General features: G+C 45.2%; 1 protein-coding gene across 1 annotated transcript; it reads left to right on the forward strand.

The window, feature by feature from the left end:
• Positions 1–18292: 18292 nt before the first annotated feature.
• LOC150014513 (antizyme inhibitor 2-like) lies at positions 18293–28280 on the forward strand. Its single transcript, XM_090271525.1, has 10 exons — positions 18293–18439; positions 19652–19835; positions 20325–20498; positions 20978–21150; positions 21741–21875; positions 22803–22968; positions 23504–23651; positions 26592–26692; positions 27576–27793; positions 28233–28280. The coding sequence occupies exons 2-10, from the start codon at positions 19698–19700 to the stop codon at positions 28255–28257; spliced, it is 1278 nt and encodes a 425-aa protein (XP_090127651.1). The 5' UTR covers positions 18293–18439; positions 19652–19697; the 3' UTR covers positions 28258–28280.
• Positions 28281–52141: the final 23861 nt, after the last annotated feature.

Here is a 52141-nt window from a genome sequence, read left to right on the forward strand (position 1 = left end):
GTGACACTACGCAGACCAACCCAGAGGTTTCAGGTTGAGGAGCAGGTGGTGACAGGGCTTGGAGTGACAAGTGAAAGAGCCTGGGCCTTCACTGTTGATATTTTGGGCTGAGGAATTCTTGGTTGTGGGGACTGAACTGTACATTTTAAGATGTTTAGCAGCATCTATGGCCACCATCCACAAGACGCTGGTAGCACCCTCCAGTTGTGATAACCCAGAACATTTCCAGACATTGCCAACTGTCCCCTGGGAGTGAAATCGCTCTCAGGTGAGAAACACTCGCTAATGTGAGTCACGGGGAGCCACGGGATGTCCTAGAGTAGAAGGCATGAGAAGAGAGGAGAAGCCTGGAAGCTGTACACCTGGCTCAGGCAGTCATCTCTGGGTTGGGGTCCTTAATTGATTCCAGTGGGGGTTCATCCTCCTGTCCCCTCTATGACAGGCTTCTGCTCCTTCCCAGAAAGGGGTGGGGCTGGGGGCTTTCCTGTGGCCCAGAAGTCGGGTGGCAGGTGTGCTGTCAGGGCCTCAAACATCTGGATGGAAAAAGGGAAGCCACCCTCCAGATGTGCTGATCATCGGGTTGGTCTTCATCTGCAGCCAGTCTAGGATGATGACCCTGCACATTGAGAGCTATTTGTGGACTTGGCCCCACTGGGGAGGGTTAACTAGGGCCCTTGGTGGCTTGGGGCCTGAAAGATGAGAAGCCATCAGTGGGAACCACTGGAGAAAGCACTCAAGACAGAGGGGAGAGCCACTGCACAGGCCCTAAGGTGTGGAGAGGTTTCGAATATTCTAGAACATGACAGAAGCCTGTGAGGCTGGAGATGACCTAGACCAGGGCTGTCTGGTGTCTGCTCCCCCTCTTCAGGAATGGCCTCTCCCCCGGTGACTCCGACTTCTCTCTCGAGCTCTGGTCACACAATCGGTGTCAATCTCCACTCAAGCCTTTCTGCAGCGACTGTCTCACATTCCCCTAGTCTCCCTCAGACCTCAGCTGGGGGTTCTCACCCCTGAGGCTGAGGATCCCGCCCTAAACCACAGGTGGCCTCGGTGGTGGTGGAGGGGCGGTGAGGGGGCAGCGGTGCCCAGAGAACACCAGGGCCTTCTTCAAGAGCTCTGCTTCTTGCTGCTCATGGACCAGAGGCAGTCAGTTCATGAAGTGAATGAAACCTAAACTTCCAGGCCTGTCACTCTTTTAAGACCCTGTTGAGGCCTGGGGATGGCCCTCACGGCAATTTTGTACTTCCCTCCTTAAATCTTTTCTTTTTTTTAAAGATCTTATTTATTTATTTCTAGACAGAGGGGAAGGGAGGGAGAAGGAGAGAAACATCAAAGTGTGGTTGCCTCTCACCACCCCCCACCCCCCAATTGGGGACCTGGCCCACAACCCAGGCATGTGCCCTGACTGGGAATCAAATCGGTGATCCTTTGGTTCACAGCCCGGCACTCAGTCCACTGAGCCACACCAGCCAAGGCAATTTGGAGAAATTTTCCTGCTGTATTGTGAGAATAGCATGACAGAGAGAAATGTTTATTTTAACTATGATCCTTTTTTTATTAAACAAAGGGCAAAAAATACATACATATATAATTATAATACAGAGTGCATACAGTTCTAGGGATGAAATATTAAGTATCTGGGTTTGTTAGATTCATAAATACATACGTGTAAGGCTGATCCCAAAACATGAAGGGTTTTCATTGGGGAAGGGCTTTCGGGTGTTTTTTACTTGCTTTCTTTTAATTCTCTGTACTGTCTAAATTGACCACAATGAGCATGTACTATTTGCATGAGCCTAAATAATGGAGAGCTATTTTATTGTGGAAGAAAAAGAGATGCTATAGTTTTGAATTCAAAGGCTATGTTCCAGGTTGTTACTTTTCTCTCCTTTCTGGAGATGAGCGAGCGGGAGCATGGAGGGGCCAAGATCACACAGCTGAAGGGGTGGAGGGACTCAAGCCCAGGGCCCCACACTGAAGTACAGGCCGTACCTGCTCTCTGCCTCCCAACAGGGTAAGTTCTGCTGTCAAACTGGGTTCAGTGCTGGCTTTGCCATTCATAGGTGTGTCATTTGGTTGTCACCATGGGCGGGCCATAGTTGTCTCAGGATGAGAATGACTGTAACTTTTCATCGTCTTGACCCACAGCTAGGTCATAAAAGCATTGCCAGCAGCCAAACTTCCTCCATCCTGGCCTCCTTTCGTGACATGAGCCCTGTCTGGCCAAGTAGCCCGTATCTGGAGGCTGCCCTGTTTGGACTTTGCACCAGAGGAGTCTCGGAAAAACTGTTTCAGCCCCTTCCAGTCCACACTGTTTCAGAAGCGTGATCTGGGATTTATTTTCTGTCTTTTCTGTGAGTCGCATAGCAGATTTTATCTTGCTGTGTACAGACAGATCATGTGGGAGGCAGGCATCTTCTCTGTTCTTTCTAGATTGTAAATGGGGTTGCTTCTGCTACCCGATGTTAGCTCATGCTGTCTCTGAATTCCCATTTCAGAGGCATCCCTTGACCTTCCTGAACTGGGAGGGAGGCAGCAAAGCCAGGCCTGTCCTTAGTTCTTTATGTGTATTGGCTCATTCAGTCCTCACAACAACCTTAAGAAGTAACATCTGTTAGTATCCGCATTTGGCAGAGGCACAGAAAGATCAAGTACTTGCTCAGATTGGCAATCTGGCTGCAGAATCCATGAACTTCACCACCACGCTCCACAGCAGCTGTGGAACCATGAGCGAGTCATCTAAAGTTTTGAACTTCAGTATCCTCATCCATAAAATAGAGACAAGAATCCCCTGCCCAATGAGTGTGGATATCTTTTTATTATTATTATTATTTAAAAAATTGATTTGAGAGAGGGAGAGAGAGAAACATCAATTTGTAGTTCCACTTATTTATGCACTCATTGGTTGATTCTTATATGTGCCCTCACTGGGGATCAAACCCACAACCCTGGTGTATTATGATAACGCCTGAACCAGTGAAACCACCTGGCCAGGGCAAACGTGTACATCTTTGATTTGGGTCTGCTCTAGCCAATTCCATTCATTTCTCTCCACCTGACCCTGCACCCCAGGCGCTTGCACAAATTTGTAATATCTCATGTTTGCTGACGTTGAAGTCAGCAGGAACAGGCCCCCAAAAAGCCAGAAAACAAGGCCTGCTTGGGGTGGGCTTGGGTGAGCAGACTCTGTTTCAATGGTATGTTCTAGGCAGGAGTGAGTGTGGGATGTCCCCTTTGGGATGACTTTGTCTCCAGCCTCCTTGAAAGGTCATTGCAGGTAACAGAGTCACTGTGTTTACTACAGGGAACTTAAAGGCCTCACGCAGAGGGCGTCCCTGTTCTGCTGTCTGTCAAAGGAGTGTGACTCTAGACTGCTACACCTACTTTCTTTATGACCTTGGACATGTTTCATATCCTCCCAGGTGAGAAGGAGGAGGCCGCAGTGGGAGCTGGTGGTGTTTGATGTGGGGGAGGGCTGGCTTGGGTGATGTGAGCCCTGTATGCAGATTTCTGAAGGGCTGCCGTGGGGAAGGGGAATGTTTCTCTTTGCAGTGCATTCATTTTTACCTTTAGTTTACTTTGTTCTTGCCTTTTCCAAAATGTAAATGAAAATAATACAGATACACAACTAAAAAGAAATTGGACTGAAGTACACAGTGAAATCAGCTGATAACTGCTCCACACTCCTCAGTCTTCAGTTTGTCTGCACACTTTGGGAGATTTTAAAAAAAAATACCACCCGCATAGGTGCTGATATAATTGGGCTGGAGAGGGGCCTGGGCGTTAGGATGTTTAATAGCGCCTCGGGTGATTCTAAAACGCAGTCAAGGTTGAGAGCCATCACCCACTCTCTCTACTCAGAGGCAAGCTGCTGCTTTAGTTTCCTCTGTATTTATGAAGTATACCTTTGTACTGTTCTGTCTTGATTACTCACCTTACATATTATTATTAGATGACTTCTTGCTATGTTAGTTGAGTATATTAGTTAAGAAGATTTCAGCTGCAGGTAACATAACCCCCACCAATAGTGACGTGAACAATAAAGGCATTTAATGATTGTACAGCCGGCCAGGATTGGTTTGAGAATGTCATTGAAGATTCAGGGTCTTTCCATCCTGCCGATGCCCTTCCTCAGCATGTGGCCGCGGCCTCTCCATGTTTGTCATCTCACGGTTACAATGAGTCATGACTGCTCACTTCTGAAGAACGATGCTGACCTGTCCCTCAAGGTCTGGCTTCCAAGCCCTCTCCTTTCCAAGACTTTTCTCACTGTCCCCGCAGTCTACCCCTCTCTTCTCAGCACTGTGTTGAAAGGATAAGTGTTTCACTTATCACTTTGTATTCTAAGTCTTTTTGGCTCTTCAGCCAGCTGTTCTAGAGGCCACCGGCTCTGGGAATACTGGGGAGGAACTGCCAACTGTCCCAAGTCCTATACATGGAAGGTGGTGGGTGCCTCCCTGATGTCTGATGAGCAGATGAACCAAGTGGCACTTCTTCCCTGTGCTCTTTTGTCTACGTCTCACTCAAGTTTCATTGATAAATTGGAGGACCTAGACTCAGTGAGTGGTTTTTAACCTTGAACTATCATTTATATATGTGTTCTTCTGGAGTAAGGAGTCACACATTTTGTTGGATTGTCAAAGCTCTCACCTCAAACAGTTTTAAGGACCCCCTGTTTTTCATTATCTTTAAGATCTTCCTAACTCTGATATTATCAGCAGCAGCAACAGCTATACTTTACTGAAATTTACTATATCTTCTTGTGAAAGAGGTGTGTTTAAAAATCTCCCACTAAAATTGTGGATTTGTCTGCTTCTCATAATTCTGTCAATGTTTGCTTTCTGGGTTTTGAATCTACATTTTAGATGCATACAGATTTAGAACTGATATAGGTTCCTGACAAATTGAAATGTCTCTCTTTATCTCTAGTAACATGTATTGCTTTAAAGTCTACTTTGATAGTCATGTCGGTTTCCTTCTGGTAAGCGTTTCCTTGGTATGCATATTCTAATATTTTTATTTTCAACTTTTCTGAAACCATATTTTAGTTATAACATATAGTTAAGTTTGTTTTTATTTTTAATCCAAGCTGGCAATATTTGTCTTTTAATTGGAGCTTTAGTCCATTTACATTTATTATAATGCCTGATACAATTTGGTTTAAACCTACCATCTTACATAGTGTTTAATATATGTCTTGCCTGCTCTATATTCCTTTCTCACTCCTTTTTCCTTCTTCTTTTGGATTGATTACCTTTTATTATTCCAATCATCCTCCCCCTCCATTACTCTGGAAGTTTTACAGTCTTTTATTATTTTGTTGTGGGAGTTACTCTGGAGATTGTATTATATCCTTGGTGCATCAAATTCTAATAGTGGATGGTTATTTTACCCTCTTTCTTCCAAGATTTTAAAATACTTTAAACTGCTTAAACTACCCTCTCTCCCAAATTACATGTTATTGTTGTTATGAATTTAAAAATATATATATATCTCAAATTCCATTAGATAATATTTTTTTAAGTCAATGTTCATTTAGATTTACCCACACATTTACCACTTTTATTGCTCTTCATTGTTTTTTGCATCTTGAATTTCATCTGGGATCATTTTCTTTTTCTGCCTGAAAAACATCCTCATTTTCTGCTTTATTGTGGGATCTGCTGGTGATGAAAATGTCTTTTTAACTGTTATCTTAGCTATTGACTTAAAACTCCTTATTATGAAATTTCTGAACATCAGCAAAAGTAGATCACTTTAAACTCTGTCAGGGTCTTTTTGTTATTCACCTTACTATTTCCAGAAAGCAAGTTTGTGATGCTATTTCATGATTTATTGGTTTAAACATTATATATCAACTGACATAGGAACTTTAGTTCTTATATATCTATTTCTCCTCTTTTCTCCCAATATATTTTATCACAATTTTGGTTAAATCAAAATCGGTCCTTACTTTGTTATGACTATGTAAAATATTGTTCTTGTCTTTTGTTTATTACTTTAAAAGTCATTGAGTATACCTGGAGTTTTCTGTTGTGTTAAACAGATCAGCTAGGATCTCCAGAGACTGAACACCTGTTTTCGCCCTAGAGGGCCCATGGTCCATAGACCACACTATTGATCCCTGAAGATCTGACCATTCTGATTGCACTAGGGCTCTGCTGTCCATTACGGTAACTGTATCACCTCTGGGTCAAGTTCTATTACTTGGCGTCTCTGATGCTCCAGGACCTTATCTCATCTTTCCCATTGAAACCAGAGAGTCCATTTCAATGTCAAATTTTCCCGTTTTTATCTCTGGCTAACAGAGGACTTTTAAAGATGCTGGTGGTCCCTTTCCTCAGGTGATTCTCAATGCATTTCTCGGTCTTTGGAGGAGCTGTGTTCTTCTGAATCTCACAGATAGCTGTTTGAATATATCCGAAACCTCTGGATTCCTTCCTCTGTATGAAACCAGGGAATTTATGGCATGCTACCTCATTCACCCCCCTCTGCCACTGAGTTCAGGTTCAGCTAATCAACAGAACAGACATTTAGAACTACTCCCAGATGTTTGAGCTAGCACCTAGATGGCAAAATATGGGTAAGAATATGGATAAATTGGTCTAATTCTAAACAACCTTCCTCCTTTCCAAGCCTAACATCCTCAGAGTTCATTCCCATGCAGATTCTACAGGTTTTGTTAATGTGAATTAGTTAAAACCTTTAGATTATGTTGCCCTATCAGTTTCCTTCTCTACAGCTTGACTTCATAATTGGGGTGCCCTGGGAGATTCTGTTAAAGAACTTGAGGCAATGGGAGATGGTGAGTTGATTTTTGAAGAGAGTGGCTACAGCTTACACCCCTGGACAACTTTATAACAGAGATCTTTAGGCAGTTAGAAATAACCTCATTAATCTAGGAATAAAGGGCTAGTTATGCTGACAAAGATTCTGAGGGTTTTAGATACTTTGAGACTTCTAAAACTTCCCATATACTCTTTACTACAATTTTTTTTTTAAGAGAGTGAAGTTTTTATTCACTCTCCAAGAAAGGAGAGGGGCATGGTGTGGAGAGATACACCAGCATTGAGGGCTGGGGGCTTTGATCTTTTATTGGATTATATTTGGATTTAAAAGGTGGGAGTTGATATTGTGCAGCCCCTGGGTTTTGGGGGGCGATGAAACACAAAGCTGCAGTTCGTTCCAATGTTATCTTCTGCCTGTGGCTATAGGGCGTGGTTAGTCACATTCTATTCTTGCTTTCCAGTAACTTCTAGTCCTGGAAAGACTACCGTGGACCACATGACCCAGCAAGGTTCCAAGCCATTTCTTCAAGGGGCTCTTATTGGCTTTGAAAGTCAATCTTAATTCCTTAAGGCTCTCTGGTGACAATCCAGAGTCCAGGCATGACTCTTTCGGTTATGGTAGTTCAGACAAAGACTTGATTAATAAAACCACATTTGGAAACTGGTGAAATTGTTCTAGGGAAAAAGCAAGTTTTCTTTTACCCATTGCTGGTCATGAAGGTGGGAGAGGAGGAGGCTGTCCGCAGAGTCCAGAGAGATGGAGAGGGATTAGAATCCTCTCCGAACCTCACAGAGACAAGGTTGGGGGGTTAGCTCAGGTCAAGCTTCCGCTGCCCACTGCTCCCCTAGTTGCAAGTCTCAGGAGGCCAGAGGAGAGGGAGAAATAGAGAATGTCCCTATATGGGCCACCAAAATGTTGGGGTAGTCAGTGAGGCAGGCTGTGAAAGAATTCACATGTATGTATATGTAAAAAGATTAAGATATATATATATATATTTTAATATTACTACCACTCAGAACAAGATATAAGGTATAAGATATAAAACATTTCCAGCACCCAGAAGGCTTCCTCATACCCCATCTCAGTCAATAACCTCTTTTCAGAGGTCTTGACTCAGAATTCTAACTACTATCAGCCTAGATCACTTTGTTTTTTGAATTTCATATAAGTGAAGTCTTAACATATGTACATAACATTATTTTGGGTCTGGCTTTTTTAAATATTAGGTATTTGAGATTCACTCATGTTTTTATATTTAGCCTTAGTTTGTTCTTTTTCATTGCTGTTCTTTTTCATTACTGTATAGTCTTTCATGAAATAGACATGAATTTATTTTAATTTTTAAAAATAATTTTATTTATTTTCAGAGAGAGGGGAAGGGAGAGAGAGAAACATCAGTGGATGACAGATACATGGATTGGTTGCTTTTTGAACACCCCTAATTGGGGACCTGGCCTACAACCCAGGCATGTGTCCTGACTAGGAATCAAACTGGTGACCTTTTGGTTCACGGACCAGCGCTCAATCCACTGAGCCGCACCAGCCAGGGCTGGATTTATTTATTAATTTCATGGTTGATGGACTTTTGGGTTGTGTTCACTTTGGGGATATTGTAAATAAACTTGCTGTGAACATTTGCACATGTCTTTGGTGGACATATTTATGTTGAGTATTTCTTACTTCTCTTGTGTATACAACCAGAATGTATCCAGCCACGTGATATGAAAAATAGAGACATTTATTGAAGCAGATACAAGATACAAGAAACATTTGTACATAGGACAATGACGCCTCAGTTCCCTTCAAAGTAGGCACCTTGGGACCTCACACAGTTCTCCCAACTGCAGCAGGATGCTCCTCTTGCTCTGGTAGCAGAAGCCGCAGAATGAATTTTGCCACGACATGTTTCATGCCAAGATTCTGCTTCAAAATCTCAGGCACACTAATTTTTGGAATCCCCAGATCAGCTCCTAGTTCTCGCACTGTCAGTCGCAGATCTGTGCTGACTGCAGCCTGTACACATTTGACATTCTCAGGTGTTCTTGTTGCTGGCCTTCCAGAATGTGGGTCACTTTCAACAGATTCTCGACCATCTTTGAAGCGTTTGTGCCACACTTGTATTTGCGCTGCACTCATTGCATCATCCCCGAAAGCCTCCTGAATCATCCGAATGGTTTCCGCTGAGGAATGTTCAAGCTTAACGCAAAACTGATGCAGATTCGTTGCTCTACTCGCTCAGTCATTTTGAATGCGGTGGCCACACAGCACACTTGCTCGCTCAACGGCACCTACCGCCCCCACTGACTGATACAGTGAAGTCAATTCCAGTCCACTCTTCTGGCTGCAAGGTTACATCGATGTCTTACAAACTGTTATTATATGAACAATGGCTGCACTTTTTCTGGACAGACCTCATAGTGGAATTTCTGAGTCATATGTCAAGTGTATGTTCAGCTTTAGTAAATACTACCAAAGAGGTTCTCCAAGTGGCCTCACCAACTACACCCCCAGGAGAAGGAATGGGAGCCCAGCTGCTCTGCACCTGCCAAAGCACCAGGCGCCGCCAGCCTCTTTTTGTGTTTGTGTGTGTGTGTGCAAAGTAAGGTGTGGTAACGTGTATGTTTAAAGTTTGATTTTAGTTTTAGTTATTCGCTCCTTTCTCTCTTCAGCTGCAAGAGATGATGGATTCTTCATAGTTCAGTCATAGGAAGTTCCTGATTCTCTGGCCATGTATTGTACCAATAAAATATGACTCTGAGCTTACCCTTTTATGTCTCTAAATTCTTCACTATAGTTAGAAGTCACTCCTCACCCCCCTCAGTCCGTGCCTTTCACCCCATTCTATGGCAGCAAACATTCGGTCCCAAAAGCCTTACTTCTGATGAGAAGATTGTTCGAGATGCGAACACGTAAGGATTTTATTAACTGCTACTTCATCACTTTCCGCCTGCCTGCTGCAGTCACTTTTACAGTACCAGCTGGTGCTCATGCCTTCAAAAGACCCTGATAGAGCCCAGGTCACGCTCTCACAGGTGCTGGCTACAGAGCAGTCTGGGAAGGTCGGTTTGTTGCTTCCATGTGGCGGTGGGGGAGGGACTTAGAGGAGGGTGTTCAACAAGATACGACAGATATTCACTATAGAGTCTATATTTTAGTTTTTAAGACAAAAAGTTTTAAAATCCCTGATTTAAGACAAGTTAAAAAATCTGAGTTCTTTATAATGCCAACATCATTGTTATCATGAACTAGCTTAATGAGTGACATGAAGGTGTTAGGTACAGGCTTTACATGCATTATCTCACTCACTCTCTGTGATCCTATTAAGTAGATTCTATTATTATCCTGCCTCTCTGTGCCTTGGTTTCATTACCTGTTAACCCATAGGTTTTGTGAGTGTTTTGATACCTGGCACAGTACTTGGTAGTGAGTAAGCACTCAATAATGACGTTCTATTCACCACCACCCTAACTGATATCCCTCCTAAGCTAACTGGTACCCCCAAAAGCCTTATTGAATTCAAGGGATACAGAGCCTTCCTCCTCAAGCTGTCCCGGGGGTAGAAGGGCTGAGGACCTGGGTTCTGTCCCTGGGATTTTTAGGACCTCCCCACCCTGACTTGGGCTGGGCAGGCGCAGAGACTCAGCCTGCAGTTAGTTTCCTGATATCCCCTCCCCAGGAAATGTCAGGAGACCCAAAGGCCCACAGGAAGAGGGGCCAAAATGAAGGGGGAGGGGCTTCCCAGTTTGGTGAAGGCAGTTAGCAGGGATCAGCAGGTAACAGAGTGAGTCCTCGCAGCCTGCATGGAAAGGGAGTGACAATGAGAGGAGGGCACAAGGGGAGGGGAGAGGGGTGTAGGAAGAGGGAAAGATGCAGCCCAGCCCAATGGACTAATGGGGCACAGGTAACTTTCCCATTTGGAGAGGCTTTCAATGAAATATTTAAGCCCATAGAAATATTTAAACCTCGGTATGGGGAAAGGCCAATCCCTGCTCCAGGACGGCAGAACAATAGCCGACTCAGGGTCTGCCATGTGCAGAGGTGGGCGAAGACCAGGCCCACCGCCAACTTGCGGCAGGACCTGCAGCCCTGTTCTCCTCTCCGAACCTGTTGGCTTCCCCTCTACAGGGTGGGAGGGGGGATGAGAAGGAGTATGGGTCCCTTCTGGTTCAGACAAGGCTCTGGTGGTCACACTTCAGCAGGAGTCCAAGCTTCCCCTGTGTGCCTGTCATTGTGGGCAGACCTGGGGTAGGTGACTTACCCTGGCTTGAGGGCCTGAGGGTAAGGAGTCCAGGTTGGGCCTCTGCTTTGTGCAGATCTGGGCTGGGTCAGCTTTAGTTACACGGATTGCCTGGAGTCAAGAAGTTGGGGGCAGAGCCCTGGATGCTGTGGCTCAGTGGATTGAGCACCAGCTGGTGAGCCAAGTGTCGCTGGTTCGATTCCCACTCAGGGCACATGACTAGGTTGCATATCAGGTCCCCAGTTAAGGGCATGAGTGAGAGGCAACCACACAGTAAAAAAAAAAAGAAGTTGGGGTCAGGGCAGGACGCGTTGGCAGCTGTTCCTACCCTGGGCCAGCAGCACCACAGCACGTTGGGCAGGTGACTCAGGAGGAGTGTCTTGTCTACCCTTAACCTAGACATTGAGCTCATCCTGGTGCTAAGGTTGCAATTCCTTGAAGGTTGCCTGTCTAACGAAGATTCATTTTGTCTTGAGTCTCACAGATTGTGTACCTGCCTGATTATTGCTGTGAAGACAATTACCCACGTAAAGTACTTAGGATAGTGCCTGCCACTTATTTAAGGCTTGGTAATGTTGGCCATTGTTGTTATCTTTAGTATAATTGCTAGCACATGCTGGCCATGCTAAGTTCTTCACAGGTGAAATCATGTTTCCTCTTATTTTGTCCTCACAGCCACCTGTGAGATATTATGGACACTATCCCCATCGGGCTGATGATGAAATGGAGGCTCTAGGACATGAGGCCATCTACCCAAAATCTTACACCTATGAGAAAAAGCTAGAGAAGTCAGTCCGACGTGAAGCAGTGTGGGGCAGGTGTTGGTGTGGGCCTCTATAACAGTCATGCGCTTGACCATCTTGTTTGGGACCATAGACCAGAAGGCCTGGCCTTGCTCATCCTTCCCCCTCCCATCATTCTACAGATGGAATTTATGAAGCCCCTTGCTGCGACCCATGCAGCTCGATGTTGAAACCTAAGGTACCGGAGAGGGAGGCGACCTGGAGATTAAAAGAAAAACACAGACATGAGACACAAGACACAAGATTAATGCAAAGCGGGGGTCAGTTGGCCCATTGCCCTCAGATGGAGAGACAATGACACCGGCCTGAGTCCACCAAGTTTATTTATAATGGTTTATTACATCAGCTACTGACATCAGCAGCCAGGAGGTAAAACTAACAGGTGAAACCTCTAAGAAATGAAACAGATGAGAAACTCCTGAGAAAGCTGTGGGCGGATTGTTCTCTGATATCTTGCAAGTAGCTCCTGCTCTAATCTAATAGGACGTTCCCTGCTCCTGCTTTGTTTCCAGCCCCCACAGCTCCAGCTTTAATTATTAAAAGGCTACATGTTGCAGACATATTCAGTCAGGCAAGACCTTGTAAGTACCTGACCCATCAGCAAATGCAGACAATCAGGCAAGACCTTGCAAACACCTGATCCCTGCCAAGCAAGTTGGCCTTCCTTTGGTAACTTCAGCTTTCACCGTCCCCTACAGCCCCTGAAGGTTAAGGGGTTTGCACCAGATTTTACGAGTTCCTCCCTCCAATCCAAGCCCTTCCTGTTGCCACTTCCTAGACTTTTATGACCCAGAGCCTGAGGATGGTGTTAGGTGGGGCGTTGGCCCCTGCTGGGAGGGAAAAGGGTTGGAGGCCTCAAGTAGGAAGAAGACAAACGACAAACTGCTGGCTGAGAAGAAGAGGCAGGGCAGCAGCAGCTGCCTGTTGCTCCTCCTTCCAGAAACAGGAAGATGAGGCTCTGGGTCATGTCACAGAGGTGGGGTGTAAGCCTCCAAGAGGTAACAGTGACATCCCAGAGGCGAAGTTGCCCCAAGGAGGTGGCCTGGGTGGGCCGGCAGGTCACAGAGTAAGACCTCAGCAGTGTAGTTTTAATTGTGATCCCGGACACGCAGATAATTCCAGCAAGCAGAATGATAAAAACAATTGGGGGGCTGCAGCACTCTCTGGCAGTCAGTGGAGGGCATGAGACCCCACCGTCCTTTTATTAGGATTTCAAAAGTTACAAAAAATAGAATGGGGGGGGTGGCTCCACAGCCAATAGTGAAAGAATTTTTACAATGTATCATTAACGTGTAAAATACAGCTAGGGTAACTTATGACTTAGCACCTATCAAGGATACAAAGCAGACCCACTAATCCTCAAGACCAGCTCCAATTAAGACTTTATTTACAAGGAGGCAGATGGAGTACTTAACAGATTTTTTGTTCTCAGGATTCCATGACTCAGTGGCCTGTACAGCCTAAAGCCGCAGGCAGAGACAAGGCCAGCTTATCTCCTGAGCCACGGGACACCTGGACGGAGGAACATGTAAACATGCCCCTACCCAGAGATCTGAGTTGCAACATCTCCCCCTTTTTGTTTTACAGACGTCTTATGGAGCATGACCGAGAAGATAGCAGATTTAACTTTTTGTTTTTTCTTATAGCGCAGAAACATGATAACAAACCTACCCAGAGATCTGAGTTGCAACATCTCCCCCTTTTTGTTTTACAGACGTCTTATGGAGCATGACCGAGAAGATAGCAGATTTAACTTTTTGTTTTTTCTTATAGCGCAGAAACATGATAACAAACACTAAAATGAGAATAAGGAATAAAGAGATTGTTCTAACATGAGTTACAATAAACCTATTAATATATGGGACAGAATTCATTTTCTTAATTCCATTTATAACATCCTCAAAGATATTCTGACCAGATAATTGTTCTAAATGTTTCTCAAAAGTAGTATGAATTTTAGTTTGTAAGGTAATAATATGTTGGGTTAGATTTTCATGATTTAGTAAATGTTTACAAACCTTTTCCCAAGGAAATTCAGTTTCATTATAAGGAACAGGTGTAATACAATAGAAAGATTGGTTCCAATTACATTTTAACAATAACTGCCTTTTAACACTTTGTAACTGATCACCTACTAAAACAACTGCTTGATTCAAATTAACTAACTCAGACTACATTTCAGCATTAATTTGGCGTTGAGCAGTCCATAATTGTTTAGAATTGTGATGCCAAGTCCGTTCAAAGTCCGCAGTCTGCACAGACTGATGAAGAACAACACCAGCAGTTGCAGCGGTAGCTGTGACAGCAATTAGTTCCATGATGACTGCAATAAGGAGACCGATGAAACGCTTGCCTCGACGAAGCAGTCGTTCAGTCACCTTATGAAAGAGTCCAGAGGCAGGGCTGTGCTGGGAGGTCTTCTTCTCAGTTTTAGAGTCATTTTCTGCATTTGGTCCGGCAGGTTCCTTCAGTCCTCCTTGCCACTGTCCTCTTGTCCCCTCTTCTGGGCGGACATGACGCAGCTTAAGGCGTTTGTCAGGAATCCAGATATTCTAAGTGTCTGTGGAAATATAAGCATAGCCTCGGCCCCATAACAGTTGCTGGTAGCCAATTGGAGGTTAAAACATCGTAATAAACAGGTTGATTTATTGATGAAACCATTTTCATTGCCCAATGCCTTTGAGCTGGAACAAGAGAATCATTACCCAATTTGCAAAAAATTTAGAGCAAATACTGCATTCATTAACCTTTTCTTCGGGGAGTCCATACCATATCCCCCTTTTTGTTTTTCAAGAAGCTTTTTAAATGTTTGATTATGACGCTTAATGAGAGCTTGTTTAGTGCTGTTATATGGAATGCCAGTCGTCGTCGTCGGCAGCCGTCCATCTCGAGAGACGATGGTGTAGCTTCTTAAGAGTCTATCTGCACTGCCGAGAATGGTTGTGCAGTCCGACTCGGAAGTGACACGGTATCTGTCTCCTCCCGTGTTGAATCGACATCTTGCGATGACGCTGGAGTGTCCTCTCCAGTGAAGCTGAAGCTACAGAGCCTGGGCAGGGTGATATGGAGGGTCTGCTGTTGCCCATGCAGCAGACTCCCCCTCTCTTTGCAGCTGAAGGGTCCAAGGGAAAGACGGAGTCAATACAGCTTGGCTTCAGGTGCGCCGCAGGAGTTGCCGGTGTTGACTACAACGTCAAACCGCCTTAGGGACTCCGGCTCCGGATTTTCTGTCGGGGTTTACTCCCTTAGCCTTTCCCCTGAAGAGGTATGCCGCAAGGCAGCGGAGGTTTTTTGGAGTCAGAGTTTTCCTTCTCTGATGGAATGCCAGTAACATGTTTAATATTATGCTGAGAAAATTATGACATTTCTAAGAGAGATAATCTGGAGCATTATTTGTTTTAATAGTTTCTGGCTTTCTAAGAACAGCAAAAGCTTCTAAGATCTGTGTAATAACACATTCTGTGCGTTCAGAGGACATTGCAGCAGCCTATGAAAATTTAGAGTAAGTATTAATAGAATGATGAACAAATTTAAGCTTTTCAAAACTAGGTACAATAGTAACATTCACTTGTCAGATTTGATAGGTAGCAAACCTTTAGGATTAACACCTGTTGGTAAGGAAGGTTGATTAATAATTTGACGTGCTTGATGCCAGGTAATATTACGCCTGTGTCTAAGTGACCAAGCATTGTCATGATGAAGCTGATGTTCAGCTTGAGCTTTGATAACAGAACCAACTAGAGTGTCTATATAATTGTTGCCTTCAGTTAAGGGTCCTGGTAAACCTGTATGGGATCGAATATGAGTTATGTAAATTAAATGATGGCGAGTTCGAAGGAGGAACTGCAACTGTAAGAAAAGAGTATTAAGTTCAGAACCATTGTGAGGTATGGTTACAGTTTCTAGGGCTTGAACTGTATGAGCAGCATACTGTGAATCTGTAATGATGTTTAAAGGAACTGAAAGTACATCAGTTAGAAGCATAACAATAGCGAATAACTCAGCCTTTTGTACAGAAGTATAAGGGCTTTGAATAGTCTTACTGTTTTTCAAGTTACTATAACCAGCAACACCAAATTTATTAGCATTAGTAAAGTATATTTCTGCCTTAGATAAAGATTGTGAGACAACACATTTAGGAAGTATTCACTGAGTCCGCTTTAAAAACTGAAACCTTTTGGAGGAAGGATATAAATTATGAATTTTACCTAGGAAGTCAGAGAAAGCATTTTGCCATTCTTCACATAACATTTAATGATTAGCAATTTCCTTGTTGGTAAAAAGAACAATGATTTCATCAGGATCTTGACTACAAAGTTGTTTAAAACGTAATCTGCCATGAATTATAATTTGGATAATTTTACTGAGATAAGTTTCTAACCTTTTGGTTGATTTGTGAGGTAAGAATAGCCGTTCAATTATATTTTCCTCTTGACATAACACCCTATTGCTGTAAAAAGTTTTTTCCTATAAGGTGACAGATATTGGGGTCATATAAGGCTGTAAAACTGCCATTTGACCCTCAGGCCAATGCAAGAATAAGGCTTAGTGCTTTGATGTATCTTGTTAAGGGTGCCCAAGCCTACAAAGGTAGCCTTAATAATATTAGTGTCCCAATGCTTAGGCTAATGTTCTAAAGATATGATGGACACATCAGCTTCAGTATTTAATAGTCCTTGAAATGTTTTATTTTTAATTTTTACTTCTAAAAGAGGTTTTTGTAATTTAATAGAGGTAGCCCAAAAAACAGATTGATTATTAGTGCTGCCAAAGCCTTTGTTTCCTTTTTTAACATTGTAAGTTGCAGGCACAGTATAAGGAAGAAGTATAAGCTGTGCTGTGCGAGTGTTAGTAGGTATGATATGATAGTCCGTGACTTGTATTATAACTTTGATTTTTTTATTAAAATTAGATTTAATAACTTCTGATTGAGTAATAATACTCTTAACAATAAGGCTAGATCGGCCAATTATTAAACCTACATATCCTTTAGGTAAAGGTCTTTATACTCCAGTAGGAGCAACATAAATGCGATTTTGTTCTTTAAGAGTTAATTGCTGGGTGGTGACCAAGTCCAGCCCTGCGCTCCCGCTTGTGGCTGCGCAAAGACTTGTGACTCGGCACTGCCCTGACGCCAAAGCATTTGATTGCTGGGGCCTTGGGGTCTCCTGTTTTGGTTCGGGGCACCGGAGCTCACGCCCCGCTGCCAGTTTCCCTGATTATTAGAGGGTGCTATACATTTACCATTCTTATTTAATTTAGATTTACAGTCCTTGGCCCAATGTTTCCCCTTGCCGCATAGTCCCCTTTTCCTCCCTCTTTCCTACTCTTATCATGACTGTGGCACTTTTTAATATTGAGTTATTTTTCTTAATTTCCCTTTGTTTTTCTGAGACCGCAGTGCTTTGAGCCACAGCAGTATGCAGTAAATTAATTAGATGCCTTTCCTTAATCTGGCATCCAGTTTCTTTTATTAGTTGCTGTAACAACCTAAAGTAAAGCTCTTGTTCCTTAGATAACCCTGACCCCATTCTTTCATGGGAAGTGGGTCCTTTTTTGTTGGTTTTGGTTTTTCCCTTTTCTGGAGTAAACCAATAACAATGTTTCTTAACTTGTACAAGCAAATTTACAAGAACACTTTCTTTTATCTTAATTTGAGACCCTTTAAGTAATGAATGTATGAGGATCGCATATTCTTCTTCTAAAGACTGCGAATTCCCCATATGACCCCGAGTCATATTCACGAGGGGTTTGCAGACACCGCGCAACCCAACACTTCCTCGGTTCTGCCTGTTCCAGGTTCTTACCTTTAGGTCCCTGGATCGGGACGCCAGATGTAGTTTTAATTGTGATCCCAGACACGCAGATAATTCCAGCAAGCAGAATGATAAAAACGATTGTGGGGCTGCAGCACTCTCTGGCAGTCAGCAGAGGGCATGAGACCCCACCGTCCTTTTATTAGGATTTCAAAAGTTACAAAAAATAGAACGGGGTGGGGGTGGGGTGGCTCTACAGCCAATAGTGAAAGAATTTTTACAATGTATCATTAACGTGTAAAATACAGCTAGGGTAACTTATGACTTAGCACCTATCAAGGATACAAAGCAGACCCACTAATCCTCAAGACCAGCTCCAATTAAGACTTTATTTACAAGGAGGCAGATGGAGTACTTAACAGACTCTTTGTTCTCAGGATTCCATGACTCAGTGGCCTGTACAGCCTAAAGCCACAGGCAGAGACAAGGCCAGCTTATCTCCTGAGCCACGGGACACTTGGACGGAGGAACATGTAAACATGCCCCTACCCAGAGATCTGAGTTCCTGCAACACAGCAGCCCTTATGGGGAGGGAAGGTGGGGAGAGGGTGGGGGATGTTACTGAACACCAGATGATGACACAGAAGTCTCATTTTTCCAATCACAGAAACTCCCAGCGAGATATTTAAATGTGCAGTGGAGGCAGACAGGGCACTGGGAGAGACCAGCTCGTGCTCTGGGCAGTGGGGCTGGCCCGTGACTGGAGTCTGAGGTCAAGTTCCACTCCCAGCTCCACTCCTGCTTTGCTGAAACATCAGAAGATCTCTGAGCCCCACAGTTTTTACATCCTTGAGGTGAGATGGGTGGGTCAAAGGGTTTCCAGGGTCCCTCTACTCTGACTGTGGCTGATGCTCACTTATAACAGGAGTCTGACTTCACCCTTGGGCCTGTTGTGTGGGCCACCAAGGACCTGGGAGGTTTGGGCTGAGCGGGCAGGGTTGGCCAAGGTTTGGAGGAACATCCTTCAGTGGTACTTCCTCTGGCCCTGAGATCTGGCCTGAGTTACGTTCTAACACAGGGATTTACCGGAAACCCAGGACTCCATGGGTCCCGGCCCCCGGGGCTGTGCCTATGGAAGCGGGTCATGACCGGCACTGGGTTAGTCTGCGTGTGGAGTGGAGGCCAACCCAACTGCTGAACCAGAAGGACTCTGGCTGCAAGCTGCCCTCACTTCTGTCTCAGGGGTGGGTGGCCAGCCTTAGGTCCAGTGGCTGCTCTTCGGAGCCCAGGCACCAGTTCTAGCTCTGCCACTGACCACTTGGTGACCTTGGGCAAGTCCTTTCTTCTCTCTGGGTCATTTGTGACAGCCTTGGTTCCCACGCCATCCTCCCTCCCCCTGCCCGCCTGTAGCTGTCTGGGAGTTTCCCATGATAGTGGGGTACATCAACCCAAACTCCGTTTGGCCTTAATGAGCCCTAGACTCACAGCTGCGAGATAACGACTGAATTCAATAGTTTCTTTCTCTTCCCCTATAAAACAGCCCCTCCTTCCCTAGGACCCCGGAGTCGGGCCATTCGCGGCACGGCTTCCTCCCCGCTTGCTAATTGCTTCAAAAAAACTTCTTTTCTTCTGCTCGCTACCTCCTCATGGTTCTCTGAGCGACATCGTTCTTACAATTTGTCCATGTGTGTAAAGTGGGATGTTGGCCTAGATTATCCCCTAGGTCCTGGCTGGCCCTTGAATCTGAAGATTTTGTACTCTGCCCTTATCTTTCCTGAGGGTCACTTTTCTCATCTGTGAATGGGAACATGTGTGTGAAGCAGCCAGGAAAAGGATGTGAACCATCTATTATTTGTGCACATTTTGAGCATCTTACTTGGTTCTGCATAAGGTCACTGATGCTGGCTGGCCCAGGTGGCCCATCCTACAGATGGGAAAGTTTACAAAGTCTCTGTGGATCTCTATGTGACTGAATGTACTTACTGGCCTGGGAACACTGGCTCTAGGGGACAGCGGGGAAATGGGAGGAGGGGGTATGCTAAGTCTGCAATGCAACTCCTTTCCAGAAAGCTGGTACTGTGCCTGGCAGAGGGCTCTGGTGGAGTGTCAGAAATGAGCACCCTACCTGTGGACCTGAAGGAGAGTTCAGGACCTGCTGGAAGCACCTGGCCTAAAGAAATCATCCCCCTTGGGCCTGGGGGATCTGCCAGGGAGATGGTCTTGAAGAGGATCCAGGAGCTCTCTGATTCAGTATGGAGGGAGTGGGAGAGGGAGGGGAGGGGAGGGCAGAGGAGGGAAGGAATGGAGTAGGGAGTGGAGAGGGTGAGTTTCAGTCGCCACTTAGGTGAACACAGAATAAGACCTTCCGTTTGTGGTTTTATAAGTCAGTTTACTAGGTCTTACTCCAAGTTTCCATTCTCTGGGAATCATGGAATAGTTCTTATGTCCCTGTCTAGTTCCCCATCACCACTTAGGATTTTACCCTTTGCCAAGCTATCTGCCCTGATCCTCATTTTTGTCTCCAAAGATTGTTGCCCTCTTGCCTTCCTGTTATTAGAAGATTGGGGCTCAAATCCTATCTTCTCCATGTACTTGAAGGAATGAATCATGTTTTAGAGCCTTAGTTTCCTTTTCCCCACACTGGCAATAATAGTAGTACTTACTACATGGAGACTTTGTGAGGATCCAATGAAATGATACTATACCCAGCCTTCCCTCCCTCTCTCCCTGCCTTGGCAGGACCACAGAGACCCCTTCATGGTGGCCGACCTGGGTGTGTTGGCCAGTCGTCATCAGGCCTTCTGCCAGGCCCTGCCAAGGGTCTCGCCCTTCTATGCGGTGAAGTGTAACAGCAGCCACTGGGTGCTGCGTATCCTGGCCGCCCTGGGTACCGGCTTCGACTGTGCCAGCCAGGTGAGCCTGGGCCCGCTGCCAGTTGCCTCATTCATAGGCCTGACACTTCTTGGGAAAAAAGTCCAGTTGCCAGGGGTCCTGGAGTGGGGACCGCAGGTCCTAAGCAGTGGCGGATGTGCGTGACACTCAGTTGTTTGTGAAAGAATAAATGAATGAACTAATTGTGGCCACCCTTCCACTGGTCTAGGTGACATGGGCAGTCAGTCTGAGCTAGTGAGTGGAGGGAACACATGTTTTAAGCCACAGGCCCCATTGGCCCAGCCATTTCACCTGGGTCTCAGTTTCTTCGTCTTTAAAATGGGGTCAATTATACGTTCCTTAGCGTAGTCTAGTAGCTTCAATAACACAATATGTGCCCAGCGCTGTGCCAGGTGCACAGCAGGGGTTCAGTCAAGGACAGCCCCCCATGCCATGGTTCCTGTACGCAAAGAGCAGGGGGCAGGAAGGCAGCTCCTTACTGTGGCCGTCACCTGTGCCAGGTGGAGTTGAAGCAGGTGCTAGGCCTGGGCGTGGCCCCCTCACGCATCATCTACGCCAACCCCTGCAAGCCCGTCTCCCACCTCCAGTACGCTGCCCAGCACGGGGTGCAGCTCCTGACCTTCGACAGTGAGGAGGAGCTGACCAAGGTGGCCCAGCACCACCCGGGAGCCAGGTGAGACCAGCAGGATTGCAGGCAGGAGGGGGATGGGCGGATAAAGCCTGGGGCTCTGGCAAACTGACTTGGCCTCACAAACCAGGTGAAGTCTGTTACACATGGTGACTAGGAGAGGCCCAAGCAGCAAAGTACTAGAATTTGGGTTAGGTGGCCCGGTGCCTTTGTGGTGCTCATTGGTGTCAAATGAACATGGCCTATGCTGTACAGACACTGGACAGAGCCTGGCATTCGGAAGTCTGGAGTCAGGCAACCTCATGGATAAAGCACTCACATTGGAGACAGGGAGACCAGGGCTTGCATTTCTGACTTGTTTGTCACATCGGTGTGTTCTTGGGAAAGTTATTTAACATCTCTGATCCTGTCACAGGAGGTATGCCAAAGGGATATTTATAATTATATGACTTACCTGCTTTTTCTTGCCTGGGCGGAAGTCCCTAAGTAGTGGTGTGTTTCCTCCTTGGGATCCATGGCTGGAGAGTCCAGAGGACCTAGACAGGGGTGGGTGGGAAGACAGAGGGAGTTTGGGTAGGGGGAGTTCGGGGATCACATGTCTAAGAATGCCTATCACCCTCACGCCCCTCTCACAGGCTGGTCCTCCGGCTCTGGACCGAGGACAGCAAGAGCATCTTCCCTCTGAGCGCCAAGTTTGGGGCCAGCCTGGAGGTGTGTGAACGTTTGCTCAAGTCTGCCCGAGACCTGGGGTTGGCTGTGGTTGGAGCCAGGTAAGAGCACTGACTTTCTTTGCCCACGAGGCAGGGATTCTGGTCTCCACAGCTTGTCCACAGCCTTTGACCTCCTCTGTGCCTTACCTTCCAGCCAGGCCTCTCTGGGCCTCTTGCTGCTTCATGTGTCCTCAGCAAAAGAAGTGGATGTCATCTGACACTAGGGCATTGGCCTTGGGTGCGAAATTTAACAGGATGCAAAAAACCTTCAAACTCTAGATAAATAACATTTTAATACAGTATTTTAAAAGAAATTAATGCAGAAAAAAATCCATGATGAGAGAATATCATAATTTTTAATCAAGGCAGGATTGGCATTTCTGATTTTCCCTCTAGCTTCAGGGTCTAATTACTCTTACCAATCTTGTCTTTACTTAAAGTTTTTGTATTTCATTCATCATGGATATTTTTGCATCAATTTTCCTTGTTAAAAATATTACATAAATGTTACTTATCTGGACTCCTTAGTGTTTTGGTGGCCCCTAAGTTTTGTATCCGAGGAGAGTGCCTCACTCACCTCACACTACCTGCCCCTGGTTGGGTCCTCATCCCACCCTCACCCCCACTGGCTGGCTCTGAGATTCAGGGTTCAGATCACGTGCCTTCCAAGGAGAGGAAGAAGGGGAGCCCCTGCCATAAGGCTTTGGGAGGGGGCAGCTAAGAGATGTGACTGCCACACAATCACAAGAGCCTCAACTCAAGAACTGTCATGTGGGATGTGTGTCTCTGGGATCCCCATGTGGAAAGCCAAGACTTTGTGGGTTTCTGGGGGTGCTCACAAGCTCCAGGGCAGTCATTTGTGTCACAGTGTTTGTATCCACGCTGGTTCCACATTGTACCTGTGTTGGTGCTTCCGAATGTGTATCTCTTCCTTCTGACCTTGTGTTTCTTTGTGTGTTCTCCACCTGTCACTCAACATGTGCTCAGCTTCCACGTGGGCTCAAGCTGCTGGAACCCCCACAATTTCACACAGGCCATCGCCAACTGCCGGCGTGTGTTCGAGATGGGCCACAGGATCGGGCATGAAATGAACCTCCTGGATATTGGAGGGGGTTTTCCGGGAGCAGAGGGCTCTGAGCCTGAGTTTCAGCAGGTAAGAGGGCAGGAGGAGAGGGAGTCTGGGTGTCCCAGCCTGTGTTTAGTGGACCGAGTGTGTATCCGCAGGGAGCTTTTGTAACTGAGTCAGGCGCCTGCATGTAGCTGGGGTTTGTCTTTGCTGAGCGGTCTCTGACTCTACATACACAGCCTGTGCACATATACAAGCATGGGTGTGTGTGTATGTGCTTCTGTGTCTTTCTTTAGACATGTTAGTTACTATCTCTGTTTAAGCTACAGTCAGATAGACATTTACTTACTGTATACCCCACACCCAGGGCACAGTCCCTCTTTGCTTATCATGTATTGATTTCAATGCTTCCAAATCCAGACTCTCAGGCACTACAGCCTATACACTTGCTGTGTGCCCTTGGACAAATTCTCTCCGGGCCACCATGTCTACCTGTTTTCTCTCCAATAAAATGGGGATGATGACACCTTCCCACAGAGCTATCACGGGAACGAAGAAAGATGATGCAGGTAAAGACCCTGCACAGGCACTGTCCTCACACAGCTTGGGTTTGTCCCCGCAGATGGCGAAGGTGATCATGGCTGCCCTGGCCCAGGACTTCCCAGAGGGGACCGGCGTTGACATCATCTCGGAGCCTGGCCGCTTCTACGCAGAATCTATCTGCACAGCTGCTGTTAATATCATTGCAAAGAAGGCTGTGCTGGAGGCTGGTGGGTGGGCCAGGACGGGGCAGGGCGGGCACTGTCCAGGTGTTCCCAGGCCTTGTGATGGAGGGTGGGCCCAGGGTCTGGGTTCTACCCCTGGGTTTCTCATTAGCGGGGAAACCAGCTTCAAATTAGCTACAGAAAAGAAACTATTAGTATCATTATTTTGTTGTTCTCAAATAGGTTGGAAAGGGGACATTAAGGGACAATGAATTTACGATCTTTGTATGGAGGGGAAGTCACAGGGTATAACTCAGAAAGGCACAAGTAGGCACCTAAATTTTTTCACGCAAGCATTTCTTAACAGGAACAAATTTTTATAACCAAAAATATAATGAGTAAATACTAATTGTACAACAAATATATGAAGGCACTATTGTCTGTACCATGGCCAAGAGGTTAAGGGTGATATTTGTAGGGTAATAGTAAACATTTTGACCAAGGTCAATAATCACAGAGAGTTTTTGATTGTTATTTGGGGGCAGGAGTGGAGTGAGGTTGCTGTTCTCACAAAGGGAGCCAACCAGAAACTCAAGTTCATGATGAGATAGGAAACATGAATAGATTCACCCTCTGGGTTAGTGTTTCTTTACTCTTTGGAGCTTTATGATAACTGACATGTAAATCATTTTTAAAAGATTTTATTTATTTATTTTTAGAGAGAAGGGAAAGGAGGGAGGAAGGGAGAGAAACATCAATGAGTGGTTGCCTCTTGCTCACCCCCAACTGGGGACCTGGCCTGCAACCCAGGCATGTGCCCTGACTGGGAATCAAACTGGTGACCCTTTGGTTTGGAGGCCGGTGCTCAATTAGCTGAGCCACACTAGGCAGGGCAGATTTCTAAATCATTTTAATCTGCTTCCTTATCCTTTTGACAAATGCCTGTCCCACACCTTTGTAATCCTACAGGCACATGGGTCCACTAATTTCATTCCCTCACAAAGTATCTCATTAGAGAATATTGTGATACAGGGCATATGACTTCAGTCATTGTTTAACAAAAGACTAAGTTATAAGTATTTGGGCCTCATTATTTTTATTTTCATAATAGCAAGAGCTACCAATGATTAAGAATCTATTATGTGACAAGTGACTATTTTACCACATTTCTGCTTAGCAGTCCTGTGAGGTAGTTTGGGTCATTCCCATTTTACAGGAGGAGATCCTGAGGCTCAGAGAGAGGAAGGAACTTGGCCAAGGCAGCAAAGCCAATTCGTGGCACAGCTGAGTGCAGGTCTGCCTGACTGAAAGTCTGGAGCCCTTGTATTTGCAGACATGCCAAGTGGAGCTGAGCTCTCAGCCTCAGCACTGTCATGACTAACTCCCATGACCAGCTGGGACCAGTGATGGCACCTGAGAGAGAGCAGAGGACAGGAGCTGACAGACACCAGGGAGAAGATGGTGCGGGGAAGACCCAGGGAGAGAAAATGAATATTCAGAAATATCTGGGCATCTGAATGCCCAAATGTTATAAAAGGCCCCCAATGGTCAAAGAAACCAGTTTAAAAGATTAAAGGAATCAATGTTCTTTATTTTATTTTATTTTTAATAGTTTTTTCCCCATTACCATTTATGCCCCCTGTACCCTCACCTACCTCTACCCAAGGAATCAATGATCTGAGGACAGACTATGAGTGGTTGTTTAGCAGTTGGCTTGGTGGTAGTTCCTGTCCGAAGAACCTGGGGTCCTAGGTGAGCATCAGCTCAGTATGCCTCAGGGGCGTGTTGGAGCTCGGGAGAAGCCGCCGCACACTTACTGCGGCAACATCAGCACAGGCGGGGTATTTAGAAGGAAGGAGGTGACAAGCATGCTCTACTCTGGTTGTTAGAGTTGGGCACTGTTTTCAGTGCAACTGGGTTTGTTTAATCAGGTAACACAGACATAACTGCTTTCAAAGAAGAAGACTGTACTCTTAGTTCCCTAGAAACAGGAGTCAGGGCATGCCATGCGGGCCTCATGGGGAAGCACCAGGTGGGTCAGGCCGCAGGAGGAGGGGCTGGCCCAGGCGAGAGGCTTCACTGTGGTTTTCGAGGGAAGGAATGAGTGAGGCAGGGAAGACCAAGTAGGCAGGTTTGGGATCGGCCGATTTGAACAATTGCCATGGATTCTGGGCTATAAGGACCGCTCCTAGTTGCCTGGTCCCTGGTCCTGGGATAATCAGGGGAGGGTGGTAGTGGTTCACCCTATGAGAGCGAAATAAAGGAGGTGGTTGCAGGTACGGACTCTAGATTGGCTGGTTTGCATATGAAGGTCACTTGCAGGTGTGTCTTTTACTGGGAGGGGCAGTATGTCCAGGGTCAGCAAGGCCCCGGATGCCAGGGCATCAGGATGAAGGAAACAAACAACGTGGTTAACCCAGGCAGCACTTTGAGGGGAAAAAAGATAAATTAGCACATCTCTAAGGAGCACCCATAATGGAATAATGTCATAAAAAGGCATTTTGCTCCTGGTTTTGCCTCCCACAGAAGGTGCTCAGGAAACCTCATCAAAGGTGAGGACAGAGGACCTGGGACTTGACCAGGGACAAATTCCTGCCCTGTCACATTCTCCTGTGTGACTTCTGCCAAGACCCAGTTTGCCCAGCTAGGCAGTAGTGTTCATTGTCCCTACTCAGAGTGTGATTAGGAAGATTAAATAATTTGATGCATGTAGCCGGGCTGGAACAATGCCCGGGCCATACTCATGGTTTGTTAGCTGTATTATTATTAGTAGCAGCAGCAGCAGCTGCACTCTGATGGGTGGGGTAGGAGGCAGAGAGGCCTTGGGAGCACAGAGACCAGGCCCCAGCCTTTCATGGGATCAGAAAAGGCTCCCGGAACAGGGCACAAAGGTTATCTAGTGCTGGGCAGGATGTCTGCTGCTCCCAACGGTGCTGGGCTCAGTGTTGACGGTCAGTGTGGAGACCTCACTGAGCACACCTCAGTCCTGCCCTCTCCCCTTCCCAGGAGGCCACCGGAAACTGTTGTACTATCTCAACGAGGGCCACTACGGCATCTTCCGAGCCTGCCTCAGGGAGCTTGCCCCCAGGATGCCCATTGTGGTGAAGGTAAGGGGGCCCTTGTGTGGCTCTGGCACCTCTCAGAGCCTGAGGGCACTGGGTTCAGCCCCCTTCCCTGTGAGACAGCCATCTTCCTCTGAGGTGCAGAGGCACAGTGTCTTAGATGACAGATGGCTTTGCAGATTGTCACACCACATGCTCGTACAAGGATGTGCACAGGCATGCCTGTTTGTACTTGCATGTGCACTTCTTTTGTGCATGTTACTTTATGTGTGAGCGTGCTGACTTACACCTGTGCAGGTCAGTGTGTGGACAGGCACGTGGCTCTGTGTGGGTGTGCGTGCCATCTGGTTGACGCTGGGCTTCCATGTGATCTCTCTCTACGTACTCTGTGTGTGTGTGTGTGTGACCAGAATCCTTGAATGTTGGAGATGCAGAAACTTGGAAATAGAGATTTTCCAACATGGCTTCACAATAGATTCATCTGGGAAGTTTTCAAAGACCCTGATGCCCAGGCCAAGTCCTAGACCATTGAAATCAGAACTTCTTGTGGGTTGGGACATGACATCAGTCCTTTGTTAAAGCTCCTCAATGTGATTCTAATGTGCAGTATTTTGAGTGATTATTGACTAAAATCTTTCAGTTTTATCAATGGGAAGCTGAGGCCGCACCTGTGTCTGCCCATGTACATTGGCAAAGCTAGAATATGTCATTTGAATGAATGACATGAATAAGCTCCGTGAGGGCAGGGTCACAAATAGTGCCCGGCACATAGGGGCTGCTCAATAATTGGTTGGTATGGCGGCCAGACAGCGTCTGTGCTGGTGCCTTATGCCTCGGGTGCTCTGCTGGCCTAGGGCGTGAGCTTGGAGGTGGAGTTGGGGGTGGGGAGCTCTCCCTCCTCTGATTCCCGATCCCTGTATCCCTGCAGGAGCTCGGTTCGAAGCCACCTCTCTTCCCCTGCATCCTCTATGGCCCTACATGCGATGCTGCAGACAAGCTCTTTGAGCAGGAGGTTCAGTTGCCGGAGCTGGACGTGGGTGACTGGCTCGTCTTTCCCTCCATGGGCGCCTATACTTGGGTCATGAGCTCCACCTTCAACGGCTTCCCGCCCACCTCCATCTGCTACACCATGGGACCCGAGTTCAGGTGTCTGGGAAGAGTGGGAGAGATGCTCTCACCAGGATCTGAGCTGGGCTCCCAGGTCCAGGAAAAACCGTACTCCCCCCACAGGCCCCAGTAAAGGTCTGACTGACATTGACACTGCTTATGGGGTTGACCCTATTACCCCCACTACCCAGATAAATCCCAGGCAGCCCACCTGGCGGCTCCGACAGCTCTGAAGCTTAGGCACCTCTGTGCCCACAAGCAGGCAGAGCTGTGGCCCCAGCTCTCGGCCAACCCCCGACGCTCCTCTGACCATTTGTGGCTGTTCCCCAGTTCCCTCATCAGATGTCCCTTCCCTACCTGCCTCAGACTCCCGCACAGCCTCTGCCCAAGCATCCCCTGTTGGCCCAACGTAGGGTTCACGCCCTGGGTTGTGGAGAGGGCTCTAGAACAACTCTTTACTGGTATAATCTTTCCACAGGAGCCTGCTGGAGATAGCGCCGTAAGCTGGGACACCGTGGAACGGGGCTGCTCCAGACACTTCGGTGCGCCCATGTGGGAGAGCGCGGGGGTGGGGGGTGGGAAGAGTAACATGTGGAGAGCAGAAGTTCAAGTGCTTCTGAAATAATGAGACAACTTTTCAGGTTCCAAATGGCTTTTTCTCCCAAAGTCACTCTGAAGCACAGGCTAGCTCTTCAGGGCTGTTGACCCTCCCCTCCCCGCTCCTAGCCCCTCAGGCCCTGGGGTGGGGTAGAGCTGAGGAACTAGTGTCATTACAATGCAGTGCCCTGTGAAGACCATATCCTGGAGTGTCAAGCAACCTGTGTTGGCCAGTCCCTTGAGATTCTTTCATCCTTCTTTTTATCCTGTTAATGACCCCTGCATTGTTCCAGAAAGGTTTACATGAACGATAGGCCCCCATGCTAGTGGTAAGAACACTGGCTTTGGAGTCAGGCCTGGAGTCAGGCTCCACCACAAACTGACAGTGTGAGGAGAGCCTCCGTTTCTCCATCAATGGCATGAGAATGATATTAAACCGTCCCCCTCCCTGCAGGGTTGTTGAGGGGATTAAGTCAGATAATGCAAATGTACCTGTCTAGAACCCCGCCTCAAGCTGGGCCTGACCCTGGGCCCTCCTTGCTCAGAGGCCACCCCTGGCCTGGGCAGCCTCAGGGAGCATGCATTGCAACTGACCACGCAGCTAACGGGCCAGGTACGTGGGTGCCTGACCTGGCCTTGGCCTTAAGAAACCTCCAGTTTGGGAGGTGGGAGTACAAGGAGTAGAAACACCCGACTCCAAAATAAGACAGATCCTACTGTGTGTCACCCCAAGACACTAAAACTTCATAAACAGTATTTGGGAAATCCTGAACTGCAGAAAGAGAGAATGTGTTCTACAGGCAAGGACATTGGCAGAGGCGGAGGTAGAGACACTTTAGGACAACCAGTCATGTTTCTGCAGCAAGCGAAGGTGGAGTGGGCCCCAGAGGCCAAAGCCACTCACCTCCTGTGTCCTGTGTCCTTTCTAAGCTTCACCTGATAGGACTTTCCTGATCCTCACCTTCTGCAAATGGTCCTCGTCATCCACCCAAGTCAGCCCCACCTATCTTAACGCTGCCTCCACAACTCAGCCATGATCAGAGGAGTTTTCCAGCATCTTGTGCCAAAGAGGTTTCTCCCTGTGGACACCTGAGGAGAAGGGATGAGCTGCAGATGCTGCCTAAGGAAGCCAGGGGCTCAGACAGCCTTCAGACTGTGTGCTGCTCATTCATCTACTCCCAGGTCCAGAAAATTTGGGGTAGAAACAACCATGCTTGCCCCCCTCAGTGTTGTCTGGCAGTACAAATATGAGTGGGCTTTCAGTAAACATAAAGTTATACTCATATGCAAGAGCTGTTGGAGTATTTTGTGTTTTGCTGTCTGGGTGCTGTCCTATAGAATTTTGGATATCAACCCATCCATCCATCCATCCATTCATTCATTCGTCTGTTCATTCACCAGTTCATCAGCTGATCCATTCATCCATTCATCCAACAGTCCATCCATTCATAAAATAAAATGTGAGGGCCTAGTCTGTGACTTGCATTATTCTAGACAAGGCGACACATGATGAATAAGATGTGCAGACCCCACACTCATGGAGCTTAACTTCCAGTTGTGAAAATCAGAGCAGGAGTAAACACACCGATGATAAAAGAGAGTGGAAACAACAAGTGTTGCGAAGACAAATGAAAACAAGGCAAGGGGATCGGAAAGGATAAAGGAGGGTACTATTTTATGTAGAGGGGCAGGGAGGCCCCTCTAAGAACTTGGGGTGTGAACAGAGACTGGAAGGGAGCTGTGTGGTTAGCTGGGTCAGAGTTCCAGCATCGGAAACAGCGGGTCCAAAGGTCAGGGATGGAGAATGTTTCAAAAAAGGCAAGGGCACCCTTGTGGGTGAGCAGTGAGAGGAGGTACCGGGAGGTGAGGAAGGAGGAGGGTCCAGGGGCTGATGTTCTTAAGCCTCCTGGTGAGTCAGGGCTTTGACTGTTCTAAGGGCAAGGGAAGGCCCTGGAGAGTTTGATCAGGTGAGTGCAGTGAGGGGGTGCACAGAGAACTTGAGGGGCCCCTGCCAACCCCCGCAAATGCTGGGTGGTCACAGTGCAGGTGGTAAGAAGGTTCAGGCTCAGGACAGGCTGTAAAGATTGAGTCAAGAGAATTTGCTGAGGGGTTAGATGTGGGGTATGGGCAGACAGGAGTCAGGAACAACACCAGGGCTTTTGGTCAGAGCAGCCCACCATGGGGACGCTGTGGGAGGAGCAGGTTGGGGGGTTCAAATTGAGAGCTCAGTTTAGACAAGGCAGATTTGAAAAGCCTATTTGATTTCCAAATGGAGTCAGATGTGAGCCGCTGGTTTCTGGGAAGAAGTCCAGTGTGAACATGGGAGAGAGATATGATCATGGGAGAGAGGCATGATCATGGGAGAGAGGTATGATCATGGGCATCATACCAACCGGATGGACCTTACATTTCTGGGACTGCCCAGCCCAACCAGGAAGTGCACGTCCACAGAGAAGTCACAGGTCACGGAAACTAAGAGAAGAAATGTTTCAGGAAGAAGAGAAGCTTCAGCTGTGTGTGGGTGAGGTGAAGGCTGAGAACAGACTTGGGAAAATGGAGGCCACTGGTAATATTCACCATGGTATTTCAGTGCCAAGGAAGGTTGGTGGGGAGGCACAGGGAGTGTGGCATGTGGGCTCCTCCTCCAGGGAGCTGTGCTGTAGAAGGAGCAGGAAGCAGGAGGGCGGCTGGAAGATGTTCTTGTAGGGTCACCAGGGTTTATTTTAAGAGAAGTATTAGGTCTGGTTTGTAGATCCTGGGACTGATTAATAGAGGGGATAATTGTGATGCAGAGGAGAGAGGAGTGAGTCCCAAGAGAAAAATTCCTGGGTGGATAGGAGGGGTAGTGTCCGGTGTGTGAGGGAAGGACGTGCCCGAGATGGGAGCTGGGAGTGCCTCCAGGTACAGGAGGAAGGCAGGGCACACTGGGGGTGCAGGCTAGTGGGAGAATGTGGGGTTCTCTTCCAATTGTTTCTCTTCTCCGTGAAAGAAGAAACAAGGCCCAGCGGGAGGAGGCAGGAAGGATACCTGGTGTTTTGAGGAAAGGCTTGTTTCCCAGAGATGGGAAAATCACAAGGGTGGGAGACCGGAGGGACCAGTGAAACGGGGTCCCACTGCCCACCCAGGTGCCCACCTGAGGTTTGCGGGTATCAATTTAGAATGAGGCTGCTCATGTGGTGTTTTCCCTTCAGCTGGGCACAGCTGCTGCGTGCAGGTGCAGAATGGGTGGGTGTGGGGTGGGGGGGTGAGGAGAGTCAGCGGAGGAGGAGACTGCTTCCAGTGCGAGGGGCTCCTGGGGGTCTCTGTGTGTGCAGGCTCCATCTCTGGTGGCTACCCCAAGGCTGAGCCCCCTGCAGTCCTCAGAGCCTTTTCTCGACCCCACAAACTGTCCTTCCACATTCTTTGTCTGCTGGATTCTTATAACGACCCTATGAGTTCATCATGACCTCCACTCATAGGTGTGAATTAACCCAGGGTCACACAGCCAGTCAGTGGCCGAGCCGACATTTGAATTCAAGTGTCAGTTCATTGTTCTCCTTTCTCGGCAGCAGGGCCATGGGCACTGTGTTTAAGAAAGTCTTGCATTTCAGACGCGGAAAATAACCATGCGGGGCTGTTGGGAGGTTAAACTTAAGGTGTGTTGTGCTTAGGGTGGCCCAGGCTTTGTTATGATTCAACCATAGTATCCTGCTGCCACCCACTGGTCACTGTTAGTATTGCACCCAAAAGAACCTGGATTTGCCTAGGTAAGAATCCTCCTGTCTGGGGCCAGCAACGCATGGTTGAAAAGGGCTAGAGAGTTCTTGCCCCCTTTGAGGAATGCGGAGAGGGGATGCTAGAGAGATGACTTCAGAACTCTACCTGCACTTGATTACTCTATGCATTCAGTCGTCCACTCATTCAATAAATATTCATTGAAAACTACCCTTTGTTGACACTTGGTGTAGGTACTGGGATTTAGCAGGAAATAAGACAGAGGAGACCATTGCTTTTCTAGAGCTGCCATTCCTCATGAGACAGGAGGTGGGGATAGATACTAAACAAGTAAATAAACCAGATAATGGTAAATCTGATAGATGCTATAAAGAAATTAATAGAGAGAGTGGAGGTGACATTTGAGTTGAGACCTAACGGCTGGAGGCTTAGGGAGTGACACTCTGGGACTGTACAGCAAAGGCCCTTAGGCCCTGAAAAGCCTGAGCAGGGTCCAGAACAGCTGGAGCCCACTGAGGCCCCAACCCACGGCTGTCCATGTAGAACACGTAGAGGGGTACAGAGTAGAATGTTCTCCTAGGAGGGTCATGCCATTGACCTTCTCGCAATTAGTGCATAGTACCTCTCAGCCTACACCTCACTCACACAGCCGACCGCTTCATCTTTGGAGCTCTCTCCTCTCTTGGCCTGTGTGACCCCAACCTCTGGAGGTAGGAAAAACTGATTATTCTCCTGTGAAAATTAAAGCTTCACAATCAACATAGATATGTCCCTGGTCTGAAGGAACCCACTGACATATAGAGCAGGAAATACTGGCACTCAGAGTCCAAGGTCAAGGTTGACATTTCCAGGACCTGGACAGGAGCATGTAGGAGAGAATTGTTTGTAGCTGTTGCCATATTTTTTAAAAAACATTTTATATATTTACTTTTAGAGAGAGGGGAAGGGAGGGAGAAAGGGAGGGAGAGAAACATCACTGTGTGAGATACACTGTTGGGTTGCCTCTTGCTTGCCCCCCAACTGGGGGCCAGCCTGCAACCCAGGCATGTGCCCTGACTGGGAATTGAACTGGTGACCTTTCACTTTCAACCAACTGAGCCATGCTGGTCAGGGCTGTTGCCACATTTTAAGTGTGTCTGTGGGCTTGTCTGCTGCTAATGGTGAGCCATTCTTGCAAATAAAATGACTATTTCTAAGTTTGCAAACACAATATGAGTATGCTTACTTCAAGTCCTATGAGTGGTGTTTCAAGTAATAATATGCTTTGGGAGTAAAATAAGTCCCTAAATTGGCAATTTTGACATGTTATTTTAATGCTACCCAATTATGCTAGCTGGTGAGGAATGAGTGAACAAAACAAGGTGAATTCATTATAGCTAAGCTGACTGAAAATGGAGTCCATATAGTGAAGCCAACAGAACTGGTTCAGATCAAAGGGACAGAAGCATGAGGAATAGATTTTATTTTACCTTAACTAGCCTGAGGACTTAAACTGTTGGATTTCTCAGTTGTGCGTCAGTGCCTAGAGATACATACATTTCTGCAGAAGTTCTTAGGAAAGAATGCCTGCATGTCCAGATTGCAGGACATTCATTATCCAGACTACAGGTCATCTGGAAGGTTATCTTCACAAACTAACACAGAGGTGAAGAATGCAAGACTGATTCTTCTCAAGAATGTTCTGTTTGCTTATGAGAACTCTCAGCTTTTCTCTTTTCTTTGGAACATTCTGGGTGTTACCTGGTAGTGTTTCTGATTTACAAATCCTAAGACCCTTAAATAAAAGTTTGCCATTTTTAATTTTAGCAAAGCCTCCTGATTCATTTATGTGAAGTTGACACTGGTATTTTCCAGTGTTTGAATATTTACTCTAGGCTACAGTTCTCTGTAAAGCAAAATATTTCATCATGAAAAAAAGAAAACTTATAGAACACTATATGCGCCCTAATACCCAACTTGAAGATGTGTTTGGACACACTCTTAATTCAACCAGCATCAGTGCAAAATGAAATAAGTTTTTCTAAGTTTGAAATGTTTATCCTAAAAACAAAGACCAAGAGCAATTAATCCTTTCTGTGTTTTAAATGTTCATTTTTAGAATAACTTATTTATTTATTTATTTGTTCATTCATTTATTTATTTTTAGAGAGAGGGGAAAGGAGAAAGAGAGGGAGAGAAACATCACTGTGTGTGGTTGCCTCTCACTCGAGCCCCCAACTGGGGATCTGACATGCAACCTAGTCATGTGCCCTGACTAGGAATCAAACCAGCGACACTTGGCTCACAGGCCGATGCTCAATCCACTGAGCCACAGCAACCAGGTATTAAGTAGAATAACTTTTAAGTAATAAACATTTATGATATTATCAATCCATTTTTAAAGTAATTTTCACTTGGCCTTTACTTTGAGTTAATGTCTCTCCATTCTAATGATTTTTATTATCAAATGTCTTTATAAAATAGAGGTGATTTATACATGTCATTGTAAGATATCATCTTGTCCTATTAAATTGGCTTGTAATGATAACAAACCATGCATTTGTTATTATTATTATGGTTTGTTTGTTTTTAAACAGAAAACTTCTAAAATGTTTAGTAGAACCCTCTTACAGAAAGATGTTCACTCTTTATAATCATGGTCAATCATTATTTTTTCAAAACACATCAAAGTGTTAGGAAAAAATATAGAGTAATTTCTGCTTTCAGGAATTCCTGAGAATGTTCTTGGAATTCTAATATCTCATACTCAGATGTCAAAGATTAATATCAGGAATGCAGAAATGCTTTCCGAAGTTTTAACACCTCTAGACCCTGCATCTCTTGAGTCAGCCTCCAAGCTCCCCTAGCTCATCCTCCACACGTCAGAGAGATCTTTCTAAAGTGAAAACTCGGTGAAATCCTTCCCTGGCTCCCTGGTACCTTCACCAGTGTTTTTCACAATGCATCTTCAGACAACCGCGTGCAAGCATCTGGGACCTTCTTAAACGTGGTGGTTTGGGAGCCTCATCCAGGTACAGGGAATCAGACTCTCGGAATTGAAGCCTAGGAATATGCATATTTAACACATCTTCTGAATGAATTTTTAAAAACATTTTTATGGTTAATAAATACCACAAATACAGAAAGCCACATAAAACAAATGTACAGATTATGGAATCGTAATAAGGCCAACACCCATATCCGAAGGCAAAAACTTGCCACCCACCCCAGAAACTCTCCTTGTGCCGCCTCCCAAACATAACCCTTTCTCATCCTCCGCCACCAAGAGCAATCATCATCCTGAATCTCATTTTGCCTGTTTTCTTGTTTATTTTGATGTGTCATTAAATTTTGTTTAATCTTTGCCCTTCTTTCCAAATTTTTTCTCCTTGTAATTCACTTGTTAATGAAGCCAGATCCTTTGTCTTACCAAGTTTCCCGTGGTCATTGCTAATTGTGTCCCCAGGTAGCTTGCTTCCTTCTCCTGATTTTCCTGTTAATTAGCAGTTGAATCTAGAGGCTTAATCCAATTCATATTTCACTCCATTTTTTTTCTTTTTTCTTTTCAGAAGCCTACTTTTATACATGATGTGAGTGTGTCAAGGGTCTTATATTTTTGTGTTTTTTCTCTCTGATCTTGTACATTTCCTACCCCAGATCTGAAATCAGCTCATGTTATCTTGGGTAAATACCAAGGAATAGAATTGCTAGTCATAAGGTAAACAAGTATTTAACTTTCTAATAGTGTCTTAAACAGTTTTCTGAAGTGGTGTACTTATTTACACTCTCACCAGCAATGAAAGATCCAGTGGCTGTAAATCTTCATCAATATTTAAAATTATTAATTTAATTTTAGCTGTTCTGGTGATATGAAATGCTATTTCATTGTGGTTTTAATTTGATGTTTCCTAATGATGTTAAACACCTGTTCATGTGCTTATTGGCCATTTATATCTCCTTTTGTGAAATGTCTCTCTAAGTCTTTTTTCTTTTTTTTCCCCAAGTCTTATTTCAAATATCTTTTCCATTGTAACAAACCACCACAAAGATTTATTTGCGCACTATTCTGAACTCTGAACTGGGCTTATCTGGGCAGGTCTTTTGTTCCATGTGATGATGGCTGCAGGCACCTGGAGGCTGAAAATCAAAGACAGCTTAACACACATGTCTGGTGCCTCATCTGGGAGGGCTGGAACAGCAGGAGGCTGGCCAGGTGTCTCTCTTCACAGGTTCCTTGTTGAGGTAGCCAGATCGCTTTCCAAGGTGACTTACAGTTCCAAGATGGAGCATTCAAAGACAAAACCCAATGTGCAGGAGCTTGTCTTCTTGAATCATATAAGCTAGTGCACCACAGGCCAAGATAAGTCACGTGTCCAAGTCCAGAGTCAATAAGAGAGGGACTATATAAGGGCGTAAATACAGGGAGGCAGGTCATTGAGGGCTACCACAAATCTTTTGCCCATTTCTAATTGGAAGGTTTGTCTTTTTCATAGTGCATTACTTCTTTATATTCCCCGAATGAAAGTCCTTTGTTAGATATAACTAAGTACTGTGAATATTTCTAAGTCTGTGGCTTACCGGTTGGTATTCTTAAAGCTGTCTCTTGAGAGCACAAAATTTTAATTTTGATGAAGTCCACTTTATAAATTTTTGTCTTTCATGGATAATGCTTTTAAGGTTCTAAGGAACTTTTGCCAACCTCAAGGTCCTATTCTCTGTGTTTTCTTCTAGAGTCATTATGATTCAAGCTTTTTCATTTGGGTTTATCATTCATGGCAAATTAATTTTTATAGAAAATGATAGTATCCTGGCTGGTGTGGCTCAGCGAATTGAGTGCTGGCCTGTGAACCAAAAGGTCAAACCAAAAATTCGATCCCCAGTCATGGCACATGCCTAGGCTGTGGGCCACGTCCCCAGTTGGAGGTGTGGGAGAGGCAACCAATTGATGAATCTCTCCCACATCAGTGTTTCTCTCCCTCTCTTTCTCCCTTCCTTTCTCTCTAAAAATAAATAAATAAATTCTTTAAAAAGAAAAAGAAAATGACAGGAATTGAGGTTCATTTTTTTCCATAGGAATACCCATTTGCTCTAGTACCATGTATTATAGACTTTCTTTTCCTAATCATGGCACCTTGTTCAAAAACCTTATGACTCTCTATTGCTATTATAAATAATGTTTTTATTTTATTTTCCAAATGATTGTGATTAGTACACAAAAAATGATTTTTGTGTATTAATTTTGTATCCTATGACTTTACTAAATTCACTTTTAATTTTAGAAGAGTTTTTCTGGGGCGGGAGGGGAGTGTGAAGGGAGGGAGTAAATCCCATAGCGTTTACTAATGTACGCAATCGTATGATATAAAACAATGACCATTTTACTCCCCCCCCCCACAACCTTTATGCTTTTTATTTCTTTTCTTGCTTTATTGAACAGGACTTTCCAGTATAATGTTGAATAGAAGGGGTAAGAACAAAATACTTGCTTCAAGGAATCTTAGGGAAAAGCTATTCACTATTTCTCCATTAAGTATGATGGGCTTTTTGATGATGAGTTAAGTATATAGATTTTAAAATAATGTCTTATCAGAAGTTAGCTTCTTTTCTTCTATACATTTTAAAATTAGTGTTTAAATGGTGTATCTCTTTTCATCCTTTTATTTCACCTTTCTGTTTCTATGTTTGTTTCTTAAAAAATATAATTGGGCTTTAAAATTTTTATTGTAATGATATCTGTCTTTTAGACAATTTGTTTAAATTATGTGCATTTAATATAATTACTGATTTAGTTGGGCATAAGTCTGCCGTCTTGCTATTTTTTTCTGTTTCATCTGTTTTTATTAATTTATTCCTTCATTATTTTCTTCTTTTGAATAATCAAGTTATTTTTATTATTCTATTTTTTCCTCTATTAGTTTCTAGTTATACATTTTTGCAAAATTCTTTTAGTGGTTACTCTACAGATTTAAATATGCATCTTTGACCTATTACTGTATGTCTTAGACAATTCAGGCTGCTGTAACAAAATACCATGAACTGGGTGACTTAAACAACAGAAATTTATTTTCTCATAATTAAGGAGACTGGGAAGTCCAAGATCAGGGCACCAGTATGGTTGGGTTCTTGTGAAAGCCCTTTTTTTGGTTTGCAGACAGCTGTCTTCTTGCTGTGTCCTCAGAGAGGGGACAGAGAGTGGAAGCAAGCTGTCTTTCCTCTCTATAAGGGCACTAATCTTATCATGAGGACTCTACACTCATAACCTAATTACTTCCCGAAGGTTCCATCTCCAAATGATTCCCATTGGAGATTAGAGTTTCGATATATGAATTGACAGGGTGATACAAACATTCAGTCCATATCACAGTATTGCAGGTGTATAATAATATTTATATGTTTACCATTGTTTTAACAACTGTAGGAACCTTACAATAGTTCAACTCCATTTACTCTTTCACCTTTTGTGCTATTGTTGTATATTTTATCTCTATGTTAAAGACCCTGTAAGACATTTTTATTACTGTTTTATTAATAAATTATTTTATGTTTACTTGTATGTTTGTCCTTTCTAGTGCCCTTCATTACTTCCAGAAGGTCTGTGCTTTAATCTGGGATTATTTCACCCCAGCCTAAAGTGTAGGTCTGCCAGCAATGCATTTTCTCAGTCTTCTCTTTGTACAAAAATGTCTTGTTTTACCTTACGTCTTAAAGGATTCCCACTCCCCTTCGTATAGAATTCTAGATTAGCAGGGTCCCCCACCCAAAACTTTAAATTGTCATTAAATTACCTTCTGGATTCATAGTTTCTGTTGAAACGTGGGCATCAGCCTCATTAATGGCTTTACAGATAATGTGCCTTCTTTTATCTAGCTGCTCTTAAAGTTTTCTCTTTTCCTCAGTTTTCAGCTATTGACAATAACATGTCTTTTTTTTTTTTTTTTTAATCTTTATCCTGCTTGGGTTTCACTAACTTCTTGAATTTGTGTGTTGATATCTTTCAACAGTTTTGGAAAATTATAAGACATTTAACTTCAAATATTGCTTCTGCCCCAATTTTCTTTTCTTCCCGTCTAAGATTCCCATTACACAAATGTCAGACCTTCTGATTATATCCCACACATCTCATGTTCTGTGCCTTCAACTTTTCTGCCTGTGTTTCAGCTCGGATATTTCCTATTGAACGGTCTTCAAATTTGCTGATCCAGTCTTTTTTTTTTTTTTTTTTAAGATTTAGCTTATTTTCAGAGAGAGGGGAAGGGAGGGAGAAAGAAAGGAAGAGAAACATCACTGTGTGGTTGCCTCTCATGTACCCCCCACTGGGGACCTGGCCTACAACCCAAACACATGCCCTGACTGGGAATCGAACCAGCAACCCTTTGACTCACAGGCTGGCACTCAATCCACTGAGCCACACCAGCCACCTGTCTTTTGTCCTTCTGCTGCAGCTGTCTTCTGTTAAACACATCCAAAAAGTCCTTAAATTCAGATGTTGAATTTTCAGTTCTATATAGAATATTTATTTTAAAGAATAAATTTCACTCCTTTATTGACAATCTCTATTTTTAAAATTTATTTTATCAATTTTTCTTCTATGTGCTCCAGCATATTATCAGAATTATTTTAAAGTATTTGTCTGCTAACTTTAATATGTGGACCTTTGTGGTTCTGACACTATTGTCTACTTTCTTGTTCTTGATCACCAGTCAGGTTTTCCTGCTTCTTTTTATGTCTGGTAACTTCAACACATGATAGTGTTCAAACTGTAAATTATCCCAACATCTTACTGTGGCCTTAAGTTGCTTTTCTTTGATTACTAGTGAGGTCAAACACTTTTTCATATATTTACTGGTCAATTTTATAAGGTGCTTGTTCACAATTTTGTAAAGTGCCAGTTATGCATTATTTGATTAGGTTGTTTTTTTCTTATTGATTTTTAAGTGTATATAAATTAATATATTCCATTATACAGTGGTGCTCTCTATTTTTAATAATAGTTTTTTTACCTTAGAGTCCGTAGTTAGTAGAACTCACCAGAGAGGACTTCCGCTTCCTTAACTCGTTGGAAAATTAATTATTCGTTGGTTATTCTAGAGGTTATAATCTGTACGCTTAACTTGTTCAAGTCTAGACTTACTCAACGCATTTACTTCACTCCAAAATAATACAAAAACCTTACAACAATTTTATTCCATTTACTTACCTTCTGACTTATAATTTTTGTCATGTATTTTTAATATATATTTCCTGTTTCAAATACCACAAGACATTAATTATATTTTAAGGAGTATAGTTCATTTATATTTGCCTGCATATTTGCCATTTCATTATTCTTCATTCTTTCTAGCATTTCTGACCTCCATCTGGGCTCTGGCATACTCTTTCAGTTTTTATCTGAAAATGTCTTCATTTCATCCTCATTCTTAAAGGATTTTTCACTGGGTGTAGAATCCTAGGTCAGCATTAATTTTCCTTTATAATGTTGAAGATAAACCTCCTGCTTGCTCTGTCTCCCACGGTGACTTCTGAGAAGTCAGCTCTCAATCTACCTTGGTCCTTTGAAGATAATCTTTCTTTTTTTTTCCTGGCAGCTTTTAAGATTTTATCTTTCTCTTTGGTATTCTGCTGTTTCACCATAATGAGTCTGTTTGTAAAAAAAAAAAAAAAAAAATTAATTGATAGACTTCACTTTTTAGAGTGGTTTTAGGTTCATAGCAAAATTAAATGAAAAATACAGAGTTTCCACATGTCCCTTCCTTTCTCCACCACACACAGCCTCCCCACCACTAACATCACCTATGGGTGTAGTACATTTATTATAATCAACGCACCAATGGTGACACAGCATTATCAATGAAAGTCCATAGTTTACATTAGGGCTATTTGTATTCTATATTTTATGGGATTTGACAAATGTATAATGACATGTATATACCATCATAGTATCATACAAAATAATTTCACTGCCCCCCAAATTTCCTGTTTCTACTTATTCATCCTTCTTTGCCCAAACCCCTGACAACAACTAATCTTTTTATTGTCTTTATGGTTTTGCCTTTGCAGCATGTCATATAGTTGGAACCACACAATATGTATAACCTTTTCTAAGTGTAAATTTAAAAAAAATTTTTTTTTGTAGGATTCATTGGGTTTTTAAATCTGTAAATTAATATAATTCATCAGTTCTGGAAATTTCTCAGCCATTAATCCTTCAAATATGATCTCTGTCTCATTTTCTCTTTACTTCTTCTGGGTTTCCAATTAAATATATGTTAGATGTTTCTCGTTTTATTCTCCATGTCTTTACCCTTTCTTTTGTATCATTTTTTTTTATCTTTATGTCTTCCCATGCTCATTCCAGATGGTTTTTCTGATCTTGCTTCCAATTCATCAGTTCTCTTTTTAGCCATGTCCAGTCTGCTTTAAACTTGATATTGACTTCTTAATTTTGGTTGTTGTATTATTTCCTTATAGAAGTTCAATGTGGCGCTTTTAAAATTTACTGTCATTTTTTAAATAGTTTCCCTATTTCATGCTAAATTTCAAACTAGTCTTTTGTTTATTTATATTCTGTGTAAAATAATTCCGGTGTCTAAAATTTTTATGGGTATTTTTTGTAGCCTCTTATTTCTTCTTGTTCTTGCTATGGGGTCTTATTTCCTAAAAATTTATTCATGTGATTAATTTGGAACCTAGGCTTAAGTTAGCTCCCCTACAAAGAAGATTTGCTTTTGCTTTCTCCAGGAGGCACAAACAGTCTGGAGTCACCTCAATCCAAGTTCAAGGCTTGGGGTTACATGTCATCCAGCAGATAGAAACCAGGGCCACAAGTCTGCACTAGGGCTGGTTTACTTCTGAGAGGATGGGTTTTTGGAATCCCAGCTTATTGCAGAGAGTGTTTTCTACATGACCCTTTACCATGCGCTTTAAATTTTATTTGTGTCCCTTGCCCAGGGAAGTCAGCAGCACAACAGTTCAAACTGGCCGAAATGAGGAAAAGCCCTCAGAGCAAAGTGACTGCCTGCTCGGTTTATCTCTGTTTCGGTTTCCCCTTCAGGTGTGTTCTCACAGCGCCTTACTTTCTGTTTAGACCACCATGCCAGCATTTTTAGTTTTCAGTGGGAAAACTCTGAGTAACTTAGCCTGACATTACCAGAAAACAAAACAAGTTTGCTAGATCTCAGACTCCAGTTTACAGAGAGGGATACTGTGGATCGGAGAGACGAGACCACTTTCCCAGGGTCTTAAAACCAGTAAGAAGTAGAGCCAGGCAGTAAACTGAGGACTCTTACACCAAGTCTAGTGCTCTCTTCCCCCACACCCCCTTGGAGACTTGGTTTCTCCATATGCAATGAAGAAGTCCGAGGGCCCATTACACTCAGACATTCTCAGAGAAGGATTTCATGGTTTGTCAATCCTCTGAGCCCCGTTCAGCCTCCTCCCTACGCTCGGTTCTTAGACTTGCCCGGCTCAGACCCAACACCTGAAGCTAGTCATGGACAATTCCCAGATCAGCCACAAGGGGGAAGTGGTGTGCAGAGATCGCCGGCTCCTGCGATTCACGCGCAGCCAAGGGCTTCTTTCTTCTTGGAAGTCTTTGCTTGTCACTGTCAGAGTAAAGGGAAATGATTTAGCCTTGGATCAAAGCCCCATGTCTCTTCTGCTTCATTTAATTAACCAATTCTGGCAGATGCATGCAGAAAAGTCATTCTACCCCTACCCTTGAGGACCTCATGGTCCGCTGAATCCTCTCCAAGCTAGACTTCTGGCTGATCTTTCCCACTTCCCTGTCTTCACTCCTGTCCTTCCTCTTCCCCCCTCACTGCATTACATTTACCTCATTCTTAAGGCTCAGCTCAGATGCCATCTCCTCCCTGGAGCCTCCTATCACAATCCCCATCTCCTTCCCCCAAGCCCTCAGCCCTGGTTTTGTATCTCAAATTCCTGTCTGACCACGTGCTTTTTCTTGCTGCTCAGGTAGGGCAGGGTTTCCCTGAACTCCGGCACCTGTGCCGGTCCAGCAAGGGAAGTGGGAAGGCGTCCTAGCAGCGATTTCTGGAAGAGCTGAAGGAAGTCAGAGCCCAGTATGGAGAAGCATCCGCCATGGCAGCTCCCTCTCTACCTTAAACCCCAAGCCTTTTGGGTCGAACTTATCACTTGTTGCTGAGGAAATGACAAGAAAACTTCCTGTTCTGAGAACCAGTGTATAAAATGAAACCATAAATGCACCAGAGGAAACAATGGGAAGGTTTCTGATTAACTTTGGAGTTAGAAAGACCTTTCTATGACTCAAAACCGGAAGCCATAAGGAAAAATAAATATAAATAGCTTTTAAGCTATTAAAGAAGTCCTCAGCCTTATTCATAATAAGAAAACTAAAAATTTAAACTACATTGAGATTCCACCCCATCTGGGTAGCTCAGTTGGTAGCATCATCTTGATATGCCAAAGTTGCAGGTTTGATCTCTAGTCAGGTCACATACAGGAAGCAACCAATGAATGCATAAAGAAATGGATCAACAAATTGATGTTTCTCTCTCTAAAAATCAATAAATAAAAATTTAGAACATACATTGAGATTCCATTTTTCAACTATCAGACTGGCAGAAATCCATTCTTTAGGTGACTTCTGGGAAAAGCAGCCATGCTTACCATTGCTGGGGGAGGGGAAATCCTTCAGCACAACAACCCCTGTGGTGACAAGATGATAGTATCTGTCAAAATTGTAAGTACACTGGGTTAGGCAGAATTCTAAGGTGACCTTCATTGAATGGTTTTCACCTTTGGGTGATCCCTTGCATGTGGGCAGAATCTATGAATATGGTGAAAATATGAATTCAGTGATTATGTCCCATTATATGACAAAAGAGATTTTATAGATGTAAGTAAGGTCCTAAATCAGTTGCTTTTAAGATAGAGAGATGACCCTGAGTGGGCTGGATTTGATCAGGGGAGGCCTTGAAAAGCAGAGAATTTTCTCTGGCTAGTGTCAGAAGAAGAAGTCAGAGATTTAAAGCATGAAGTATGAGGAGAGTTTGTTGTGCCATTTGGGGGAAGTCACATGGCAAAGGATGTAGGTGTCATCTAGGAGCTGCGGAGGACCCCAGCTGACAGCAAAAAAACCAGAGACCTCAGTCCTACAACCACCAGGAACCAAAATTGACCAATGACAGGAATGAGCTTGGAGACTGATTTCCCCCAGAACATTCAAATGAGAGCAAACCAAGCTTTACCAACACTTTGATTTCACCCTCAGCAGGGAACGCAACCACAGCAGGCCAGACTTCTGACCAGCAGACTGTTAGCTAATAAACGAGTGTTGCTTTAAGCTGCTGAGTTTGTGGTAATCTGTTATGCGGCAACAGAAAACTAATGCAATATCTACAACCTAACAATCCACTTTGGGGAATTTATTCTGCAAATATACCTACATGCATATGAAACAATACATGTACATGACTATTGCAGCATTGTTGTGGTACCAAAAGAAAAATAAAATCTAGAAACAACTGTGAGAAACGCTCACAATAAAACACCAGGACACAGGACTTCAGCAGCAAAGCAGGCGTTTATTCATGAGTCTGCAGAAGCAGGCGCACAAGCCATGCAGGGGCATGCGCACACAAAGTAGACAAAGAAACCTGGTTTTAAACTAACGTGAATATCTCCCCCTCCCCTCTCCTTCTCCCTTATTTCTCCATTACTAGTTAATCCAGGTTCACAGTCTAACACAATTAACTATTTAACTCAAGGTGTGATTAAGTAAGGGTAATCTAGTTATAGGTCTATCTCCAACTTATTTGCAAAGTTACCTAGCTACATCTTCCCATTTCTCTGTGTTTGGTGATGACAATCTTCCTCCTTTTGATCCCAGAGATATGTGTGTGGAGCTATGGAATGTCATTTCCTCACCCTTTTTCCATGATTCATCTGTTAATTTTCTCCTACTAGTTTGAGAGTCACTGGCTTCTTTCTCCCTTACACAATTCAAATGTTCATCAATAGGGAATTGGTTAAATAAGTTATTTCAATTTCTACAATATAAATAATGCAGTGATATGAAAGGGGGAAGCTCTATTTGCTGATAAAGATCAGTAAGACATGTGACTAGTGGGAAAGGGGCAGAGCAGTGTATATAGTTATCTTTTATGTGAAATTGTCATTGTGGACATATATTCGTTTTCGTACTTTGCTTAAAGAAACTCTGAAAGAACAGCTGAGACATTCATAAAAAGTGGTGGCCTATCGGGGTTGGGCATGAGGGGTCCAAAGAGGGCAGATGAGGCATCTGAGCCAGGATAAAACTTTTCACTCTACGCTTTTTATACAGATTTTTGAACCATGAGAATGTATTAGTTAATTAATTAATTTAAAAAGAAAATAAAACAAATTGTTTTCACATGAATCAGTGGGACACTTTATCCCAGTTCCTTTCTGAGCCTGAGCCCCACTCCCTGGCCATGTCCCAACAAGTTGGTTCTGGGACACATACTCATGGGACCCTTGACCCCTAGCATTCCATTCTCCTTCTCCCTTCTGCCTGAGGGGAATTAGAGACAAGGGTTCAAATAGCTAGGTCTGAGTGAGTCATATCTGTGGGACTCAGTTTTCCCATCAGTGAAAATGGAGATGATAACTCAGAGGGTGGTTGGACGATGAGATCATTCATGTCAAGTGGCCAGCCCATGGAAGGTGCCTAGCACGTAGCTGGGGCTTTCAAGGCATCTGAGCTGGCTGGGATGCATTTATCCAGCACACAGTAGATGGACAAGTAATGATAGATCTCTTTATCTCCCACTCACTTGCTGAGCCACTGCGGTCCAATTGTGGTCCAATGCCTCCCTTTCTCTACGTCTTTGTTTCTTCACTTGCAAATGAGAGGGTTAGACTGAATGAATTCTATCTGATTTCTAAATTTTAGAGCTCTTGGTGACAAGGGACGACTCCCTCCCATGTCAGGGGTTAGTGAGGCTCAGGCAGAGTGGTGACTTGTTCAAGATCACATGGTATGTCAGAGACAGCGCCAGGACTGGTACTCGCTCCCACCAGGCCCTTGACCTGAAACACCCTCTGTGCCCAAGCACATCTGTGTCCAAGCAGCCATGTGGTGACACAGGAGAGACCCTTCTCTGGGACTCTCCTTACCTTCCAAGCTTCTGATTGTTACTGTAGAGGGCCTACTGCCTACCCAGCTTTGAGTTTAGAGAACTCAGTTCCCCCAGCCCTTCCCCCAGCATCTATCCTCACAGGAGGAGACACAGAGCGATTCAAATGCAGCGCAGGTGTCTCTTGGAGGCAGCAACCCTGGAGGTGGGGTAGAGCGGCTGGGAGCTGGGGACTTCCTATGAGTTGGGACACTTGTGACCACTGGAATGAGCTGTCTATGACAGCCTCTAACTTTTGATCTTTCACCTGAAACTCCCAATCTCCCAAGGGTATCCCTTACGTCATCCTGCTGGTCACAGAGCTGCTGGCCTCGAGGTAGTTACTTCTGCCCACAAGAGCAGCCTCGGGTTCTGACAACCTTCCAGATCCCCATGGACTCTAACTACTGCCCTTCTTGCCTCTGGGTTGCATGATATTCCTCAGGATCCTGGAGCAAGTTATCAAGTCCTTTGTCCACTTAGTGTGAGCGTGGCTCCTGGTACTGAGCCTTGACTTGCCATAAGAACTTTGAGTGTTCCTTGCAGCAGATGTTGATTGTGTGACTGACAGAGCGATATGACTTGGTCTGTCTTAGGTGTGGATGTACTTCCAACGCCCTCTGCCTGCACGTCACCGCTCACTCCTGGGAGCCTTGTGGGGAGGTTCATTACTCTCAGGCTGATGTGCAGAGAGACTAGAGAGACCCCCCGAGTGTGCAAGCATGTACGGACTCCAGATCTGTTCTAAGCTTGTTTGACTGATTTCATCTGCTTTTCCTGTGGGTTGACCCAAGAGGCTTGTGAGGGTTTACATTCATGTCAGGTAGTTTTAACTGGTTTGACTCACTTTATGTCAGTTTCAGCACTTTTGTGTCTACTTGACTCTTCTCAGCTCATTTGTGGCTGTTTGGGTTTAAGTCAGTTTAATAACAGCAGAGCATTGTTGATCCTCAGTGTTTTACGTGTATTGAGTCATGCAATCCTCACAACTGCCCTGCAGGTGGGGATTGTTATTAGTGTCCTCATTTTACACATGGAGAAACAGGCACAGAGAGCTTAAGAAGCTTGCCCCAGGTTTCACAGTTACTGAGAGATGAAGCCAGGATTTGAACCTATTCATCTATGTTCTGAGTCTGTGCTCTTAACCTCAATATTATCCCCTTATCACTGCCGGAGTTTGGGCCACTTTGAAATGAGTAGATTTATTGGAGTCAGTTTGTTCTGCTTTTTCCAGCATAAGCAGCTCTGGGGCAATCTGCATATTGCCTAGAATTTGGCACATTCCAGTGGACACACAGATTCCAGGCCTGTGCGTCCTTGAAGTGGAAGAACACTGCATTCATTTCCTAGGGCTGCTGTAACTAACTGCCACAAACTTCACTACTTGAAAACAATAGAAATTTACCTTCTCACAGTTCTGAAGGCCAGAAGTTCAAAATCTAGGTGTTTGTACAGGGTTGTTCTCCCCCTGGAGGCTCATGGGGAGAATCCATTTCTTGCCTCTTCTAGCTTCTGGTGGCTCCAGGTGTTTCTTGGCTTGTGGCCTCATCACTCCAATCTCTGCACCGGTGGTCACTTGGCCTCCTCTTCTTCTGTCTGTGTCCCCTATGTGTCTCTCATAAGGACACTTGTCAGTGGATCTGGGGCCCACCCAGAAATCCTTAATTTCATCTGCAAGGACTCTTTCCAAACAAGGTAACATTCACAGATCCCAGGGATTAGAACAGGGACATCTTTTTCAGGGGTATTACAACCACTAAAGTCACATCACAGTATTTCCCCCTGAGGATCCAGCTCTTAAAAGTGACTCTTTCAATATAATCAATAAAATATACCTTTAAAAAAAGCTATAAACATTGCCTCCTCAAAATACACACACTCATTGACATTACCAAATATGTAAAAAAAAAAAAAAAAAAAAGTGACTCTTTCAATTGGGTTGGTATTCACCCCATTATTGGGATCTTGTCCCTTCTTCTTAGGGATTAAAAGGTAAAAGTGTAAAACGTGCTTGAAGCCATGGTAGAGCTTCCTGTACTTTTCAAGACCCACTTATTAATATTTCTGGCTGGGGAGATCAGGACTTCCTGGAAATGTCAAGTGAGGTGTGGAAATGTTTCTGTAAACAGTCACTGGAAGACAGTACCAGCTTTCTAAGATGTTTGCTGGTGATAACACCAAGCTTACAATTCCTGGGGGCATTTTCTTTAGTGAAAGTGACACTAAATTGAAGGAGGGCAGATAATGAAGAGAGGGGGGTGGGGAGCCATTAACCCCAAATATCCCAGCATTCCTGGCCTGAGGTTGAAAGAAACTAGCTATTTAGATATACATGAAGAAATGGTGTCATTGTTCAGCAAATAGACTTTGCAAGGAAGCAGCCCTTAGGGGCCTTTTGTGTTCAGTTGGCCCCCAAGCACCAATGATACACAAGTCACAGAAAATGGAAAGCTGTGTTTCTCTTTCTACATTTCCCCAGCTGTACCAACAACTGAGGACCTCAAGCACTGCTGGGTGTGAGAGTCACTTTGGTCCTGACAATTTCAACCCCTGCAGAGGTGTGTTCCAGGCTTGGGCTCCAGGTCCTGGTCTGCCCCTAACAGCTGTGCGACCTTGGACAAGCCATTAAACAAACTGGCAGACCAGAGTCATTACAAATTCATAGCCACTTCAAACGGTCATCCACACTGCTGGAAAGCCTACTCTGTTTCCCTATTGGTCTTGATTGTGAGAAGGATGTCACACTTAATTCTTTTATTTTTTTAAAGATTTTATTTATTTATTTTTAGAGAGAGGGGAAGGAAGGGAGAAAGAGAGGGAGAGAAACATTGCTGTGAGGGAGAAAAACTGATCGGTTGCCTCTTGCACACCTGCAACTGGGGACCTGGCCTGCAGGTATGTGCCCTGATTGGAATCGAACAGGTGACCTCTTGGTTTGTGGGATGACGCTCAATCTATGGAGCCACACCAGTCAGGGCTGTACCTAATCCTCGATCTTCCATCCCCTCCGCTTTTCCCAGCTCACTTTGTCTCACTTCTATCAAAGGCCAGCTCTCTCTTCATGTGCTCTGGATACCCTCCCCTCTTACTTTATCAAGGGCTTTGCTTCCAGGTAACCGACCCCCACCCCCCGCCATGTCATCATTTCCAGTACAGGATCCTCCCCAGGCTAAGTCCATGGGGCACATGGTATTCAGTACTCAGTGCTCTATGGTCCAAGCAGACCCCAGCCTGCTCAGTGGGAAGAACAGAACATTTCCACACACCAGTCCTCCTTCATTTCTCCTCTCTCTCACCCACCACATCCGATCCTTCAACATGTAGTCTTGAATAGGCCCACTTCTCTTGATTTCCGTAGCCACCAGCCTCATTCAAGCCTCAGCATCTCTTGTCTGGGTTGCACCAGTGCCTCCTCCCTGGCCTGTCTGAATCCACCTTGTTCTCTACAAAGCAGCCAGAGTGGGCTTTCCCCCTGTGAAGTCTCTCAGCAGCCAGAAGACAATTCAAGCTCCTTACTACTGCCTGAGGGTTCTGCCTGCTGCGCCCCAGCCCACTGCCCAGCCTCTTCTTGCTCCTCTGCCCCCCTACATAGTGCAGCCACTGTGGGTTTTTTCTTCTGTTTCTCAAATGGACCAACTTGTACTCAGCCTTAGGGTTTTTGTTCATGCTGATCTGGCTCCCTGGACCACCCTCCCCTAGGCTCTAGGGATCGCTGCCTCCTTCTCATCCTGCAGGTCTCCGCTCAGATGTCACCTTCTCTCTGAGACCTCCCTGATCACCTCATTGCTCCAGATCCCTATGCCAGGTGCAAATCTTCATAGCACTGCACCTCGTGGAATGACTGGCCGGTATCTGTGTTTGCTTATTTATTTGTCTGCCTTCCCATTCAGTTGCAGACTTCACGACAGCAGGACCTCTGTCAGTTTGGCCCAACCCTGAACACAGCACCTAGCACAGAACCCGGCACATAGTAAATGCTCAAGAAATGGTTGTTGAATGAATGAGAAAATCAGACAGTAAAGCATGCCTCAGCTCCGTGCAAAGCACCGCCCCGTGGCCCCTAATCTTATCTCCCACAGGCTCCAGCATGCTATGGCAGAGCAACATTCTGCCTCGCGCATGACCCCGCGGCAATGCTTTCTATAAGGTGACCCAACCAGCCCCAGGAACCTGACATGTCACGACATGGTCCAACACCCACAACGTGAGGCCTGGCCTGGACCTCACACTTAGTCCCAGGTATCAGTGTTCCAAGTTCTGGACATGCCTAGCTGACCACAGCAGGACACAAGGGACCCCCAGCCTGAACTGAGTCTCCAGGCCTCAAATAGTGGGTCCCAGGGCCACAGACCTGGGTTGAGCTGAGCACAATGGGTCTTTTTCTTCCCAGGAGGCCCTGCTCAGCTTCCAGAGGAGAATGGCCCATTCTGAGCGCCCAGAGCAGCTGTTGTGGGAGAGGGGGGAGCACTGGACTCCTGGGGAGATGAGGAGGCCAGGGCCTCTGCTGTGCTGTGTGACTTCAGGCATTGCACTGCCCCTTTTTAGTGTCACCCACCTTTGTAGGTAGACAAGAGCATGAAAAAGCCCCAAGGGAGCATGTAGGTACAGAGGGGAAAGCAAGTCTCAGCTAGAGGGGCAGTGTCTGCCCAGAGTCACAGTGAGGCAGGACAGAGGCAGGCCCCAGGCCAGCTGTCTCTCAGGAGGCAGAGGGCTCAGAGGGTGAGCCCTGCTGTGTCTCCCACCTGTCACTTGGCTCAGGCCCTTGTACAAGCGTAAGACAGAGAATGAGTCACCAGGAAGGAGGAGGCCATGGAAAAGGAAAGTGGGGTTCCAGTCCCCCTCCCACAGCCCTGCCCTTTTCCTCTCTTCTTTGGCCAAGCAACCCAGTGAGTCACGAGATTCCACTGGGTTCAGCGCCAAGCTCAGGGCTAGAAGGGACCCCCCTCCCCCACAAGCCATGCTCTTGGCTCTATGATCTTCCCCTGCTCTGTGTTCCTGCCTCCTGTGCACAGACAGACAGTCAGACAGTCAAAATCCCTAAACAGACACAGGTACATCCACAAATACACAGATACCTAGTAAACAGGCAGACATGCACAGGGACAGTCACACAGCAATACACACAGACATGCCCACCAACAAGGACACAAATAAAAGTAAATGGTACACTGACGGACAGACAGGCGCGTGACCGACACAGAAGTGACGTCCAGACAGATACCCAGGTACCTAGCAGACAAGCAGACTCAGACACACTCAAGCAGAAACACCCCACAAACACAGTATACAGATACACACACGTACACACACACATACAACACAGACTTAGATGGGTGACCTCCAGAGGGTGACTGGAGGCAAAGGACAGGCCAGGTGTCCCTGGGCCAGCCCTCAGCCGCAGAACCCAATTGAAACTGATCTATGAAAGTGGGCACTCTGGGCACTAGCTCTTCTGAAGGCAGCCTCCCTCCCCTACCCTGAGGATTTGCCGTTTACCAATACTGAGAGGCCCACCGTGCAGTAAAGTGAATGGAGGTTAGCTATGAAAAGGGACTTCCCAACCAGGAGGGTGTTGAGACCTGTAGTGGTGACTAAAGGGGCCTGGAGGGAAAGGAGCAGAGTGGTGGCAGGTAGGAAGCCTGCATTCTGGCTGTTTGACCTTAGACAGAGCTGATCTTCTGAGCCTCCGTTTCCCTTTAGGGTTTGTCTAGGCAGCAGATGGGCCAGCTCCTGGGTGCGTCAGTGCCACACTGGCATTATCTCCCATCCTCCACCCCTTTGCCCCACTAAGGCAGGATTCCTTTGGTGACTCACTGCACAGTCCCCTGGCAGGGGGTAACCCAGTCAACAGATGGCTGTTTGTCCTGGTGCCTTCTCTCCCCCAGGAGCTGGCCAGCTGAGGATGCCCCTAGACTGGGCGAGGGGGAGGAGAGGTCAGAGAGAGGGCAAAGGGAATCCC

The sequence above is a fragment of the Furipterus horrens genome, unplaced genomic scaffold (assembly GCF_987537825.1).
Source record: "Furipterus horrens unplaced genomic scaffold, mFurHor1.1.pri manual_scaffold_3, whole genome shotgun sequence".
Classification (NCBI taxonomy): domain Eukaryota; kingdom Metazoa; phylum Chordata; class Mammalia; order Chiroptera; family Furipteridae; genus Furipterus; species Furipterus horrens.

Bases quoted from the DNA above. Each gene is read 5' to 3' on its own strand.
- LOC150014513 (XM_090271525.1), top strand. From the start codon at position 19,698: ATGAGCACCCTACCTGTGGACCTGAAGGAGAGTTCAGGACCTGCTGGA. The intron at 21,151-21,740 runs GTGAGACCAGCA...CCCCTCTCACAG, and splicing joins CAGCACCACCCGGGAGCCAG to GCTGGTCCTCCGGCTCTGGA. The intron at 21,876-22,802 runs GTAAGAGCACTG...ACATGTGCTCAG, and splicing joins TTGGCTGTGGTTGGAGCCAG to CTTCCACGTGGGCTCAAGCT.